This window comes from Macaca nemestrina, chromosome 16 (genome assembly GCF_043159975.1).
Source record: "Macaca nemestrina isolate mMacNem1 chromosome 16, mMacNem.hap1, whole genome shotgun sequence".
Lineage (NCBI taxonomy): Eukaryota > Metazoa > Chordata > Mammalia > Primates > Cercopithecidae > Macaca > Macaca nemestrina.
In genome coordinates this window covers 69966798-70038886 of record NC_092140.1, presented here as the reverse complement: position 1 = coordinate 70038886, position 72089 = coordinate 69966798, and positions in this window count along the sequence as shown.

The window sequence follows — 72089 nt, the reverse complement described above, 5'->3', positions numbered from 1 at the left end:
AAACAAGAAAACCCTTAAAGCAACATGCCAAGTACATTGGGCAGCTGATCAGAGCTTGAATGAAGAAGGACCCAAGAGATTACACTAGCACTCATTTTTTTTCAAATAAAATAATCAATTTAATGTATATTTGGAAATGATCAAAAGAGAGAAGGATGTTGTTTCCAGTAAAATATTTATTATCTGAACTCTGCAGTTGATTCCAAATTCAAATGAATCATAAGTGATGAATAGGAGATTATGAGACAGAGCTTTTCAACAATCCATAGAAAATCCATTATAGTTGATGTTAATTGTCTTGGTATAAGGTTTCTTCATGTTTCTATTTTAAAAGTGTATTTTCTTTGGTTTAAAATAAAGTATGAAAACCTGCTTTCAAACCACAGGATTATTCTATTTATTTTCTTTTGATTATTCATTGATTTATTTTTGTTGGCAGAATTTGAAATTTTATAATACCTTCTGTTTATGTAACAACCTCAGATAAAAGGGTACTTTAGTTCCTACGATAAAGTTTAAATAAACACTACTAGTTTCTAAGGAAATAATTATAAATAAGTGGTATCAGGGAAAGAGTTTATGTCTATATTTTCATTTAAGTTATGAGAATAAGTAAGCAGTTAACACAAGCAAAAATGTGCACTGTATGCAGAAAATATTTGTTCATTTAGCTATAACATATGTATGCTTTCTACTCTGTGATGTAATTTTGAATTATCTTTCTTATAATTTCCCAGTATTTTAATACTAATGACTGTGTAAATTAATAGGTAGAATGATATTAATTTTCCTACTACTAATATTATTCTCTTTTTCCAAAGTAGAATATGGCTTTGTGGTAGCTATTTATAGAAATATTTGCATACCTTGCTTTGTTAAAGTAATAATTTTAATTTGCTTCTAGCTATTATGGTGATCTAAAATGTCTGATTATCTTAAAACATCACAGAATGGCTCGAGGTTTTTCCTTTAATGTAGCAGATTTATATCCAATTTAAATGCTTAGTATGTTTTAAACTATTTCTTAAATGCATCAAAATGTGAAAAAATTATGCATTAGGTAAATAATATACAAATTTTCTTTGTAGATCAAGTTATTTATTTCTGTCCTCAGATAAATTTTCTGTTCTTTGCACTTCAAGATATTTTTAAATCCATGTTTAATCAATACATAACATATCAATTTAAGTTTTCTACTATTCAATGCAAAATATTTTCAAATGTGCTTTTTGACGATATTGCAGACACCTAGTACTCAAAAAAGTATAGAGAGATGCATTTAGAGGAAAAATAAAACTTTAAAGCTATAAATATATATTTAAAATTTATTAGAGAAAAAACATTCTGAGAGTACGTTCTAATTCAGGGAAATTCCTATTATAATAAATATCATGAGGAATTGCAATGCTTTTGCTGTGAAGAATTTTGTATTAGTAACTTCTTTGTGACACGTCCGGGTCATTTTCTCAGGAAGTGCAACCAAATACAGCTGGGGTTTTGTCTCCTAATTTCTGTGTCCCAGTGTTTCGGTGCATGTAGTTAATTAAAAATATGTAGAATTAAAAAAAAGAAAATTCTACACAATAGTGGCATACCATTGGGAGAGGCTAGTGAGGCAGAAATGTGATTACTTTATTTTTGATATTTTTTAGAATTATTTATACATAGAGATAGTGATAACTGACTGATGTTGCCTACATACAGGTAGACCATTCACTCCCAGTATCTTTGGACATATAGCCCTAGAATGTTGCTCATATCCAGTTCTAAAGAGATAATGTCACGGAGTGTGCAAATGAGTTACTAGCCCTACCTGGCACACCTTTATATTCACCACGGCGTTCCCAATGAGATCATATCTCCCTGGGTTTACCTCATACAGTAATCATCATATTGGTGGTACTAGACTCAGGGCTTTGCTATCTTATGTGGGACTCTATCAGTGAACCACGTTGACTCTAGGACTCACTATGAGCTTGGCCAATATTTCTATCCCATACTACTATCTGAAATGTTCTACATAATATCTTTTCTTTGTTTTTTTTCATTCTCCTCTCATTGGCGTGGCATCTGTATCACAATCTGAAGCCTCTCTTTGCCTCCCCCTGTAGTCTCCTCCCTCTATTCTTCATAAGTATTTCCCCACAACATGCACATCATATTCCATCATGTTGTCTGTTTCTCAAATAACCAGAATTGATCATAATGGTAACCAGGAGAGGTCAATAAAGACAATTAGTTAAATAGTGCTCAGGGTCTAGATCACCTACTGCCAGCTCTGACTGCACTGTACTGCGAGGAAGAATGCATCCTGAGTAGAGTGTAAGACACAAATACTCTCTGGCTCAAAGTGAAAGCCTGATTGCTGAAGATTTCACCAGAGGTGATCCAGCAAAACACCCTGATTGCCAATGGAATGATTCACATCTGAGAGTCATACGGGACTAACAATGTCTATGAGATCAACCAAGCTGGCTCATCATTACTAAGTAGTATTGACACCCTGGAGAGTGGTAACAAGTGATAACAAGAAATTTAAGGCAAAAGACAGATGTAAATTATTTAGTAAATAGTAAAGGCTAAATACAAGACCTAGAGGCCTTTTAATATTTTTGTAGATTATGAATCATCCTTATATTTTTCAGTAGGAGAGCAAACAAACTGAGGAACAGTCTGACCACTTGCAGTATCTGTTCTAGAGAAGCTCACATGCCCAGCCAAGGCAGCTTTATCATGAGAAGATCAAGGTTTCCGTTGGGAAGATCTGGGACATTGAGGCATGAGATGGAGACATCTAGATAGATTACACAAAGATCTTGCCTCTACAGATGCCTCCTAAGCCATCTTCCCTATTAGGAATTAGAACTTTTCTCCAGAGAGAAGATACTTCAGAGATCACTATCTTTCAAGGAATCAATTGTCTCCTCTCTCGGACACCAATCTGAAAAGCAGGGTTAATTCAAAGCGTAGCCTGGCTGGGACCTGAGAAAGGAGGAGAGAAATTTCATCTTCAAAGAGCTGAAAAGATAGTAGCTAGTATGCACTATCAGAAGTCAGTCGAAGACATCTGAAATTGGATTTGAGGGTGCTTTATCAAGGAGTCTATTAGAAATATAATGGTGAATGCGGCCCCAACGTCCCTAAAAAGCTCAGCTGTGGTTCTTTTCTCCAAGTCAGGGATTATGGCAGAGGCAGCAGTCGTAGAGTTAAACTTGTTAATAGCCCTGGAAATGGTGAGGTCTCAAAATAACAGAGGCCAGATAGTGGTATTTATCTGATAGAAGCAGCAGACCACAATGATAGAGACAACTGGGAAAAACATAGAACCAACTAAAGGTCTTCACCCACCTAAGTAGTATTGTTGACAGAGCATGGCATCAGTCAGACCCAAATTAACAGACAGAAAATGGGAGTCATCCTTAACGTACAATCAGAAGAAAGTAAGGTTGATGGTGGTTCCTTTCATCAGTCTATTTAAAATGCCAATATGGTCCCTTAAAAAACCAGAGAGAGAATGTATACTACCTAAAGCTTAATAATTAGTAGCCATGATTGCTGCGCTGTATGTAGTATCAATGCTAGAGGATAAGGCTTCAGGTACAGGTTGCATAGCTATGGGTTTGATTAACTAATTGTTTTCTATTCTTATCAATAAATCAGAGTTTACAGTCACTTGAACTGTCCTGAATATTCATATATAATTTTGTCCCAGGTTATGCTAATTCTCTCAACTATGTCATACTATAATTAGAAGGAATCTAGATAATAAATTCATCTGACATGTGATAACATTGGCTTATTATATTGATCATTTTGTGCTGATCCAGCAGAATGAGCAAGGTGAGGCTAGTATTTCTTTATACTGGCAATGGATATTAGAAAATATAAATTCCAAGAGGCCATTTTCAATAACACCAAAATATAAAATAATTAGATAGAAATCTACTGTGCAATTTTAACCATATTAGCAGAGCAGTTTTTGTTTTAATTTTTAATTAATTAATTTATTTATTTATTTATTTTTGAGACCGAGTCTCGCTCTGTTGTCCAGGCTGGAGTGCAGTGGCGCGATCTTGGCTCACTGTAAACTCCGCCTCCCGGGTTCACACTATTCTCCTGCCTCAGCCTCCCGAGTAGCTGGGACTACAGGTGCCCGACACCTCGCCCGGCTAATTGTTTTTTGTATTTTTTAGTAGAGATGGGGTTTCACACCGTGTTAGCCAGGATGGCCTCAATCTCCTGACCTCACGATCCGCCCGCCTCGGCCTCCCAAAGTGCTGGGACCACAGGCGTGAGCCACTGCGCCCGGCCCAGAGCAGTTTTTAGTAAATCTAACACACTATCTTAATCTCAATGTATGCATTGAAATATGAAACATCTCCTGTGGCATAGTGCAAAAAACCCTGTCAAAACTTCATAAAACCATACTTTAGTAAAAAGCCACAAACTAGTATGTTCTACAACCTTATCAATACCGGAAAGAGATTTCCTGATATCCTCCTTTTTAAAAGTATGTTATTTTTGGCTAGGCGTGATGGCTTACGTCTGTAATCCCAGCACTTTGGGAGGAAAAAATGGGTTGATCACCTGAGGTCAGGAATTCACGACCAACCTGACCAACATGGAGGAACCCCCCTCTCTACTAAAAACACAAAAATTACCTTGGTGTGGTGATCCGCGCCTGTAGTCCCAGCTACTCTGGAGGCTGACACAGGAGAATGGCTTGAACCCGGGAGGAGGAGGTTGCAGTGAATCTAGATCGCGCCACTGCACTACAGCCTGGGTGACAGAGTGAGACTCCGTCTCAAAAAAAAAAAAAAAAAAAAAAAAAAATTACAATTGTTATTTTTATTTTTATGAGTTCTATGCTTTGAAATCTAATGTGTTGTACCTATATTAGTCTCACTCCCATTTTACTAAAACTACTTCTAAATATATAGAATTTGGAGATTATTTTGAATATTTTAAGTAATCTCATTGGCTGTAGAATTAAGAACAACCACATAGTGACATGGAAGAGGATTGTGGGAAAGTTCAGTCTGGGGCAACTAAAGATATGATAAGTGTTTAGGAATGTGCCTGTGTAATAAAGACTGCCAGGATGGCAGTTTGGTTGTTCTACCTGTTACTATTTGGCACACTGGTGGAAAAAGGAAATAAAAGGCATGAAATTCCAATGAAGGGGCCCAGAAAAGGCAATCTCATAGTAGCATTAGAATAGACAAGAGGACCATTTAATGAACTAATATACCTAAGATGTGAAAGTAATATGCCACTTCCTGAGAGACCAACTCTGACTACTCAAAAGAAATTCTAAGATGTTCTTAACCTTTTCACCTTTTTACCATTTCTGAAATCAGGATGAATCTTAAAGTCGATGATGGCTTTCAAAGGAATTTGTCATTTTTTTTTTCACATTTTAGCACATCTGAAATCAGAGTGTATCTGATGATCGGTGAAATCTTAGAGTGAATGAAAACAAGCGGGTTGTTCCATTATATTTTCTCATTACAATTTTATGTGTTTTTTTCTTTGTGTTTCGATAGAAAAAGTAGAGAAAGGACTTAGTATCATAGCTTTTCAAATGCTGTTTACCTCATGGTGGTTTCATTACAATGAAAAATGGTTTTGATACATCATTACTTTAAAATAAAATTGGTTCAGGGAGGCGAGTAAAGGTTGTATTTATCCAGGTTACTGGAGAAACGGTGGTTTTCTTAAAGATATTTTATTAAGAAGGAATGAGTATATAAGTGGAGTACTAGGCTGGTGCTTTCCTTTCCTTTTTATCATGAATGTGTCTACCTCATTTGACTTGATGTGAGTTATTTGCTTTCCAATGTCTAAAACTTTAGAGCAAAGTAAGAATGAGGCTGTTGTAGGTGATAAACAGATAGTAGGAAAGCAGAAGAGAGAGGCAACATGGAAGAAAATAATTTCTCCAAAGTGATATTCAATCTTTACTTTTTCTCTTACAAATAGGTTTGTAAAATGAGTAAGGATGGAATGTTAGTTTAAGGAAAATATTGTAAGTCATGTTATTCATCTGTCTTAAAATCTTTATATTGTCCTAATCTGAGGGAAAAAGAAATTATGTTTTAGACAAATTGTAAATATAGCTATCAAAAAGTAGTGTGCCCTAGGAGGTAGAACTTTGGTAGGAAACTATATAATAGTAAAGGAAAGGGAAAGAATAGATGATTTTGTTGGTTAGAAATGGAAAGAATGACACTAAATATAATAGAACTATGTGAACATTACAACACCTTTTAAAAATGTTGAGAGGCAAGTTTCTAAATATAAAAATAAGTGGAATCCCAGAAAAATTTCAGATTTGTATATTTTGGAATCATAAGGAAATAATAGGAAATGACTATTAGGCAGGTTTTCATGAAAGATGAGAAGCAAGTAGCTCTTTGGGATCTTACTGATGAGAAAACATATTTATGCCATTGAAAAGTAAGGAATAAGAATAGAAAAAGGAACTATCTGAGGCACATTTTCATTAATTAGATTGCAATAGCGCTAGTTTGAAAAAATATTTGATTATATATTCTATGTATAATTTAGGAGGAAATATGTCAAAACTTGCATTACTGTTTATGCTGGATCTACTCCAACTATTTTCATTGCCAGATAGAGGAACTGGTTCCAGACAGACATCCTAAAGTCTGCAGTGTGCAAGTCTCTGACCTAAGTATCTTCCTGAGAGCTCTCTACGAAATATTCTCTTCCTGTGACTTTTTATACAAACCAATAAGCCTGTGGCTCAGCTCTTCTGGAGGTAACCTTCTACAAAAAATTTGTTTGTATTTCCTGTTGTTCTATTAGGTTGGGGCAAAAGTAATTGCAGTTTTTGCCATTACTTTTAACAATTACTTTTACACCAACCTAACAATATTGGTGACAGTCTTAGACCTCACTAATGATTTTTATCTTATCAACATATCCATAGTCTACGTCATGTTTTGGTTATGGTTATTTTTCTGATGGAAAAGAAAAAAAAAAGGAGCATCGCAGTAGATAAACACACACAATAAATATTGAACACTTATTTATTTCACTTCTTGTTTTCCTGTTAGAATTACCAGGCCATGGAAGAACATTAGAAAAGGTTCAGAAACAAGCTTCATTCCTAAATAGAATTCCTTTTGCATGTTTTAGTCTAAAACTGTTCCTAAGGAACCCCATGATATTTCCCCTATGTCCACATTTCTAATATTGTGTTTCGTTGTGTTAATAGAGGTCTAGAATATATTATTTTGTTAAATAGCTTTGGGAAACACAAGGTTAACTTATTATACAAGTATTTATTATATATTTCTAAGAGGTAAGTACAATATGATAGATATCCCAAATAAATTTGCTCATCAAGTACTGCTAACTGCAAAAGGATTTTCAATTAATTCAGTTGACAGACCTTTGAGTGAAAGATTTATTATATTCAATAGTCACTGGATTTCTGAATTCAGTGAAGTTGCAGACAAGTATTTTTTTTTTTTTTAGCTCACCTGCTTAGTGAGCTAACAAGAATACATTCTTTTCTGATCCCAATATGCTCCATAGATATAAAGACAATACTTAAAGTCATTATTTACTTTTTTCTTACATGGGGCAATATTTCAAACTAATAAAAATCCAGAGTCTTACATGGCAAAAATGCCTTATATGACCAGGCCATAGGAAAGTTTCATTTTCCTAAATTCTATTTGAAGTATTATTCCAATATTATGATTAAATCATACAAAACCAGTTATTGTTGTGTTTATCAGGTTCGCAGCTTCTTATCATCACTCCAACTAGTTTGTTTTGTTTAACTTCTTGATTTTCTTTCCATTGTTACGTTTAGTTTTATTTATTTCATAACACCATCTATAATTAGTCTAACAAAAACCACTCAATTCTCAGTTCATGATAGTACAGAACTTTGTACATCCCACCATTACAAATTATCTCTGGATATAAGATAAAATGTTTTTTTAATTTAATTTTTGATTTTTATTTTTTGAGGTTATATTGTAGGTGTATATATTTATAGATACATGAGATGTTTTGATGCAGGCATACAATGCATATTAATCACATTATAGAAAATGGGGTATTCATATCCTCAAGCATTTATGCTTTGTGGTACAAACAATACAATTATACTCCAGAAAGGTATTTTTGAATGAAGAAACAACGAATATAGATTAATTAGCCAGCTTTAAAAATTCAGATGGCCAATAAACATAGGCAAAATGTTTCCACCTCCTTAAAAATCATATACATACATATATATGTATAAATTAAATGGAGATACATGTTTTCAATTCTCTTTCTAAAAGATCAATAAGATTTATTAGACACAATGATCGTAGGGGAGGGGGTGGAAAAACAGGCATTCATAGAAGGTGAGAATTCTTATCTATCATCAAATCCATCAGAATACCTGAATCTACTCCACAGTTAATGTTTTCTTCCTGTTAAGATTGAAGTATGTCTACTCCTAATACAGATGAGCCTTTTCATTTGTACTCTGGATTCCATCCTCTTTCCACTTCTCACAGTCATCATTCATACAATTTTCCCATGCTTCCATATCCTCATTTTCCCTCTCCACTGAACTATTTTCATCACCATACATTATACAAACATACTATAGTATCTGCCATCTAAGAAACTCTCTTTTGAGTCCATATCCTCTAGAAAACTTTATATTTTGTTTCAAATTTTGGAATTAGTTGTCTACATTTGAAGTCTTTATCACTTTCCATTCTCTTCTTTAAAGTACCATTTGTCAATTGCCTTCATGACATCAAACCCAATAGGGTGTATTCTGGTCTCATCTTGTTCAATAGCTCAACCATATTTGGTCACTGTTTTAACACTCCCATTCTTGAAGTACTTTAGTACTTTTCTTTGGCCATAACACCGTGGCCTCCTAATTTTCCTCCCACCTCACTGGACACTAGAGAGAATATCTCTTTTTTTTTTTTTTTTTTTTTTTTTTTGAGACGGAGTCTCGCTGTGTCGCCCAGGCTGGAGTGCAGTGGCCGGATCTCAGCTCACTGCAAGCTCCGCCTCCCGGGTTTTTACGCCATTCTCCTGCCTCAGCCTCCCGAGTAGCCGGGACTACAGGCGCCTGCCACCTCGCCCGGCTAGTTTTTTTCATATTTTTTTTAGTAGAGACGGGGTTTCACCGTGTTAGCCAGGATGGTCTCGAACTCCTGACCTCGTGATCCGCCCGTCTCGGCCTCCCAAAGTGCCGGGATTACAGGCTTGAGCCACCGCGCCCGGCCGAGAGAATATCTCTTGTGTCAGCAACTTTTACTCTGCTCAGCTCCCAAATGTTGGAGTTCTCCAGGGCTCCATGTTGGAATCTCTTCAACTTTTTTAGCATAATATTTTCTTTTTTCCCCCATAGGTTATTGAGGAACAGGTTGTGTTTGGTTACATGAATAAGTTCTTTAGTGGTGATTTGTGAGATGTTGGTACACCCATCAGCTGAACAATATAAACTGCACCCTACTTGTAGTATTTTATCCCTTACCCCCTTCCCTTCCCATCCTTTCCTTGAGTCCCCCAAATCCACTGTCATTCACAGGCCTTTGCATCCTCATAGCTAAGCTCGCACTTATGAGTGAGAATATACGATGTTTGGTTTTGCATTCCTGAGTAACTTCACTTAGAATAATAGTCTCCAATCTCATCCAGGCCACTGCAAATGCGATTAATTCATTCTTTTTTGTGACTGCAGAGTATTCCATCATATATATGTACCACAGTTTCTTTTTCCACTCACTGATTGATGGGCATTTGGATTGGTTTCACGTTTTTGCAATTGCAAATTGTGCTGTTATAAACATGCATGTGCAAGTATCTTTTTTGTATAACGACTTATTTTCCTCTGGGTAGATACCCAGTAGTGGGATTGCTGGATCAAATAGTAGTTCTACTTTTAGTTCTTTAAGGAATCTCCGCAATATTTACCATAGTGGTTATACTAGTTTACATACCCACAAGCAGTGTATAAGTATTCCCTGTTCACCACATCCATTCCATCATCTAGTATTTTTCTTTATTTTTTGATTATGGCCTTTCTTGCAGGAGTAAGGTGGTATTGCATTGTAGTTTTTATTTGCATTTCCCTCATTGTTAGTGATGTTGAGCAATTTTTTTCATATGTTTGTTGGCCATTTGTATATCTTCTGAGAATTGTCTATTCATGCCCTTAGCCCACTTTTTGATGGAATAGTTTGTGATTTGGATAAAAGTCATTTTAAATAGAGTCAGATAATATCTCATTGTAGTTTTCATTTGCATTTTTCTGATGATGAATGATGTCGAGAACTTATTCATATACCTGTTTTCCTTTCGTATGTCTTGTGAGAAATGTCTATTCAGATCTTTAGCCCATTTCTTAATTGGATTATTATATTTTTTTCCGATAGAGTTGTGTGAGCTTCTTATATATTATGGTTATTAATCTCTTGTCAGATGGGTAGTTTGCAAATATTTTCTCCCATTCTGTGGGTTGTCCCTTTACTTTGTTGATTGTTTTCTTTACTGTGCAGAAGCTTTTTAATGTGATATAATTCCATTTGTTAATTTTTGCTTTGGGTGGTCATGCTTGTGGAATATTACTCAAGAAATCTTTGCTCACATCATTACCCTGGAGAGTTTCTCCAATATTTTCTTGTAATTGTTTTATAAATTGAGGTCTTAGATTTAAGTGTTCAATCCATTTTCATTCGGTTTTATTTGATTTTTGTATATGATGAGAAATAAGAGTCTAGTTTCCCTCTTCTGCATATGGATATCTAGTTTTCTCTACATCATTTCTTGAAGAGACTGTCTTTTCTCCAATGTATTAGGTTAGTACAAAATTAATTGCAGTTTTTGCCATTACTTTCAATGCTTAATACATGTTCTGGGCAGCTTTGTCAAAAAATGAGTTCACTGTAGATGTATGAGTTTGTTTCTGGGTTCTCTAATCTGTTACTCTGGTGTGTTTCTGTGTTTTTGGCAGTACTATGCTGTTTTAGTTTCTATAGTTTTGTAGTATAATTTGACATCAGGTAATGTTATTCCTCTAGTTTTTGTTGTTGTTGTTTTTGTTGTTGTTGTTGTTGTTCAGAATAGCTCGGGCTATTCTGTGTCTTTTGTGGTTCCATATATATTTAGTATAATTTTTTTGTTGTTTATGTGAAGAATATCATTGGTGTTTTGATAGGGATTGCATAGAATCTGCACATTGGTTTGGGTAGTATGGACATTTTAACAATATTGATTCTTTCAATCCATGAACATGAAATATCTTTCCAATTTTTGTGTTTCTTCTTCAATTACTTTCATTAGTATTTTGTAGATTTCACTGTATAGATATTTTGCTTCATTGGTTATGTTAATTCTTTAGTATTCAATTTTATTTGTGGCTACTGTAAATATAATTGCTTTTTGCATTTCTTTTTTTTAGATTGTTCAGTGTTGGCATATAAAAGTGCTACTAATTTATGTATGATGATTTTGTATCCTGCAACTTTTCTGAATTTGTTTATCAGATTGCACAGCTTTTTGTTGTTGTCGTTGTTGAAGTGCTTACCTTTAAAAAAATCATATTATCTGCAAACAAAGATAATTTGATTTCTTCCTTTCCAATTTGAATGTTCTTTATTTATTTCTTTTGTCTGATTGCTATAGCTAGGACTTCCAGTACTATGTTTAATAACAGTGGTGAAAGTGGGCATCCTTGTCTTATTCCAGATCTTAGGGGAAAGGCTGTCACTTTTTCCCCATTCAGTATGATACTAGCTGTGGGTCTGTCATGTATGGGTTTTATTATATTAGCAGGCATGCTTTATTTTTTTATCCTCTTTTCTTTTATCTCCTCTTACAGTGTATTTTCAAATAACTTGTTTTCATGCTCACTGTTTCTTTCTTCCGTTTGACCAATTCCGCTATTAAGAGACTCTGATGCATTCTTCAGCATGTTAATTGCAGTTTTCAACTCCAGATTTTCTGCTTCATTTTAATTATTTCAATGTCTTGTTTCATTTATTTGACAGAATTCTGAAGTCCTTCTCTGTGTTATCTTGAATTTCTTTGAGTCTCCTCAGCTATTTTGAATAGCTTCTTCAGTTTCCTAAGCTATTTTGAATTCTCTGTCTGAAGAGACGAATATCTCTGTTTCTCCAGGATTGGTTCCTGGTGCCTTAATCAGTTCATTTGCTGAGCTAATGTTTTCCTAGCTGGCCTTGATGCTTGCAGATGTTCATTGGTGTCTGGGCATTAAGTGTTAGATATTAATTGTGGCAATCTGTGCTTCACAATCTATGTCTGTCCTTGGGAATGCTTTCCAGGTATTCAAAAGGACTTGGGTCCCAAACCCTGTAATGATGTTTTTCTTGTAGACTCATAGAGGTACGAGCTGTGTGGTCTTGTGTAAGATCCAGAAGAATTATCTGGATTACCATGGAAAAACTTGTTATCTTCCCTTACTTTCTCCCAAACAAATGGCATGTTTCTCTCTCTCTCTCTCTCTCTCTCTCTCTCTCTCTCTCTCTCTCTCTCTCCATCATGAGCTGCTTGGAGCTGGGGGTGGCATGATACAAGCACCCTTGAGGCCACCACCAGGGAAACTGCCCTAGGTCAGACCTGAATCCAGCACAGCACTGAGTCTTGCTCAAGGCCTGTGGTAACCACTACCTGACTATCACCTATGTTAGCTCCAGGCCCTGAGGCTCTACAATGAGCAAGTGATGAATCCATCCAGGTTTATATTCTTCCATTCAGGGTAGCAAGTTCCCCTAGCCCCTGGATGAGTCCACTGATGCTGTCTGGCAGCCAGGGATTGGATTCAAAAACCTTAGAAATCTAGCTGGTATTCTATTCTATTGTAACAAAGCTGGCACTCAAACCTCAGGACAAATCCTTCCTGTTCTTCTCTCCTCTTCCGACAAGTAAGGAGCCTCTCTTCATGGCTGTCACCATTATCAGCCCATGGAGAGTTCTGCCATTTCACTGCCAATCTTCACTTAAGGTCCATGGGCTCTTCAGTCAGCTTGTGGTGAATGTTGTCAGGTCTGGGACTCATTCTTCAGGTCAGTCAGTGGGCCCCCTTCTGGCCCAGGCAGTCCCAGAAATGCTGTGCAAGAGCCTAGGATTGGAATTTATGACCCCGAGAGCCTACTTGCTGTTCTACTTCACTGTGGCTGAGCTGGTACCTGAAGCCAGTACATCTCAGGATTTCACTCAAGGCCCATGGTGTACTCACTGGATATTGCTGTTGGTTATTCTGGTCCTGAGGTCTTCTTAGTCGGCAAGTGATGAATCCTGCCTGGACTGAGTCTTTCCCTTAAAGGCAGTGGGTTCCCTTCTGGCCCAGGTTGCATCTCAAAATGTCATCTGGGATCCAGGGCCTACAATGAAGGCCTATAAACTCTGCCTGTGGCTCTATCCTACTGTGGCTGAGCTAGTATCTAAGATGCAAGAAAAGGTGCTCTTTACTCTTATCTCTCTGCTGTCCTCAAGTGAAAGGAAGGAATCACTTTTGTTGCTGCAAACTGTACTATCTGTGGTTGGTGAAAAAGAGGCACAAGCATTCCCCAAGTCACCCTGTCCTGTGTCTAAGTCATGCACTACCCCAGTCCACTGGCTATAAGACCAGCACAGCATCATGACTTGTTTAAGAATTGCAGCCCTGGTGTTCAATACTGCTTTTCAAGTTCATCTACGACTCCAGAGCACTTTAGCCCATGATGGCAAGGCTTGCTGGAACTGAAACTCATACAGCTGGAATGGGCATTTTCCCTCTGGCTCGGACTGGTCTAAATCTTTTCTCCATGAGCAGGTGCTGGTTGAGTTCAACACGGTATTGCTTTCCACTGTGGCAGCCAGCACTCTGTTCAACGCAAAGTCCTCCATTCATTATGTTTTCCCTTCCCCAAGTGCGTAGATTATTTCTCTGTGCCACACACACCCACAGCCAGGGGAAGCAAAGAGGCATGGAGTTAGTGATTCAGGACTGTCTCTTCTACCCTCCTCTGCGCCCCTTTCAGTGATAAAAAGTTAAAATTAGGTACTGTGATTACTCACCTAGTTTCTGGTTTTTTGAAAGTGCTTTTTTATTTGCAGATGGGGGACAATCAGTGGAGACTTTTATTCTGCCACCTTGCTCCACCCTCTCTAACTCAATTTTTAAAAGTTATTATTTAACCAACTCTATCCTTTTATTACTGAAGGAGAGAGAAATAGACAAGAATTTAGACTGTTATAAGATCCTGGGATGGTTCATGTTAGGTGTTAACATGATGGAATAAAGGAATGCCTAGAGAATCGGTAAAGCATTACTTCTGGGTGTGTTTGTGAGGGTGTTACAGAGGGGACTGGCAAGTGAGCTGTCGAACTGAGTATGAAAGATTTATCCTCCAAATACCATCAAATCAACTGGGGATCTGGGTAGAACAAAGTTGGAGAGAAAAGCTTTTTCTCTCTCCTGGAGCTGGGGTGTTCTTCTTCTTGTGCCCTTGAACATCAGAATTCTTGGCTGTCTGGCCCTGGGACTCCAGGACTTATACCAGTACCCGCCCCCGCACCCGGCTTCTCTGGCCTTTAGAATCCACCTGAGAATTGCACCATTGACCTTCCTGATTCTCAAGCTTTTGGATGTGGACTTAGCCATGCTACCAACATCTCTCCAGGTCTTCAACTTTTAGATGGCCTGCTATGGGGCTTTGTGCCTCCATAATCATGTGAGTTCATTTCCCTAATAAATAAATCGTAAATTCCCTCTCTGTCTATCATCTATCTATCTGACTTTCAGCTATGAAAATATCTACCCTGTTTATTCTGTCTCTCTGGAGAATCCTGACTAATATAGATCCTTAGAACAGTAAGAGCTATACCATTATCATGACATTCAACCCCAAAGGGATAGTCAAATGCACATAAGGAAATCAGGTGCATTTAGAATGCTGGAGGCATGAATTGTCATTCAAACTGCACCACAGACTCAGCTATTATATTCCATTTGTTTCTTAGGAATGAATGTCCTTAAAATTAGGAGCCAGCTGAAGAAGACATAGAAGTGTTACAGCATATTCTGAAAAATAATCAGGTATTTAATACAAGCAGAACTAAAATTATTTTTTAAAAAAGGAATAACAGGGCTGGGCACAGTGGCTCACACATGTAATCCAAGCATTTTGGGAAGCCTAGGTGGGCGGATCACCTGAAATCAGGAGTTGTAGACCAGCCTGGCCAACATGGTGAAACCCTGCCTCAACGAAAAATATAAAAATTAACTGGGCGTGGTGGCAGGCACCTGTAACCTTAGCTACTTGGGAAGCTGAGGCAGGAGAATCATTTGAACATGGGAGGTGGAGGTTGCAGTGAGTCAAGATCACACCATGGCACTCTAGCCTGGAAGACAGAGTGAGACTCCATCTCCAAAAAAAAAAAAAAAAAAACCGCGATAATGGTATATATGCAAAACTTGTCTCTAACCCAGATTATTCCTGTTTAAATCAATGAATGTGATATTTTAAACAATAGGCCTTCTCAATAAAGCCATCCTTGCATAATGTGTTCATTTGCAGGAACTTTAAAATTCGTTAGCACTTATCAGTTTAAATCAAATGAAGTTAATTTAATGTTTATATATGTCTCATGTAGTTATAGATACATATGATAAATGTATGTATTATATATATATACACACACAACTATTTGGAAAGGTAAGATATAAATTAAATATGATAAAATACTATTTTATATCAAAGTTAATTGGTAACTGGGATAAAAGTAAAAACCAAAAACAGAAAAGTACCAGCTGATGCTGTAACATTGTTACAGGCAACAGTAATAAATGTGTGACTTTCTTTGTAAAATATTCAGTTTACTTTTTAAACCATAAAACCAAATACTGTTGAAGTAACCTCTAGTGTGGATGAAAGTAATATTATTTATTTCCTTTAACAATAGGTTGTCATGATGAAGATATCAATGAACAAATTCAAATGCATCATCTCTGCAAATATTTTTTCTGTGGCTTAACCTTAAAAACAACTGTTAAAAAATCTAGTTTCTTTCTGTTTTGGCCTGTCAATTGCATTTATAGATATATTAGCAAAGTGATTTCCAGTGGTATCATATTATTTTGTTAAGAAAGCAGTGTTGTATTTAGATAGTTAAATAATCCTAAAAATCTTAAGCAGGGGGAAAATTATCAGGCTTATTTAGCACTAGATGACCTAAGAACAAACAAACAAACAAACAAATATTAAATTATTTTAGTTTCTGATAGTCTTAGGGCCAAAAGGTCTGTTCTTTCATCCACATTTGGTTCTTCAATAAATCTAATATTTGTTATGAATTCTATTAGGTTTCTTCAAAGCCTAGAGATGTTTTGATGTATTAAACAAAAGCTGTAATTAATGTGATAGTAACTACAAACTTTATGAGGCATATCCTAAAATAATCACTGAAAATGTACCTTAATAAATGTTTTAATTTTTAATGTAGTCAATACTTCATTGGACTATGCTGTTGTATCATTAAAAGGTTTTAATTCACACCTGTGGGTCTTTCTTATTATGTAAAACCCCAGCGCATTCCTAGTTTTGTTTGTTTGTTTGTTTGAGATGGAGTCTTGCTCTGTTACCCAGGCTCTAGTGCAATCCTAAGATCTTGGCTCACTGCAACCCCCACCTCCCAGAATCAAGCAATTCTCCTGCCTCAGCCACCCGAGTAGCTGGGACTACGGGCACGCACTACCATGGCCAGCTAATTTTTGTACTTTTGGTAGAAACAGGGTTTCAACGTGTTGATCAGGCAGGTCTCGAACTCCTGACCTCATGATCCACCCGCCTCGGCCTCCCAAGGTGCGGGGATTACAAGCTTGAGCCACCGTGCCGGTCCTGCAATCCTGTTTTATGTTTGTTAATCACAGCACATGACAGAAGTTTTTATGGTGCTTGCCATAGCAGAAACAAAAATTTGCACATTTTATTTAAACCTACAGTTATTTTTCTTTGTATGTTACAGTCTTAAGTGAAATGTTTTTTAATCAGTTATTTACAGTGTGAAGAGTGCCCTGAGATTGAATTTCTCAGCATATCAAAACCAAGTCAGCCTGTTACTGATGGCTGAGATTTACTCAGTGGGCAAAGATTTCCCTACTAACAATGCTATATCTATCTTTATAAACATTTTTAAGACCTAAAAGGCAAGCAGCACTCATTATATAGTCTCATGATTGCTTTAAAACATTTTAGCAACTAGTCGGGTCGACATGAATGACGTAAATTAGCACTGAGATGTAATGCTGACAGAATAGACATATAAATTTGGCTTGCATCAGTTTGTCAATAACTGGGTTGCAGTCCACTGTAGGCATACCTGTGTATACCTTACAAACAAAGCAAAGTTTGCTATGCAAAGGAGCAAAAATATTATACTATATTCCTGGTCAAGCCCCAAATAAGCTATTTTGAAACATTTTCATTGACACCTATTTTCTAACAAGAACTACCGATTTTTTTTAAACAGAAATATTGGTAAGGAGAGAAAAGAGAACGTATCATATAAAAATTAGGGTGTGAGAAGAATGGATACATTATAACATAGAATTGTATTTTAATAGTATTTATTCCTAGTTTCTTTCAACTTATTATAAATAATAGGCAGATTTTTCAAGGAAAAGTGATTTCCTGGGAGTGGAAAATGATCACATCTTGAAAACTTTGTCTTCTAAAATGGAAATACTCTGAGCAGGTAAGAATCTAAGTCTATCTTAAGGCTTTGCCAGTTTAGCCCACAGGAATGTCTGAAAGATACCAGCAGTAACCATACAGGATGGATTTCAAACTTTCTCATAACTCTTTTAAAAGAGTAATCCTTGTTTATTAGATATTGACTGGAGTTGTTCACAAAGCTTAGAGTACCATCTGGGCTGTAAATTCTGTTTAGAGAAAATAGAGTATAAAATTCTATAGAAGAGCCTTCTTAAACAGTAAGGTCCGATGATGAGTGCCAGGGGAATGCTGCAGAATGATTATGGTGTCATGGAAAAGGGAGAGGGACAAAGAGTGTTTACATTTATCAGAGAACTTATAATTATCACTTGACATCTTTCATTGAAATGACAAGAGATTTTTTTTCAAGCCAGGTAATTTTTAGTATCAGCACCAGATAGAGGATGAGAACAGTATTAACAGTTCAGGAAATTTTAAGAATATCTAAATGATTCTGTGAAAATGAGATCAGATTAATCTAAGTATTGATCTTCATGGGTAACAATACTGTAATAAGGCTTTCCTGCCTGGGAATTAAATGTCCGATCACAGAATCCAAAGCTCTGGCTGTCGAGTAACCCTGTCCTAGACAATCAGTGGAACAAATCAAATGACTTCAGGAACTGTGACCATAACCTAAACCAGAAATTCTTAGATTTTACGTGTTTCCGAATCATGCTGGATTAGTCCAGCCAGCAGTCTGAGCTCTTGATTCAGTTGCTCTGGCGTGGCAGCCTGAGGGCTTGCATTCCTAACAAATTCCCAGGTGGAGCAGCTGCTGCTGGCCTGGAAACCACTCTTAGGGGGCCGTTTCTTACCCTCACAGAGAGCTAGCAAAAATGTTGGCTTCATCTGCTAAAGGGGCCACTGTGAATAATGCAGAGATGTATGTGGCTGCTACAGACTTCTAATAAGGTAATGTGAACTAAAGAATAGATTGCTGTGGGGATTTGAATCCCTCTCTGTTCCTGATATTTACTAACTGTGACTTCGAGAAAGTTACTTCAGTTCTCAAGCTTTACTGTTTTTATCTACAAAGTTTTGATTAAATTGCTCCCTACCACTAAGGCTGTAGTAATAATTGAAGTAATCTACGTGAAACTCTTAGCATAGTGGCCAGATTAGAATGAATACTCAAAAAATATTGGCTGGGCACAGTGGCTCAGGTCTGTAGTCCCAGCACTTTTCAAGGCTGAGGAGGGTGGATAACGTGGGGTCAGGAGTTCAAGACCAGACTGGCCAACATGGCAAAACCCCGTCTCTACTAAAAATGCAAAAATTAACTGGGCGTGGTGGCACGCGACTGTAGTCCCAGCTACTCTAGAGGCTGAGGCAGGAGAATTGCTTGAACCTGGGAGGCAGAGCCTGCAGCTAGCCGAGATCATAACACTGAACTCCAGCCTAGGCAACAGAGGGAGACACCATCTAAAAAATAAAAATAAATAAAAATAAATAAATTAGCTACTTTTATTATTAATTGTGGCCACATAATTTAGAATACAACAATTCAACTAATCTCAGGCCATTAAATAAACAAGAAAAATAAGCACACTTCTCAGAATTTCCCAATTAACAACTTTAATAGGAATTATTTTTCATTTTCTTTTAAGTATTACTTACAGTTCTGTTCTCATATAGACACCTTCCAGTTCTTCACGGCAGGAAGGAAAGTTGACTGAAAGAATTGCATCCACTAATATCCATAAGTGAAACATCAGATAGATAACAAACATACAAACCAATACAGTTTCTCACCACATAATTTCCTCCCTGTTCTCCACAAGAGTGTCAAATATAAAACTTTAGAGCAATAAAATTACATGGGATGCATTTTTTTTTTCCTTTTGTATGTGCCTAAATAACCAAATGTGGAAATAAAATAGTCCTTCTTACTCTTCTGTATTTTTCTTCTCTAAATATTAATAAATTAAAAAATCTCATTTATTACATTATTTATTAAAATAATGTAATAATTATATTAAATTATATTAAATAATGTAATAATTATATTAAAATATATTAAATAATGTACATTAAAAATCTCATTTATTATTTACATTCTCATTGTTGAATGTAAAACTATTCAACAATCAAAAACAGGGGTGTCATGTTAAGAAATCATAAAAAATTGGAAGGGGGAGGGGGGAGGGATTGCATTGGGAGTTTTACCTGATGTAAATGACTAGTTGATGGATGCTGACGAGTTGATGGGTGCAGCCCACCAACATGGCACAAGTATACATATGTAACAAACCTGCAAGTTATACACATGTACCCTAGAACTTAAAGTATAAAAAAAAAAATCATAAAAAATATCACCTTAATAACTATACTTATTTTGGAGGCTCCTTAGTAAATGCATTAAAAATTTGATACAAAAACACTCATTTGGCCAGGCGCGGTGTTCACGCCTGTAATCCCAGTACTTTGGGAGGCCAAGGCGGGCGGATCACGAAGTCAGGAGATCAAGATCATCCTGCCTAACACGGTGAAACACTGTCTCTACTAAAAATACAAAAAAAAAGGAATTAGCCGGGCGTGGTGGCGGATGCCTGTAGTCCCAGCTACTCGGGAGGCTGGAGAATGGCGTGAACCCGGGAGGCGGAGCTTGCAGGGAGCCGAGATCGCGCCACTGCACTCCAGCCTGGGAGACAGAGTGAGACTCCGTCTCAAAAATAAATAAATAAATAAATAAATAAATAAATAAAATAAAATAAAATAAAATAAAAAACTCGTTTGACCTTTTTTGTCTCTACTTGCTCTAAAATTTTTAATTCTTTGCTGTCTGCTTCCTTCTTCATGCATCTACAAAGTTTACAACTTCAAGCACTCAATGGTCAATATCAGCTTTCTGATCCTATCTTGACTGACCTTATTTTTGAGCTCATAAACACTATTACAGAAAAATATACAACAATAGAGACTGAGAACATTAAAAATGTTTGTCTCTTAACTGAACCATCAGTTTTACCCAGAAATTCTATGACTATAGACAGCTCATGCTTTAATTTAATGCAGCAGAGATTGCATACTCCTCCACTAGCTCCTAACCCAACTTCATTACCTCTGTTATATATTTTATAAGAATGGAAATCTCCCAATATCCTATCATGGATGTTGCAGTCCTCCCTGTACATTTCTTCTCCCCTTTTATTGCAGTGAATGAATGTATCATCAACTAACAATAATTCTTCAAATAATGAATTTCAACTACGTCCTCTTTCACAGGGATGTGAATCTATTATTTTGCCTATCTTCTATAGTTCCAGTTTCTCTTTTGGCTTAGCTTCATGGCATTAAATATACTTACATCTTTTCTGTATAAAAGTAAATGTCCACACATATGTACACATACACAGAAAACACACGTACGGGATACTTCATAAATTCTGGTAACTTTTTTTTTTTTTTTTTTTTTTTTGAGACAGAGTCTCATCTGTCACCCAGTCTGGAGTGCAGTGGCGCAATCTCGGCTCACTGCAAGCTCCGCCTCCCGGGTTCACACCATTCTCCTGCCTCAGACCACGGCTCTACAAACAATATTATTAACCACATAGCTAATGTTAGTCTTTGGATGTCTTGTTCCTAAACTTAACTTCTGAAGTATTTGAAGAGCAAAAACTCTTCTTTTCCTTGAAAAGATTTCTACTGTGGGATTTAAACACTTCAACTACATAATATACATAAATGTATTACAATTAGAATTATTATGAAAACAGCATATATTAAATACAATGAGATGTTTATTCACTCATGCATTTATTCCATAAGTAGTTGTGGAACATATAAGACAGTCCAAAAACTGGATTATTTGTTGAGACTGAAACAGTACTTATGATAGATGCAAAATTATTAAATTATAACTATGGCATAAGTGAAAAAATTAAAATAAAGACTGATACATGACTGTATAGCTAAAGTAACTTTATCTACTCCAGCCATGAAGGGTTTCTCAACCCTGAAGAGGATGCTAGAGTTAAAAGAAACTTGGTAAGGAAAGAGCATGAGCAGAGGTCTTGAGGGAAAAAAGGGTACGGTGATTAAAGACCGGCAAACATAAGCAAGAAGACTGCCTTGAGATGAGGCCAGAAATTAGCAGTGTCTATTAGCAGTGTTTATTCATTTTGCATCTATCATAAGTACTGTTTCAGTCTCAACAAATAATCCAGTTTTTGGACTGTCTTACAAACATTAGCAGTGTTTATTCAGAGCCTTAAAGAGCAAGTGATTTGGCACTTTATAGCATAAACTTTTAATACAACTGTAGAAGTTAAGAATGATGTGGGCTCTCATGGTAAGGAAGATTAAACAGATTCACTGCCTCTCTGACATTGCTGGTGGGCTTTAACAGATTGTGACAGAAAGAGAAGGGTAATAGTTATGGCATTCTAGGACACAGAGGTGTCATAAGTAAGGAAGCCAGGCAGAAAAGTGTAATAAAGTGCTCAGTGGAGGTATGATCTCATACTTCGTAAAGGTGATATTCTGCCAGTGGGATATTGTGAACATTTTCTGTGTGTTGTACTGGAAAATATAATTAGTCCTAAGACTACATTTTTCTTTATTCTGGGAGAGAGCTGAGTAGTGAGCTCTCTAGTCACCAGATAAAAGATAAATATCAACCCATTCCTGTAGAAAAATAAAAATTTTTAAAAATGATATTTGAGATTACATGTTATTTTATTTTGTTTTATTTGTTTTTTTGATATGAGTCTCCTTTTCTTATTCCGGCTGCTCTGGAACTCCTGGGCTCAAGCAAGCCTGCCACCTCAGCCCCTCAAGTTTCTGGAATACAGGCATGCACCACCATACCAGGATAATTTTTATTTTCCTAGTTTTTAGAGACAGAATCTTGCCCTGTTTTCCAGACTGATCTTGAATTTCTGGGCTCAAGCGATGCGCCTGCCTTGGACAACCAAAATTCTGGGATTACAGATATGAGCCACTATGCCGAGCCCAGATTACATGTTAAAAGTCATTTTATAAATTAAATCTGATATAATCATACAGATATAGATACTTTCTTATTTAAAATCTGAAATTATTTTATATTTAAAACTAACTTTATTTTTTTAAACTTTGGCCAATGTAGCTGTGTATTTTTGTAACTTTTTGTTCACCAGAGGGCATAGGCACAGCCAAAGATAAAGATAAGAAATATAATCTCATCTAACCCTTTCTTCACTACCCAATTTTAACAAAGACTAGAACTAGGAAAAGAAAGGATTTCTTAATGTGTGGAAAACTTTAGTTAGACCTGTATTTTAAGAGCTGGAGATAACTGAAGATATTCCTTAGAAGAAGGTTGAGGTGGCTCCAATCTTGGGATTCTTAGGCAGCTAGTTTGATACTAGAGGTCAGTTTTAAGACTTTGTAAACCCTAAAGATTACTTTTATTTACAATTGCCAGTTATTTGCTATATTGTATGGATTGATTCAATATTTTGTGGAATTAGAGTAAATTCTCAATTCTGAGGCAAGCTTGAGTTTCTCTATAATAGTCTCAGTAAAAATAAAATAAAAACCTATATCCAATCAGTAGTTAATCCATGGATTTTTTAGTTTTAAGGATTATAATACTGAGGAGGCTGAGAAACCTTGAGCAGATAGACCAGAACAACCTGTAAGCTCTCAGATATATAGACAGCTCTCAGATATGACTGAGGGTAACATATTGAAAATTGTTCATCTGAGGCCAGTAGGCCAGAACGGCACGTGTACTAATCTAGATATAAAAGTAAGCATAATTGATTTAAGATGCAAATAAGAGATATATGACTAAAAAGTACTAATTTTTTGCATTTTTAAAATCATGGAAATGTAAAAGTTTCATTTACTTCGCTTGAGTATCATGACAGAGGGCTCTTTAATGGTTAATAGCTCAGTGAAAATACAATAAGAGAGGCATGAGAGAAAGAAAAAGAAACAGAGTCTAATATTCATTTTTATCATGATGAGTAGCTGAAATGGTAAAGTAAAACAAAACAGTAAAAAATTTTTCTCAAAACCACCTTGAAAGGAGGGCAGTGGGCCGGGCGCGGTGGCTCAAGCCTGTAATCCCAGCACTTTGGGAGGCCGAGACGGGCGGATCACGAGGTCAGGAGATCCAGACCATCCTGGCTAACACGGTGAAACCCCGTCTCTACTAAAAAGTACAAAAAACTAGCCGGGCGAGGTGGCGGGCGCCTGTAGTCCCAGCTACTCGGGAGGCTGAGGCAGGAGAATGGCGTAAACCCAGGAGGCGGAGCTTGCAGTGAGCTGAGATCCGGCCACTGCACTTCAGCCTGGACGACAGAGCCAGACTCTGTCTCAAAAAAAAAAAAAAAAAAAAAAAAAAAAAAAAAAAAAAAAAAAAAAAAAAAGAAAGAAGGGCAGAATGAAATGGATGCATGTGAAAATTGTCAAACAAAATTCATTTTCAGGCATCAGAGATGACTCTGTCTTCCCCCCTTTATACCTAAAGGAGTATAACAATTGAATTGTTTTTTTTTTTTTTTTTTTTTTTTTGCAAATGGAAATAAAGAAGCAGAACAGAGATTATGTCAGGAGTAAGCTAAAGTATAACATGTCTTAAAGATAAAATCGTCCCGTTTCTTTTTCTAAGAAAATGCATTTATTATGGCACTAGAAAATATATTTTAAATTACATTTTTTATTAAGCATATTATAATTAAATCTAATATTAAGTGATATTATCATAATTAGATTATCTTTCAGGATGAATTTTAAATGACAGTATATACATCCTTTGTGTCTTTAGTTGTTTCTAATTAAGAAAAAATTCATTTAAACCATTTTGAGAAGGTTACCTGGTAGTCGTCCTTGATTAAAAACCCACACATATTTAAAGACAACTGAATACTGTTCAACCATAAAAAAATAATAAAATTCTGGCATTGCAACAGCATGGATAGAATAAGTCAGACACAGAAAGACAAACATTGCATTTTGTCACTCACATGTGGGACTAAAAAAAGTTCGTCTCATGGAGATAGAGAGTAGAATGATAATTATCAGTGGTTAGAAATGGTGTGTGCGGGGACCAGGGATGAAGAGAGGTTGGTTAATGTGTACAAATGCACAGTTAGATGGAAAGAATAAGGTCTAATTTTCCCTAGCAGAGTAAGGTGACCATAGGTAGCAACACTGTATTATATATTTCAAAATAGCCAGAGGGGAGGACTTGGAAATGTTCCCCAAACATAGAAATAATAAATGGTTAAGGTGATAGGTATCCTAAATACCCTTAATTGATCACCTTTACACATTCTATGCATGTAACAAAATATCATATGTATTTCATAAGTATGTACAAATATTATATATCTATACAAATAAATAAATAAATCACCAAAAAACCCATACACATTTGTATTTAGAAGTCAGTTTTTTCCTGACCAATGAAAGATAAAGAAAAATATACCCATATCTTCTATAAAAAGTTATGGCAGCTAGGTGTGGTGGTCCATGCCTCTAATCCCAGCATATTGGGAGGCCGTGGCAAAATAATCACTTGAGCCCAGGAGTTCAATACCAGATTTACCAATATGGAGAGACACTGTTCCTAAAAAGGTATAAAGAGTTATGGCAGCCTCAACTACAGGGTAGACTCTAAATTGGTAATAAGTTGCATTCTTATTCCTGCAGGATACGTTTGGAAAAGGTCTTTGGACATGGTAGACTAACTGCAGATATAATACTAAATGACCTTAATCTATGTTTTAAAAGAATATCAATACCTTATTTTTATATAAACATTTAAATAGGAGAGTCCCATTTTGACTTCAAGAAGGAAGGGAGAAATTAGTCTATGAGTCCAAAACCATTATATTTCTGCTTCATCATCCCCTCTCCCAAACCCACATTCTTCCATGGCATTTTTAACATCTTAGTTTCATTTACTGTACTATTGCTTTTTCCTGAGTTTCCAAGAGCCATCTATCAGATTATCAAATCTGGCTCTAGAGTATCTTGCCACGGTGTAAAATATTGAGGCCTGGCAAAGTACCTCCATTTCAAAAACTTCTCTGTATTCAACTTTTTTTTTTTTTTCCAACTTTGTCCCCTATTCCAACACTCTCAAAATCTACTCCCAAAAGATTCAGGGTAATCTGAGAGTTGAATTTTCTACTGCAAAGTGCAGTATGCATATTATGCATGCAGTATACATGCATCTAACAAGTCTCAAATTTTCTCTCCTTTTTTATCAGAAGGCTGAAAACTCATCCTTCCCCTGATGTGCCCTCCAGCTCTTGATAATCTGGAAGTTTTTATATGATAGCTCGGATGCACTATACTTTCACACTTTGTCTTACATTGGTAATTGACCTACCTGAGTAACTGTTTTCTCTCTTCAATGTATCAAAGATACTAAGCAACAAATACCCAGTTCCTCCACAGATGGATCCCTACCATACCTTTCAAATGCAGTGTGTGTGGGAAAGCAAGGGATGGTTGTATCCTAGTTCAACCTAAGGGAGATTCTTAGCAACTGCAATTCTTTAGCATAACAGGATACCCAGGTTTTCATTACTTCACCTACCACAAGAGATTCATTAACATCTGATTGGTGAGTGATTCACCCATGGAATCCCAATTTTAGAGTTTGCTTCCTCGAACCACTTCTAGTTACAGATTTCTTAGGCTAGGTTCTTACAGAGCAGACCCTGAGCCAAAGATTCAGGTACAAGTAATACCTGAAATAAATGGTCTAACAGAAAACCAGGTAAGGACTGCAGAAAACAGCATAGGGGGAAAAAAAAAAAAAAAGGAATTCTACCAAGCCTGCAATTTCAGGTTAGGTCCCATACTCAGACTGACTCTGTGGGGAGCCCTGAAGAATAAATTGTACTTCATTTATCAAGGCAAAGAACTGGACTTTGTATTCTCCTCTCCAGGAAAGTTGGTTACTGTACAACTCTTAGCATTTTTTGTTTGTTTTGTTTTTTTTTTTTTCTTGAGATGGAGTCTTGCTCTGTTGCCCAGGCTGTAGTGCAATGGTGTGATCTTGACACACTGCAATCTCTGAATCCCAGGTTCAAGTGATTCTCCTGCTTCAGCCTGTGGAGTTGCTGGGATTGCAGCACCCACCAGCATGCCCAACTAATTTCTGTAATTTTGTAGAGACAGGGTTTCAACATGCTGTCCAGTCTGGTCTTGAACATCTCATCTCAGGTGATCCGCCCTCCTCTGCCTCCCAAAATGCTGGGATTACAGGCGTTAGACACTGTGCCTGGCCACTATTAGCATTTTTATTTCTCTTCATAAGAGATTGAATACCATTTTATGGAAAAACTTGCATTAGATACAAGTTGGTGGCCCAGACACTATATCCATATAATAGAGTATAATTTCACATAATAATACAATGCTTTAAAGTTATGTTCAGCTTCTAGATCTAGATAGCAGAGTGACCATGCATATTTGTGCTTTCCCTCTAAAATTTCTATTACCATGACAGTAAAAAGATAAATGTGAGAGAAATAAAATGTTTAAAATATATAATAACATAAAAGAGGAAGGCCTATGAGTTAAGCAGAATTTTTTTACAATTTTCTGGGTAAACAATACAGCAAATAAAAACCATTGAGCTTCAGGAGGACAGCAATACCTAAACAAAGGAAAATAAGAATCATAATAAAGCAATAGAAGAGCCACAGGACTAAATAGCCAAGATAAAAAAAGGACTTAATGGGCCTGACAGAGCTGAATAACACAACACAACAATTTCACAAGGCAATAGCAAGTATTAATAGCAGAATAAACCAAGCTGAGGAAAGAATCTCAAACTTGAAGGTGGTTCTCTGAAATATCAGAAGGTATACACTTGAAATGAACTCCTAATATGTACTGAAGAAGAAAACAAAGAAGGTGTGACTTACCCAGATGAAAAAGTGGGAATTCTTCAAACTTACAATTTTAAAGGCCAGTTTTAAAAGAACTATTAATCAAAAACTATTCATAAAAATACTGATCCCATTTAGCACCACCCCCAGATGTCTAACCCCATCACAGGCGTACCAAAAGACAGACCATTTACAAAGTTATCTGCACTTAGGCAGACTAGAGAGAGAGAGATGACAAGAAAGATTCTTCCTGAAGACATTCTGTGATTTGTTTCAGGAGTGCTAGTTCTAAAAGTTTGGTGTCAAATGTTTTTTTAAAAAATGAGGAACATGTGTCTATACATGACTTAAATTCCAAATTTTCAAACATTTTTGTTAGGGAGTTCATATATATGATATGTATGAAGAAACAGTAGGCTAAACCAAGAATTAGAGGTGGAATCATGTGAGAAACACATTTAAGTGAATGAAAATAATCTACAAATAATTGGGAAAGATGGAGAAGTAGAAAGACAAAGTGCAAGAGAGAAAAAGAGTGGAAGAAAGCAAACCCACTCTAAATTCATAAATAGTGGATACTGCTAAAGAGCTTCCTTTCAACTGAGAATTTAAAGGAAGGCAGAACCCTTCTTTGCAACATCCATTTCTTCATGCCTTTCCTAGTATGAGCATCTTCCTACCCTTTGTATATCTAGTATTTACAGATGATTTATTTCTAATTAAAAGAAATAGAATCCAAGCATGAACCACTTCCCTCATGTGGTGGTTTAAACATAGAAACAAGTAAATTAATAAACCAATCTCAATTCCATTAGCTTCAAATAAATTTAAAAACTTAGGAATAAGTTTAATCAAGGTGGTGAAAATCCTATACAATGAAAACAAGAAAACATTGATGACACAAACAAATCATAGAAAGGAAACACAAGTAAATGGAAAGACATCTTGTATTCATGGGTTGGGAGAGGAATATTGTTTAAATGTCCATACTCAAAGTGATCTATGAATTGAATGCAATCCCTATCAAAATCCCAATGGCATTTTTTAAAGAAATAAAAAAAAAAAAATCCTAGAATTCATATCAAGTTTCATGCAGTATGATGAGAAAATAAAAGAGAAGGTATTCAGATTGGGAAGTAAGAAGCAAAACTTTTTGTTAGCAGATGATGTTATTGTCTATATAGAAAATCAGAAATAATCACACAAAAGACCTCCTGGAACCAGTAATCAATTATAGCAGAGTTATAGAACACAAGATTAATAAACAAAAGTCCATCACTTTTCTAAATACCAGCAATAAACAGGTGAAATTTGAAATTAAGCATGCAATACAATTTACATTAGAACCCCCTAAAATAAGATATTAAGGTAAATATGGAATAATTTACATGAGGAAAATTTTAAAAAATCTGATAAAATAATTCAAAGAAGAACTAAAGAAATAGGGAGATAGCCTATGACCATAGATTTAAAAAAATCAATATTATCAAACTGTTAGTTATTTCTATCTTAATAATCTAATCTATAGATTTAATGCAATCCCAATCAAAATCTACCAAGTTATTTTGTGGATATCAGCAAAGTTATTCTAAAATTTATACAAAGAGGCTGAAGACCCAGAGTAACCAACCTGTTATTGAAGAAGAAAAAACTTGAGAATTGACACAACTCAACTTTTACACATACCATAAAGCTACAGTAGTTAAGACAGTGTGGTATTGGTGAAAGAACAGACAAACAGATTAATGGAACAGAATTGCTAGACCAGAAGGAGATCCACTAAATACAGTCAACTGATCTTTGACAAAGGAGAAAAGGCAAAACAATAAAGAAAAGACAGCCTTTTCAAAATCTGGTGCTGGATCAACTGGACATACACATGAAAAAAATAAATCTAGGCACAGGCTTCACATGCTTCACAAAATTAGCTCAATGTGAACCATAGATCTGACGTTAGAAAACAAAGCTATAACATGCCTACAAGATGACATAGGAGAAAATCTAGGTGACTGTGGGTTTGGTGATGACTTTTCTATATTTAATACCACAAGTGCAATCCATGAAAGAATTATGAAGTTCGACTTCATTAATATAAAAATATCTGCTCTGTAAAAGACATTGTCAGTGGCTAGGAAAATGGCGGAATAGAAACAGCCCTGTTGGCAGCTCCCAGCGAGATCAATGCAGAAGGTGGGTGATTTCTGCATTTCCAACTAAGGTACACGGTTCATCTCATTGGGACTGGTTAGACAGTGGGTGCAACCCATGGAGGGTGAGCCGAAGCAGGGTGGGGCATTGCCTCACCCAGAAAGTGCAAGGGGTTGGGGAACTCCCTCCCCTAGCCAAAGGAAGCCGTGAGGGACTACCACGAGGAATGGTGCATTCCAGCCCAGATACTATACTTTTCCCCTATATTTGCAACCCACAGACCAAGAGATTCCCTCAGCTGCCTACACCACCAGGGTCCTCAGTTTCAAGCACAAAACTGGGCGGCCACTTGGGCAGACACTGAGCTAGTGCAGGAGTTTCCGATATACCCCAGTGGTGCCTGAAATACCAGCGAGACAGAACCATTCACTCCACTGGAAAAGGGGCTGAAGCCAGGGAGCAAAGTAGTCTACCTCAGTGGGTCCCACTCCCATGGAGTCCAGCAAGCTAAGATCTGCTGGTTTAAAATACTTGCTGCCAGCATTCTGAAGTTAACCTGAGATACTCAAGCTTGGTTAGGGGAAGGTGTCCACCATTGCTGAGACTTGAGTAGGCAGTTTTCCTCTCACAGTGTAAACAAAGCCACCTGGAAGTTAAGACTGGGTGGAGCCCACTGCAGCTCAGCAAAGCCACTGTAGCCACACTGCCTCTCTAGATTTCTCCTCTCTTGGCAGGGCATCTCTGAAAGAAAGGCAGCAGCTTCAGTCAGGAGCTTATAGATAAAACTCCCATCTCCCTGGGACAGAGCACCTGGGGGAAGGGGCAGCTGTGGGTGCAACTTCAGCAGATTTAAACATTTGTGCCTGCTGGCCCTGAAGAGAGCAGTAGATCTCCCAACACAGTGCTTGAGCTCTGCTAAGGGACAGACTGCCTCCTCAGGTGGGTCCCTGACCTCCATGCCTCCTGACTAGGAGACACCTCCCAGCCTCTGCTGACACTTCATACAGGGGAGCTCTAGCTGGCATCTGGCGGGTGCCCCTCTGGGATGAAGCTTCCAGAGGAAGGAATAGGCAGCAATCTTTGCTGTTCTGCAGTCTCCGCTGGTGATACCGAGGCAAACTAGGTCTAGAGTGGACCTCCAGTAAGCTCCAGCAGATTTGCAGCAGAGGAATCAGACTGTTGGAAGGAAAAACTAACAAACAGAAAGGAATAACATAAACATCAACAAAAAGGATGCCCACATAAAAATCCCATCTGAAGGTCACCAATATCAAAGACCAAAGGTAGATAAATGCATGAAGATGAGGGAAAACTGGTGCAAAAAGGCTGAAAATTCCAAAAACCAGAATGCCTCTTCTCCTCCAAAGGATCACAACTCCTCACCAGCAAGAGAACAAAACTGGAAGGAGAATGAGTGACAAATTGATAGAAGTAAGCTTGAGAAGGTGGGTAATAACAAACTCCTTCAAGCTAAAGGAGCATGTTCTTAGCCAATGCAACGAAGCTAAGAACCTTGAAGAAAGGTTAGAGGAATTGCTAACTAGAATAACCGGTTTAGAGAAGAACATAAATGACCTGATGGAGCTTAAAAATACAACATGTGAACTTCGTGAAGCATATACAAGTATCAATAACTGAATTGATCAAGCAAAAGAAAGGATGTCAGAGATTGAAGATCAACTTAATGAAATAAAGCATGAAGACAAGATTAAAGAAAAAAAGAATAAAAAGGAACAAACACAAGCTCCAAGAAATATGGGACTATGTGAAAAGACCAAATCTACATTTGATTGGTGTACCTGAAAGTGACAGGGAGAATGGAACCAAGTTGGAAAACACCTATGCAGGATATTATCCAGGAGAACTTCCCCAACCTAGCAAGACATTCCAACATTCAAATTCAGGAAACACAGAGAACACCACCAAGATACTTCTCAAGAAGAGCAATCCCAAGACACATTATCATCAGATTCACCAAGGTTGAAATGAAGGGAAAACTGTTAAGGGAAGCCAGAGAGAAAGGTTCAAGTTACCCACAAAGGAACACCTACCAGACTAACAGCAGATCTCACTGCAGAAACCCTACAAACCAGAAGAGAGTGGGAGGCCAATATTCAACATTCTTAAATAATTTTCAACCAAGAATTTCATATCCAGCCAAACTAAGCTTCATAAGCAAAGGCAAATAAAATCCTTTACAGACAAGCAAATGCTGAGAGATTTTGTCACCACTGGGCCTGCCTTACAAGAGCTCCTGAAGGAAGCACTAAATATGGAAATGAAAAATCAGTATCTGCCACTGCAAAAACATATTAAATTGTATAGATCATCGACAGTATGAAGAAACTGCATCAGCTAATGAGCAAAATAACCAGCTAGCATCATAATGACAGGATCAAAATCACACATAACAATATTAACCTTAAATGGAAATGGACTAAATGCCCAAATTAAAAGACACAGACCAGCAAATTAGATAAACAGTCAAGACCCATTGGTGTGCTGTATTCAGAAGACCCAGCTCATGAGCAGACACACATAGGCTCAAACTAAAGGGATGGAGGAAGATCTACCAAGCAAATGGAAAGCTAAAAAAATGAGGGGTTGCAATCCTAGTCTCTGATAAAACAGACTTTAAACCAACAAAGATCAAAAAAGAGCAAGAAGGGCATTATATTATGGTAAAGGGATCAATGCAACAAGAAGAGCTAACTATTCTAAATATATATGCACCCAATACAGGAGCATCCAGATTCATAAAGAAAGTTCTTAGAGACCTACAAAGGGACTTAGACTCCCACACAATAATAGTGGGAGACTGTAACACCCCACTGTCAATATTGGAAAGATCAACGAGACAGAAAATTAACAAGGATATTCAGGACTTACACTCAGCTCTGGACCAAGAGGACCTAATAGAGATCCAAAGAACTCTCCACCCTAAATCAACAGAATGTACATTCTTCTCAGCACCACATTGCACTTATTCTAAAATTGACCACATAATTGGATGTAAAATACTCCTCAGCAAATGCAAAAGAAGAAAAATCATAACAAACAGTCTCTCAGACCACAGTGCAATCAAATTTGAACACAGAAGTAAGAAACTCACTCAAAACCACACAACTACATGGAAGCTGAACAACTTGCTCATGAATGATTACTGGGTAAATAACAAAATGAAGGCAGAAATAAATAAGTTCTTTAAAACCAATGAGAACAAAGACACAATGTACCAGAATATCTGGGACACAGCTAAGCAGTGTTTAGAGGAAAATTGTAACACTAAATGCCCACAGAAGAAAGTGGAAAAGATCTAAAATCAACACAGTAACATCACCATTAAAAGAACTAGAGAAGCAATAGAAAACACATTCAAAAGCTAACAGAAAACAAGAAATAACTAAGATCAGAGCAAACTGAAGGAAATAGAGACATGAAAAGCCATTCCAAAAATCCATGAATCCAGGAGCTTTTTTTTTTTTGAAGAAATCAATAAAATTGATAGACTGATAACTAGACTAACAAAGAAAAGAGAGAAGAATCACATAGACACAATACAAAATTATAAAGGGGATATCACCACCAATCTCTGCATCAACTAATAGAATACTATAAACATCTCTACACAAACTAGAAAATCTAGAAGAAATGGATAAATGCCTGGACACATACACCCTCCCAAGACTAAACCAGGAGAAGTTAATCCCTGAATAGACCAATAACAATTTCTGAAATTGAGACAGTAATTAATAGCCTACCAACCAGAAAAAGTCCAGGACCAGATGGATTCACAGACGCATTCTAACAGAGGTACAAAGAGAAGCTGGCACCATAACTTCTGAAATGATTTCAAATAACAGAAAAAGAGGGACTCCTCCCTAACTCATCTTTTTTTTTTTTGTTTGTTTGTTTTTTGTTTTTTTGGGGTTTCTTTTTTTTTTAATTTATTTATTATTATTATACTTTAAGTTGTAGGGTACATGTGCATAACGTGCAGGTTTGTTACATATGTATACTTGTGCCATGTTGGTGTGCTGCACCCATCAACTCATCATTTACATCAGGTATAACTCCCAATGCAATCCCTCCCCCCACCCCATGATAGGCCCCTGTGTGTGATGTTCCCCTTCCTGAGTCCAAGTGATCTCATTGTTCAGTTCCCACCTATGAGTGAGAACATGCGGTGTTTGGTTTTCTGTTCTTGTGATAGTTTGCTAAGAATGATGGTTTCCAGCTGCATCCATGTCCCTACAAAGGACACAAACTCATCCTTTTTGATGGCTGCCTAGTATTCCATGGTGTATATGTGCCACATTTTCTTAATCCAATCTGTCACTGATGGACATTTGGGTTGATTCCAAGTCTTTGCTATTGTGAATAGTGCTGCAATAAACATACGTGTGCATGTGTCTTTATAGCAGCATAATTTATAATCCTTTGGGTATATACCCAGTAATGGGATGGCTGGGTCATATGGTACATCTAGTTCTAGATCCTTGAGGAATCACCATACTGTTTTCCATAATGGCCTAACTCATCTTATGAGGACAGCATCATCCTGATACTAAAACCTGGCAGTGACAAAAAAAAAAAAAAAAAAGAAAATTTTAGGCCAATATCCCTGATGACCATCGATGTGAAAATTCTCAGTAGAATATTGGTCAACTGAATCCAGCAGCACATCAAAATCGTATCCACCATGATCATGTCAACTTCATCCCTGTGATGCAAGGCTGGTTCAACATATGCAAATCAATAAACACAATCCATCACATAAACAGAACCAATGACAAAACCACATGATTATCTCAATAGATGCAGAATAGGCCTTTGATCAAATTCAACACCGCTTCATGCTAAAATATCTCAATAAACTAGGTATTGATGGAATGTATCTCAAAATAAAGAAAGATACTTATGACAAACCCACCGCTAATATCATACTGAATGGGTAAAAGCTGGAAGCATTCCCTTCGAAAACCAGCACAAGTCAAGTATTCCTTCTCTCACCACTCCTATTCAACATAGTATTAAAAGTTCAAGCCAGGGCAATTAGGCAAGAAAAAGAAATAAATGATATTCAGTGTGTGATATTCCCCTCCCTGTGTCCATGTGTTCTCATTGTTCAACTCCCAACTTATGAGTGAGAATATGTGGTGTTTTGTTTTCTCTTCTTGTGTTAGTTTGCTGAGAATGATGGTTTCCAGTTTCATCCATGTCCCTGCAAAGGACATCAACTCATCCTCTTTTATGGATGCATGATATTCCATGGTGTATATGTGCCATACTTTCCTAATCCAGTCTGTCATTAATGGACATTTGGGTTGGTTCCAAGACTTTACTATTGTGAAGAGTTCTACAATAAACATACATGTGCACATGTCTTTATAGTAGAATGATTTATAATCCTTTGGGTATATACTCAGGATTTCTGGGTCAAATGGTATTTCTAGTTTTAGATACTTAAGGAATCACCATACAGTCTTCCACAATGGTTGAACTAATTTACATTCCCACCAAGAGTGTAAAAGTGCTCCTATTTCTCCAGATCCTCTCCAGCATCTGTTGTTTCCTGACTTTTTAATGATCTCTATTCTAATTAGCATGAGATGGTATCTCATTGGGGCATGTTGTGGGGTGGGGGGCTGGGGGAAAGACAGCATTAGGAGAAATATCTAATGTAAACGACGAGTTGATGGATGCAGCAAACCAACATGGCACATGTATACCTATGTAACAACCCTGCACGTTGTGCACATGTACTCCAGAACTTATAGTATAATAATAAAAATAAATAAATAAACAAATGGTATTCAGATAGGAGGAAAGGAAGTCAAATTGTCTCTGTTTGCAGATGACATGATTGTTTAGAAAACCTCATTGTCTCAGTCCCAAATCTCCTTATGCTGAGAAGTAACCTCAGCAACATCTCAGGATACAAAATCCTTGTGCAAAAATCACGGCATTTCTATACACCAATAATAGACAAACACAGAGCCAAATCATGAATGAATTTCCATTCACAATTGCTACAAAAATAATAAAATACCTAGGAATACAACTTACAAGGGATGTGAAGGACCTCTTCAAGGAGAACTACAAACCACAACTCAAGGAATTAAGAGAGAACACAAACAAATGGAAAAATTCCATACTCATGGATAGGAAGAATCAATATCATGAAAATGGCAATACTGCCCAAAATAATTTAGAGATTCAGTGCTATCTCCATCAAGCTACCATTGACTTACATCGCAGAATTAGAAAAAACTACTTAAAATTTCTTATGAAACCAAAAAAGTGCCCATATAGCCAAGACAATTGTAAGAAAAAAGAACAAAGCTGAAGGCATCACGATACCTGACTTCAAACTATACTACAAGGCTACAGTAAACAAAACAACATGGTACTGGTTTCAAAACAGATATAGACCAATGGAACAGAACGGGGGCCTCAGAAATAATGCCACATATCTATAATCATCTGATCTTTGACAAACCTGACAAAAACAACCAATGGGGAAATTATTCCCTATTTAATAAATGGTGTTGTGAAAACTGGCTAGCCATATGCAAAAATACTGAAACTGGACTCCTTCCTTACAGCTTACACAAAAATTAACTCAAGATGGATTAAAGACTTAACCATAAGACTGAAAACCATGAAATCCCTAGAAGAAAACCTAGGCAATACCATTCAGGACATAGGCATGGGCAAAGACTTCATGACTAAAACACCAAAAGCAATGGCAACAAAACCCAAAATTGACAAACGGGATCTAATTAAACTAAAGAGCTTCTGCACAGTAAAAGAAACTATCATCAGAGGGAACAGGCAACCTACAGAATGGGAGAAAATTTTTGCAATCTATCCATCTGACAAAGAGCTAACATCCAGAATCTACAGAGAATTTAACCAAATGTACAAGATAAAAACAAACAACCCCATCAAAAAGTGGGCAAAGGACAGGAACAGACAATTATCAAACGAAGGCATTTATGCAGCCAACAAACATATGAAAAAATGCTCATCATCGCTGGTCATTAGAGAAATGCACATCAAAAACACAATGAGATACCATCACACACTAGTTAGAATGGTGATCATTAAAAAGCCAAGAAACAACAGATGCCAGAGAGCATGTGGAGAAATAGGAATGCTTTTACACTGTTGGTGGGAGTGCACATTAGTTCAAGCATTGTGGAAGACAGTGTGGTGATTCCTCAAGGATCTAGAACCAGATATACCACTTGACCCAGCAATCCCATTTCTTGTATATACCAAAAGGATTATAAATCATTCTACTATAAAGATACATGCACATGCATGTTTATTGCAACACTAATCACAATAGCAAAGACTTGGAACCAACCCAGATGCCCATCTTTGATAGACTGGATAAAGAAAATGTGGCACATATACACCATGGAATACTATGCATCCATAAAAGAGAATGAGTTCATATTCTTTGCAGGGACATGGATGAAGCTGGAAACCATCATTCTCAGGAAACCAACACAGAAACAGAAAACCAAACACCACATGTTCTCACTTATATGTGGGAGTTGAGCAATTAGAACACATGGACACAGGGAGGGGAAAATAACACAAAGGGGCCTGTTGGGGGGTGGGGGTGATAGGGGAGTGATAGCATTAGGAGAAATACCTAATATAGAAGATGGGTTGATGGATGCAGCAAACCACCATGGCCCGTGTATACATATGTAACAAACCTGCAAGTTCTTCCCGTGTATCGCAGAACTTAAAGTATAATGATGATAATAATAATAATAATAATAACTAATTGTCAATAGAATTAAAAGTAACAGGCTGGGGAAAATATTTGCAAAGGAAATATTACATAAAGGACTGTGATCCAAAGTATTCAAAGAAATTATAAAACTCAACAATAGGACAACAAACAACACATTAAACATTGAGCCAAAGACCTTAACACCTCCCCAAATAAGATATACAAATATCAAATACATATGAAAAGATACTCCATATCATATGTCATCAAAAAAAATATTAAAACAAAGAGGAATATACCACTACATGCCATTACAATAACTGGGAGATAGAACACTGACAACACCAAATGCTGGCAAGGGTGTGGACCCACAGTAACTCTTCTCATTGCTGATTGAAATGCAAAATGGCACAGCCACTTTGGAATAGTTTTGCAGTTTCTTGTGAAACTAAACATACTCTTTCCATACAATCTGAAAAATCACACTCTTTGGTATTTATCCAAACATATGGAAAACTTATGTCCCGAAAAACCCTACCCATGGATGTTTGTATTTCCCCTTATATACTTTGCAGCTTTATTCTTAATTGCCTGAAATTTGGAAGTAACCAAGATGCCCTTCAGTATGTGAATGTAGAAATAAATGATAGAACATCCAGAATTAGGAACTGAAGTTTTACATTTATTTTATTTTGTTACAGTTTGTTTAAATAGTGACTACGGTGTTGGACAGGACAGTTTTATAATATACTAAGAACTAAACAGTGATGTAATAAAAACAAGTACATATGAGATTTGAGAACAGTAGGCAGCGATAAATATTTTTTCCCTTAATATTATACAGTAATTTTCAAATTTTAAGTTTACTGAATACATTTTTATTAAAATAATATTTTACAAACATATATTTGCTTAGTATGTCCCATGCTAGACACTTTGTACACATTATCTCTTTGATCAAAAAGCAATGTGTATGATTTATAATATGACTCCTATTTTATATATGAATGAATTCCAGAGTGGTTAATAACTTTAATCTTTCAACTGAAACAGATAATGCTATCTAGTGAAATATCTAGTGAATGGGAATTATTCAGAAAAGTTATATGTGAATAAACAAATAAAGGAATATGTATAGAGATAAATAAATTTGCATTTTGTGGGGTAAGCTTGTGTAAATTTGCATTCCAGTATACAAATACATCTTTATCTCTGAAAGTGTATAACATGCTTTTTCTTTATCAATCTCCTCCTATAATAAAACAAAAACTACTTTATCATGAGTAAGATAATTAGCCTCTCCTATAGGAATTCTCTTTGCTTGTAGAATGGACATAGAACTGTAAAAATTGGAAGGCTGAGATTAGAATATTTTATTAATGTAAAATCCTCATTTAATGCCTTAGATAAAGTGGAGGTACAGTAGATTATAATGGCTGGTATTATTATTTTTCTTATTTTGTTACATAATTTGGCACATATAAAGAAAAAAGTGCTAATAATCCTTGATATGTGTTCTTGAATTTTTACACTGTCATTGTGATGAACTTTTAACCTTTCATTACTGAACTGCAAATTTAAATCTAATTTGTAGCTTTTGGATACTTCTATATACTTTTCAGCTTTGTTTTTAAGATTTCCCCTTATATTAAATATATCTGTCATAGATACTCTGTCACTGGGTGTAAGAGCTTCTTTATTTTAAAAATGAATCATGCTATATTATTTACTCATATCTCTAACACGTCTCATTTCCTTTCTGTTTCTCTGTTTTTAGTGACGTTCAAGGCTGACAATTTAGGATAAGTTATTTTAGTTAAAGATCTGTTTACTATCCTTTTCTGAATCAATGTGATTGAGGATCTCATGGATGACTTTTTCAATATGAGACAAATTCAATACTAGTGATAAAGAGCTATGCATTGATGCCATGCTGAAACTCTGCTGTAGCAATCCTCTGTGCTGTTCTTTATGGTCCCTGGTTCCTTTGTTCTGTTTCCTGGATGTTGCTAATGTTTATAGAACTGTACTAGATGACAGTAAATTGATCTGGATTTAAATTATTTTTTACTCTTTTCTCTGCTTCGGAAAATGATGGTTATTGTTCAAGGCATGGCTGTGTTAGCATTACTCCTTTATTCTCCCAGTATTCTACTATTAATGCTGTCATAATTCATTTCAAAAATATTATTACTGAGTTGATGAAAACAATAATGCCTATTACATATTAATCATTTAATACATCAGGATCTAAGTTAAGAATTTTGATGGGTGTGTGTTTGTGTACACAGTTATGCATGTAATTTGTATGTGTGTCTAAATATATGTACAAAATAACTTAGGGCCCTATATTATCCTTTTTTAGACACATCCATCGACAACACACAACCTGTGGAATTAGTCTATTCTTCATTTCTATAATTTTGACATTTCAAGAATTCACAATACATAACCTCTGGAATTGTTAGTCTATTCTTCATTTCTATAATTTTGACATTTCAAAAATTACACATAGATACATATATATATTCTCAAAGCAATTCTTTGAGATAATTTATACAGTCACTTTATTTCAGAGGATAAAACTTAGGTTGAAAAGAATTAAGTACCATGCCCCACCTATGTACTCTACAATGTACATTAATAAGTTCTATAATTAGTAAAAATAAATCGATTTTTAAAACACTTTATGAATTATAAAATGAGATAAATATTTACGTATACAGTAAATAATTTAATACTTTTGTTAGATTGGCCATTTATAAAGGCATTGAAAGCCACCATGCTTCACTCTTTTTTTTTTTTTTTTTTTCCCCCAAGGCTTAGTTTGCTTTGCTGCACATTTTTTCATGTAGGCTCTAAGTCCTACAGTTTTGGACACTAGGCAGCCAGGTAGTGACTAAGATTATGAAACTGTCACCTATACATGAGAGACGTGCTTAATCCAGAGTCTGTTATTGAAATAATCTAGAAGAAACTTTCTCAGTTTCTTATAAGAAGAGGTGAACACTTTTTAAAATTTGCTAAAAAGTGTTTTCAACTCTCTCATATTTTCAATATCACCATAAAATATTTTAAATTAATTTTAAGTATTCTGGGATCCTAGCCTAAACCACAGTGTTTCTTGCATTCTGCATACCCTTTCTTTCTAATGTTATTTATTCCAGTGGTTTCATGAAACTGTGCTTTCAAAAACCGTGTCTTTAATTCTACCTTTTGGTGAGTTCCAGGATCACATTTCTATCTCATTACCATTTAAAGGCCAGCGAGCAATCTTAAGTATGTTTAAAGTAAAATTCATCCAATTCCAAATGTGACCTCCATATAGTATTCTCCATTGAAGGTAGTCTTATTAATACACTTCTTGCTCCAGGTTTCAATACTTTGGTAGCTTCTGGGTTTTATAGAGAGGAGTAGATAAACCATATCCTCACCGACTCCTACTGTCATAGAAAATATTTCTGTTCAATTATATCTAGTACATTTTTAATGTAAAACTTGCATTTAAAGATTTATCTGTGTTAAGACTTTATCTTTAATAGAGAGAAAGATAGTTTAAAATTTGCCCCTTCAAGTTTGTTTCCATAAATGCATGTAAAGCTAAGAAAAATAGCATCTAGTATTTTTCACCTGCATTTGTAACATTACACAAGCTTTTAAAAATGATTAATGTAATACTTTTATTATTAACAATTCTATGTTAGAACTATTTGATAAGTCTACTTCAAGCTTTAAAATATTACAAAATAAATTATTTTTCCCATTTTCAAATTGTACTGCTAAAATTCTGGTTTTAGGTATGTCAATCCAAAGTGATGATAGCAAGAAAGTTCCATTTCTCATGATCAGATGGTGGAGCGGGTGATTCCATCTAGTCAATAAACAAAACGACATACCAAAGGTTGACGATGTCATGGAGTTCTCACATGAGATGCTCAATTGAATGCTGTAATCTGCCTCTGACTGGTGTGGAGGAGTATGCGTCTGTGCCTTTCAAGTTTCTGACAAAGATCCTGATATTCACAAGTTCTATTACCCAATCAAGGCAATGTTCACTTTTCTCAACTGTCATCACCCTGAAATTATCAACCATATGGTCCCACTTTAGCAACTCTCCAAAATATCTGTCAATCTAAATCATCTGCTAGGACAGTTGGATATAAGCAATTTGTGATGCTTGTCTACTAATTTACAATCAGCATTTAATCTTTTACTTTATGTTAATTCAACTTGTGGCCATTGCTCCAGAAAATGAAATGTAGAACAGTTTGTGAAAAGAACCCCAATATATTTCAGATCACCTAGCATTCATAAATGCATTGTATCATCTACTGATAGTAGAAACTTTTACATTTACATGCCTCATTTGTCCTTAATGTGGTATATTTCACAGAAGAGAATGGAATACTCCAATAACTGCTGTGTAGCTTTGCTAAATTACCTAATTGCAAGCAAACCAACCCTCGAAAGCCCTGTAGTCATGAATGAAAGCACAATTTCAAAAGACATATTTATATATACTGTTAAAAAGCAAGAATGAAAAGATGGTCTCAAACATTAAATAAAAAATCTTCCTCTCTGTCTTTCTGTCTCTCTCCTATTACTTGTGTGCGCGCACACACACACACACACACGCGCGCGCATACCACTCATATGCAGGAATTCAATTCTAATGTTTCTCCAGTCCCATGTTGCAATAATGTATTACTTATCATCAAATAAATTTTACCCGTCAATAGTTTAAAATATTTTTGTAATAATTATTATTCTAGATAATTTACTCAATTACCTACAAAATTAGAAGAATAAACCCTCCAGTGGATTAAATATGGCCACAAGATTTTTCATACCTCTTTATTTCCATATATTTTGAATCTGAGTTGCCCTTTCGTTTTGACCAAAAGAATTTGGTGAAATGATGCAGAATATATGAAGGCCAACTGGAGAGGTTTTGCAGCTTCTATTTTTCTTGAAAGGTTGCCTTGAAACTACAAAATGAAGACATTCAATATCAATATCTTCATGTTGTAGATACATTATATCTACAGTATAAATGATGTTTCTTACTCTTGTTATTATGAAGTCTAAAAACAAGAGTAAGAAAGCAACATGAAAGAGAAGTGAGTCACTTAACAGCCAGCACTATCTACCAGAGAAGAATGAGGCCTTCTTGGGTAGGTGAACCTCCAGGTAAATGCAACCATCTGAATTCATCCTGAGAAAACAGTAGAGGAACCATACAGCCAAACCATAGAAGTAGGAGAAAAAGCCCGTTATTGTTGTATTTAACCATGATAATTTAAAGTTTTTAATGGTGTAGCAATAGTTAGGTTTACATAAATGCTGACATTAAAACAAATATGGAAGATAATGCTTTACTAATTTTTAAATTGTGTATTTATGGCTGACTTAACTGTTTAATCATGGATTCGCTTATACTCTCTGTTCCTGGATACGTTTATGATTGTCAATAATTATTTGTTTCAGGTTACCAGTTGATATCTGATATAGCATTTACGACTTACTAAAGTTACATTTTAAACTCTTGCTCTATGAGAAAGAATAGAGGACTTAAGACCTTAAAACTAAGACTAGGGTACTGATTCTACCATTTACACATGTATAAATATAACAACTCTTTGTGTATTTTGAAGTTATTTGTTAATTGATAATATATGAACATGTGTTAGACATATTTTTAAATGATTGCATAGACTGTTCTCATGTTCTTTTTTTTTTTTTTTTTTTTTTTTGAGACGGAGTCTCGCTTTGTGGTCCAGGCTGGAGTGCAGTGGCCGGATCTCAGCTCACTGCAAGCTCCGCCTCCCGGGTTTACGCCATTCTCCTGCCTCAGCCTCCCGAGTAGCTGGGACTACAGGCACCCGCCACCTCGCCCGGCTAGTTTTTTTTTTTTGTATTTCTTAGTAGAGACGGGGTTTCACCGTGTTAGCCAGGATGGTCTCGATTTCCTGACCTCGTGATCCGCCCGTCTCGGCCTCCCAAAGTGCTGGGATTACAGGCTTGAGCCACCGCGCCCGGCCCTCATGTTCTTAAAACTGATTGCTAATATAAAGTTTCTGTATACTTTTCTGGAAATAAAAGAGGGTCTCACTTCTGTAACCCATTAGAGTAAGAAGACGTGACCATGCAATGTGTTCTAATCAATGAGACAGGAGTATATGCTGCTTCCATTTGGAAACATTTAAGAGATAATGTGATTTTCCTTCTTCCTTTGCCTCGGTGCCATTCAAACACTTATATTTGAGTACTTGAGTAGATCGATATTGAGCAATGTTTTCATATATTTCAGTCCTTGAGTAGATCGATACGGAGCAAAGTTCCCTTCTGGCTAGCATTGGGCATGTAGTGTGCACAAGAAATAAACTTTGTTGTATTAGGTTACTGAATTTTGCTGCTGTCTGATGACTGTTAACCTACCTAACCTGTTTTGATTAGTATACTATGGGAACTCATATAAATTAGTATCATTGGTGATAATATGTTCACAGACACTTAAATGTGGTTTGGGTCCAACATTGATTTTATGATAAAATAGTGGCATTTATTTCCATTGGGAAATATAACTAGATGGCCTACTAAACTATAATAATTCATTTATGCATCTCAGTGTTGCCTTACATTGCTTACAAATTGCTTATAAATAACACCATGCTTATAAATAACACCACGCTGAACTATTGCTATTACTTATTAACTGTTGCTTATAAATAACACCATTCTTATAAATAACACCATGCTGAACTGTATAGGAGCATGAGGCAAAATGAAAAGTATGAAGACCTATACATATTGTTAAATGAATTTTAATAGTTAATTTTTCCATAATCTTAAAGTGACTGAAAAAATATTTAAAAACCAAAAAGTAGATATATTAAAACTCACCACATTAAGTTTAAATATGTTATCTGTATCAAAAATACTTTGTTACAATTATACATTCTTGGTTTAATGAGAGCAAACTTTACAGTGATATTTTCAAAATCTACTTCTTAACTTGCCAATTTTCTCTTGAGATTTTGCTATATTTGACACCAAGTCTTTTACCAAGCAACAATCATATATTTTTAAATTAACTTCAGCTTACTGAAACTTTTTTCACATGATACCACTGTAACTGGTGTTATAAAAACAGTTCTCAAAGCCACTTCAAAATGTTGCTAAGATTCCATCAAAAACATTTTTGGAATGAGTTTTGGAAAATCAAAACACCATGCTGATTTTCTATTACAAAATATTGAGACTTTATGCCACTTAAAATATTTCAGATGAAATTTCTACAGCAATAAAATCAATATATTTAAGAAGCAAGTCCATAGCTGCTTTTGGTAAATCAGACGTATTCATTAAAAAATAAAAAAAAAAAGTTCTGTTTAAAAGTTTAAAATCTGAAGAGACTCTTTTTAATAATTAATATCTCCATTTCAAATGTTGTAAAAGTAGTATGTGTACACTTTTAAATTTATATTTATATGCAATTTACCTATAATAACCTTATTATCTAGTAATTTTTTACATTTCCAGTTTCTTTTCTTTTTTTTATATTCAAAAAGTATATTCATACTTCTTGCTGACATTTTACTGTCATCAAATATACTTTCAACGTTTCTTTCTCTCGCTTGTAAGCAAAGCTATAGGCCTTCTATTAAACATGCAGCTTTATATATAGTCATATTTTTTAGTGTACAGCTAATAATGTCTCCCATTTGATCCAAAGTCTCATCCTACACAGCTACAAGGCACATAAATTTCTAATCTCATTGCTCCCAATGGTTTCAGTTATAGCATAATGTATTTTGTTATTTCATACTATATCTTTTTATATTTGTTACATATCTTTATTCTTGTGTGAAGTTTCTTGATTTCATTTGATCCTGATGCCCACTGAGTATTCATATGTATTTTACTGTATATTTTAAAACAGACACAAACATACCCCAGTCTCTTATTAAATTCACAGAAAAGGTATGTGTGTGTATATATATATACACTAAATATATATATATTTAGTATATTTGTGTGTGTGTGTGTGTGCGCGCGTGTGTATTTAGTTTAGGAGCGAAGGTTTAATAGGCAAGAGAAAGAGAAAGGAGAACAGCTCTCTCTCCAGTGAGAGAGAAGGGCATCCAAAAGGAAAGACCCAGAAAAGGTATATATAAATTTTTATGATCCAAAAGCATCATCACATTTCAATATCACATTTTCATATATTAAATTAACATTATAAGCTGAGCAAGGCACGGGTTAACTATTTTCATCCCTTCAGGGGGAAGGTAATTATTTGTGCACACTTTTAAACATCTGCCATATTTGCTACACTATCATGTCATAGCCACAAGAATTTTGAATGTCAATGTTGTATATTTACAATTTATTACTTTATAATTTAAAACATATCCAGTTTTGTTATTGCTATTTCAATAAAAGCAGTTAAACTTTACTGTGATGACAACATTCTTTGTGGTAACATTGCTTTATAATCTGACACATTTGTTCAGGATGGGCTACATTTGGTACACAATCAAAAAGTAAGGAAAATTGTTTTTGTTTATTTTACTATACTTCATAGTATTTCATGTCTTACCTGTTATAATATTAGCGTTATAAATTCATTTTGATATTTATTTTGTCAATAAGACACAGACCACTTTTTATGAGAAGCTTTATCAACATTATAATTACCTGTAAATTCACCTATTTTAAAAACATTCCAGAATTTGGACCTAAATAAATCTTTGTGATCTCCTAAGAGGTAATTATTTTTGGTACAAAGCATAACAAAATCTAAGGTAACTCTGAATATATTTTACCATTTTTGTCTACTATTATCAACCTCAGCAACATGTCATGTATTAAAATATAAATTCGATTATTTTTAAAAATCTACCTTCAATTTAGAAAGCACCATGATGAAAATCAATTTTTTTGTGTGTGGTTTCAGCTTCTTTTCTTTTTCAATCTTTGAAAACTTATTTTGAATTGCAAATATTTCATTTTGTAGTATCAATGCTAAAATAATGCCCAAAAAAGAAAATAAACACAAGAAATCTTTTGAAAAATTGTTTAGTCATGATGAATCACCTGAGAGAATATTATTTTAAAACAATCTTTTGAAAATCTGTAGCCATCCTGTGAATTAGATTTTCTAAAACCTACATCTTCTTAATTAGATCTATATTGTATTAAAATCATTTGTGTCTTTTTGGAAACTAATGTCAACAGAGGAGGATTATTAAACTATATTTAAAATAGCATCTTCCTACTTTTTGTTTGCACCCATTTTCACCATTGTCTGAAATTTCTAACAGCTCTTTTCCCTTTTTTTTTTTTTTTTTGGCTCAAAATTTAAAGCTTTATTAATTAACTTATCAGTGTTCGGAACTCAAGATCCAGAGTTTTCAGTGGCTGAAATATTGTAATTTATTGGCCAATCTTGTATCTTTCACTATTATTTTCACCTAAGATAGTTTTAGTATGCATTCCAGAATATATTTATTTTAAATTAATACAATATTCAAATATACAATAAGTATGTAAATGATTTATATAATTTAACTCAATACAAATTATAATATTTAATAAGCAAAGAGGTATATATAACATTTGTATAATTTTTAAAAATCAGTCATTATTCATGGATAGCATAAAATTATAGTTCAAGTTCCTAGAAAAATTTGGTGAAAAAAAGTGGAAAAAGTATGTCTCTGTATAAAAAGGAACAATGTTACGATTATGACTGTTTTAAGTGGATAATATGAATATGTTTTCTAATAACTTTGTTATTTTCTTTAAAACGTAAATATTTAAAAAAAATTGATGTTTTATCCTATTGCATAGTGAGAGAATAATCTCCAACAAAAGGAAGTGAGGTAATTCTCTTTTTCTTATGTTTGCCATTGAGCCTGCGCCCCCTTGCACTTGCCCAACTCTCAGTGGTTGTATCCTAACTGAAATTTTCATATTTGTTACTCATACGTTTTTGCATTACTTTTAATTTTTAAATTCTGAATTGAAATTTTATCTTGATTATGGAATTTCTGGAACCCTGTCCATTTTTGCCTGAGGTGAGTACCTCACCAACCTTACCCTAAACTTGGTACTGTTACAAATTGGTATATAATTGGTCTTTATGGTTTGTTTAGTTACACTTGTATTTTTATTTCATTGACTCAAATTATAGAGTAGAGAAAATGTCAACTTTATGTATTATATTTGGAAGCAAATTTGTACTTGTGCCCCATATGCTATCTTTGAATTGTTCAGGATAATATCATTAAAATATTTGTATTCACTAGGAAACAAATAAGAATGTAATGATGACCATATTATCACAGTCTGTGCTGTAAATATATGTATTATTGATTGTTTACAACAAGTACTGTTCATAATTTGTATTTCAATTCATTGAGCTTGTTGAACCACTCTAAATTACCTATTGAATATCTAGAAATTATTATTATTTATAACCTAGAAGTCAAAGAAAACTTAATAAAAATAAAGTGTGTTTTTCGTTGATACTTAAGGTTAAACTTAAACAAAAATATACTTAAAAATTAGATCAATATTTGAATTTTTAAAATTTTTGTTTCAGTAAAAAGAACGTAGTTTTGTGGGTTTCTCACATTAAGAGCCACCCGATATAAGCCTAGTTCATAATTCAATGTCTTGAGGACAGGAGTAACTATACTTTACTTTAGAATATTGAACATAAATATTTACTTCCTTTTACTATCATGACAAGCAATTGTAATTTTTTTCTTTTTTTGGACGGAGTCTTGCTCTGTTGCCAGGCTGGAGTGCAATGGCGTGATCTCGGCTCACTGTAACTTCTGGCCCCCTGGTTCAAGTGATTCTCCTGCCTCAGTCTCCTGAGTTGCTGGGACTATAGGTGCACGCCACCACACCCAGCTATTTTTTTTTTTTTGTATTTTTATTAGAGACGGGGTTTCATCATGTTAGCCAAGACAGTCTCGATCTCTTGACCTCATGATCTGCACACCTCAGCCTCCCAAAGTGCTGGGATTACAGGCGTGAGCCACCGCGCCCAGCTTATACTTTAATTGTGTTTAAGCCTTTTAAGACATATATCTCCAATGGCTCAGACACCACTTCTGTTATTCAATGGAATTTATACATTTTCTGTCTAGAAATTGTGTGTATTTTGGGATGGTTCATATAAACTCTATACCTTAAGTTGTTATTTTCAGCGGAATTATTTATTTAATATTTTCTGTTGAGTCATTTTGCATGTAGAACAACACGGGTGAATTTTGTGAAATAACTTTATATTTTTCATCAATGTAGAACTCTCTTGTGAATTCGAATATTTTATAATCCTTGATTATATCATAGAATCATTAGAGACCAATCTCACCTAATCCTCACAATTCTTGTATTTTAATTGTTTTATGATACTTTCCAGAATTTACAGTCCTGGTAAGCAATTTTAGTCATATTTTTCTTCAAAAATCCTGCCTGGAAAATTTCCTAATTACACTGTGTGGTATACAATAGAATATAAAGCAATAATCGGATTTATAACTGAAGTATTTATAGATGATTAGGCCATGCGTTTAGGTTTATAAAATGTAATTAATATTAGGTTTATCCAATAGATACTATGTTTATTCTAAATTGTTGTTTTGTAACATTTAACTTAAATAAATTCCCTTCTATGCCTAACCTACTTTTTAGAGAGTTTGTATCATAGTTACACAGTTCAAAATATATCTCAGATTATGTTCTCTCTCCGGTCCATTACATGGGTAATTACATTGATAGATATTTCTTTCTGAAATAAATGCCATATGATCATGATGTGTAACTTTAATACATTCTTAGACTAACACTCTATATGTATACATACATACAAATATATACCTATATACATACATACAAATGGCTTAAAACACTTTGTTTTCATATACCTGGTTTGGAAAAGAGATTACCTCTACCTTTCTAAAATATGTTGGGCACTTGTCCTAATTTTATACTTTCAAAAATTACATGGTAGTGGTATCGTTTCTTTGAAAATTTAAAATATTCAAATACAAAATATTATAGTATTAGGTATTTAACTGAAGGAAGGTCATTCCAGGTCCGATATGTCTAGTATTAGAAACAAAAATAATAGACACAACTTACGTCATACTTATTATGTGCCACTTTTTCAAATACTTTAGGTTGAACTAATTTTACCCTTATAATTCTAGAATATTTATATCACCTATATTTTACAACATTAATAAACTGAGACAAAAGTAACTTGCCCATGTGCAGGAAGTTGCAAAAGGATGGAACCCTGACAATTAAGTGAACAGTTTATTATCTCAACTACTAAGCTAGATTTCATGGATGAATCTTCCCCGAGATATACATAAAGTAGGAGCACACTGTTAATTCTTCTCAGTATGAAGCTCCACAGCTGCTAACTTAAGTAAAACTGTTTGAAAACCTCAAACATACTGTTTTTCAACATTTTCTGATTCAATATTCACCCCACATCCTATGAAAGAGTATCTTTCTAATGTTGAAGTACCTGTGATAGTGGCAGATTGTCATCAAAATTTTCCATTTTACTTGGTCTAATCTCCCGGCACATGATGTAGCTGATTTTTTGGCCTCCCTCCTGGAACAATTCATTGCTAGAATATGGTAATGCTTAGCTTTTCCTGAGATAACCCAATGCTTCCAAAATCATTAGGTATGATTGTCCCCATTCTGGGCCCTCTTTGAACCGTGATTTATTATGAATATATGTGACTTAGCCATGAAAAATTACTGCTACAAATCTCTTAAATTGCCAACATTATCCACTTGTTCTTTCCTTTATAATTATGGCAGTGTTCAATTTATCTAGCACTTTCTAACAAGCTACAGAAGTCTTAGTGGCTTAACAAAAACAAAATCTGTTTCTTTTTTTTTTTTTTTTTTTTAATGGATCTACAATTTGAACAAAGTTCTGTAGTGACAGCTCATCACTGATCCATTTAGCATCAGCTGGGTTGACCACAAGACTAGGTTAGAATCATACAAATTCTAGCTCACTCATATGTCTACTGATTGATGCTGGCTTAGCTGGGGATATCAGTTGGAACATCTACTCATGTCTTTTTCATATGCCCTGGACTTTCTCATGATATGGTAAATACAGTCCATGGGTAAGCTTGCCAAGAAACAGAGAACTATGTGGAGGCTTTGGAATATTTTATAACCTACTCTAGAAATCATGCAACATCAATCACACCATATTCTATGTTTCAGAAGCTTCTTATTAAAGCTGGATCATACTCAAGAGAAAGAAAATAAAATTTTATCTTTTGATGTGGAAGTGTGAAAGAATTTGAATATGTTTTGAAATAACCAGAGTGGAGATCTACTGGAGATTTTGTGTCATTACTACCTAAAATTCTCCAACATTGTCTCAGAAATATTTTATTATTTTGTTTTTGTATTTAGCCATTCACCAATTTGTGGTAAATTAACACTATCACTTTTTTGTAGAATTTATATGATATAATGATTTCCATGTATGGTGCTGGTTTTACATTTTATTTACACTTATGTTGATAGCTTTTTTCTTCAATTGGTGTTACATTAATGATGGTCTGAGAAGATGATGCAACAGTGACTTGAAAAATTGTGCTATTACACTTATCTCTATATTTTATAAATGTCCACTACCTTTGGGTACTATATTTTGGTTTAATTCTCACTTATATGCAATATTGTTCTGAGTATTATATAAAGTAGACTATGTCTGTCATAAAGAATATGAGTGCCTTCATATCCAGAAATATATTGTTACCACTGCCCATGGACAATGGTATGGAATTGTTACTTGGTACAGAATTTTTGCTTACACTACTTTTCCTGAAAACGTTGACATCGTTTTCTGGCACTTAATAATAAGCAAGTGAAACTGTGTAATGGTTTTATTTTTACTTAATATATTTAACTAATTCATTTCTATATTAAATTTATTTTGTTTTCCATAACTATTAACAATTATTTTAAAAATTTTCCCTAATGATAAGTGAAGAATTGTAAATTTTATTCTCTAGTCCATATTTAACATTAATAATATTTGTACTATTTTAGTATTTTCAAACTTTTATATTTCTCATTTTATTCTCCTGGAGTTAACATTAACTATTACATCATATGTTCATAACTTGTGTGTTTATATTGTCTTTAAACCTAGATTTCTGATATATTTATCTCCTCTTTACTTTGTTTTAACAATTTTTATATTTTCAGTAACAAATCTTCAGGAACTTTTTTTTTTTTTTTTTATGGAAAACAGCATAGCATAGTGGTTATATGGTGGGTATTTTCTGTTTGTTGCTTCTCTAGGTTCATTCTCCACTCTTTCAATGTTTGTACCCTGGACATCTGTACTTTATGGATCATATCATTTGGTTTATTTGTTCCATGGGTGCCATTTGGGTTGGGAGAGGGACTTACAGTCAGTTCCGGATGGATGTTATGGATGCATTTCCATTTTCCATTGTTCAAAGCAAAGTGACGCAATAAAAACCATAAGTCTAGCGGGAAATATGGGTTTGGGCTATGCGCACAAAAGCTTCATCGGAGACATGTTAACAGAATAGAAATCTAGTGAAAATGACAGCACTGCTTTCCACATATTAAACGGTTAAGAAATGTGTAAAAACTACAGTAAATATGGCCCTTTCTCTTGAAAGGGCACGACATAATAATTGGGCATGACATAACTGCAGATTAAGAGTTATTGTGAAGTGAAGGAAGGAGGGTCATCTAAAATGGAACAGAAAGTTGCAACACAAGAAGTCACGAAGGTGGATGTCATGACTCACATTATATACAGTGAACTGAAGTAGCTGGTAGATAATGAAGATGTACATATGGATGTGTGGGTCTCTGTGCAGCTCTGTTCAACTGAGTATAGTTTTTTGAGTTCTAGTGTCTCTTAAGAATAAATTCTCTCCTAAGCAAGCATGAAATATCTCTTGTAGACAAATGTTCTCTATTAATTGTGTTGGGAATTATCCCATTTTTGAAACATGTATTTATCTGCTTTATTTCCCATGTGATTATAGGCTACAGGTTTTATGTTCCTCTTGAAGGCCAGGACACCTTCGCAGAAACATTCTCCTACCATTATAGCATATGGCAAAGCTCCTTTTTCTCTGGATTCCAATCATCTCTTTCGTTTTACTGTTTCTTGACAGCTGGGTTTCTGCTGGCCCTTGCGATGTTTCAAAATGATCCTTTGTTAATTTTTCCTATCCTTCCAACATATATTTTATCAATTCCTCCATAAACCTCCACAATTACAACATCTGACTGCACCATTTGTTTCTAAAATACAGACCTTAGGTGGTGCTAAGTCTAATATTGACTTATTCAATGACCAGCTATACAACTGAATTAACTATTTAACCATTCTGAAGTTACATTTCTTCATACAAAAATGGAAATTATGTTAGAATCTACCTCACAGTGTTGTTAAAATGATTGAGAAGTAATACATTTAAAGTGTTTAGCACAGTGTCTGACTCGCATTATGTATCTAGAATTGTTAGTGCTTATATATCATATTTTCTATGGAGAATAAAATTCAGACTAAATACATACACATAAATACAACATTAGTGTTTACAAGAACTTTGAGTCTTAGTTTTGAGAGTGTTTTCACATGATGCTGGTGATAGTGAAGGACACTTATTTCATCTTATGTATTTACTGTTAAGGATGTCTATAATCACCCTTATAAGCTTGTATTTTTGTCTCCTCAGAGAAATGTGGCACTGTTTTGCCAAGTCTCAGAAGTTGTAAATTTGAGAATAATTCCTAATAGCATATCCAGATTTACCAGTCCTGTGCATTTTATTTTCTTAATTTTATTTAACTCCTCTTCTCTGTATCCCCATTGCTAGTATTTAGCTTAAGTCTTCAGCAAGTCTCACCTACATTGCTAAACAGTGCTTCAATTATTCCCCTTTCCTCCTATCTTATTACAGATATACCCACCACATTGGTTAAAAAAATATATATAATATATATAATATATATTGTGTATATATATATATAAATTATATATTATATATTTATATAAATATATTATACATAATATATAAAATATATATTTTATATATAATATAATTATAAAATAATATAATTTTTTATATATATATAAAAAAAATTTTTTTTGAGATGGAGTCTTCCTCTGTCACCCAGGCTGGAGTGCAGTGGCACAATCTCAGCTGACTGCAACCTCTGCCTCCCGGGTTCAAGTGATTCTCCTGCCTCAGTCTCCCAAGTCGCTGGGATTATAGCCTTGTGCCACCACGCCTGGATAGTTTTGTATTCTTAGTAGAGATGGGGTTTCACCATGTTGGCTAGGCTGGTCTTGAACTCCTGACCTCAGGTAATGCAGCCTCCTCAGCCTTCCAAATTGCTGAGATTACAGACGTGAGCCACTGTGCCCAGCCAAAAAATGAATCTTTATAGTGTGAAACTGGGGTATGTTTTATAAGAAAAACCTGTATTGACTTCCAAATGTCTCCAGGACAAAGTTTAAATGTTTAATATGCATTGTCCACAGAGCTCTCTGTCATTCTAAACTTTTTCTCAAAAAAAAAGCATGTAATTCCCTGTGCCTAAGATGTGCTAAGCCCCAAAACCCTCCCTCCCCAGCAGCTGTATGGATTCATTTTGCAAATATCTATGAAATACCTGCAAATTTTCTAACAGTTCAAGGATCAGATCTGCAATTAATTATTTTCTGACTTAACCCTTGCCCTAATAGCAGGCTGGCAAAAAGCTAATTTTTATCTTTTTCTTCTACCAGAAAATCTCCGAAATGGTTTTATTAACTAGATTCTACCTGCATATATCTTTCTATCTTACTTGGAATATTGAAGGTAAAAATTGTGCCTTGGGGTCTTACAGATAACTGAGATTTTTTGAATCTGAATAAAATAGAATATAAATGTCAACTTTCATGTCAGATCTTGACCAATGTGGACTCAATGCTAGAGTGAAGATTAAAAGAAATATTTAAGTTTAGGGGTAAAGTTAGCAGTACTTGTTGAAGGATTACATTTGGGATGTGCAGAAAAGAGAATGATTAACAGTTAATCCTGGATTTGTAGTTTGATTATCTGAGAAGATGGTATTTATATTTCCTGAGAGGAAGACAAATGCAGTATGAATATATTATAAATCATATAAATCCAGCATTCTTTTTGGCTTATTTTCCATTTAGTTTGCATTTGTGGACCCCTTCCTTTTTCTTCTTCATAACTGCAAAAAAATTCTGATCTCTTATTTCTTATTCTGATAAATGTGAGTTTTATGTAGAGGGTTTACTTTTAAGACCCCTGCTTCTCAAAATTTGATATGCATACATATCAGCTCAGAAGCTTGTTAAATGCAGATTCTTATTTAATAAGTCTGAGGTAGATCTGAAATTCTACATTTACTACAAGCTCCCAGGGTGGAGGGACTGATGATATAGGTTCAGGTGAGACCAGTGTGTTGGAATAACAAGGCATCAGTTCAAAAAATATTTATTCAATATGCTATATTCCAGAGACATAAATCTTCAGTACTTTGTCATTGTATCTAGTTATAGGATTTTTTTTTTCTTATTGACAAAAACAATTTCTGTCAGCTAACATGATACCCTACAACCTTGGGAAACAGAACCATGACCAAGCTGAAAAATCATGGGCCAAGGTGACATGGTGCCTTGCATCCCAGGGAAACAGTCTTGGCTAAACCACCATGCCCTGTGAGCTAAACAATCACAGTGAACTGTCTCCAGAAAACTGGATGAGCTCTCCAGAGTCTGAGCTGCTGTGGTGTTTTGCTTCCCAAAGAGTGAAGTCATTTGGGCCTGAGACATAGTTACACACCACCAATCCTTGTTCCTTGATGCTAATGCACTCAGCCTTGTAGAAACTGGGATACTGCCATTTTCCACATCTCAAGATCCAGAGTTATCATGACACAGTGTCTCATTCCCCAGAACCTGAGTTGCCAATGTGCCCTGTTAGGTCTGGGAAATGAATTGCAGCTGTGCCCTACTTTGAGGGGTCCAAGTCTCCAGAATACCCCTTCTTCACCAGAGATATGCCAGTGGGGCAACCCAGGAGCAGCGGCCCAGAACCCATGGCTCTCTGGGCCTGAGCTGCTGGGGTATACCTGCAATCACAGATCATGGCTGTGTGGGGATCTGCATCTACCTCTCTGAGAGACTGAACCCACACCCAGGTCCTAGGTGACACTACAGTTCTGTGAGACCCTGAGTTAAAGATCCTGGCCCCAGAGCCACTCCAATCACTTGCGCCCTAGAATCTAACATTGTTTCAGCAAACTGTGGACCACGTTAGACCTGATACCAAGAGGGATGCCCTTAGCTGAGACATCCCCACTGTAGGGAAAAAGGGAACAGGAGCCCACAAAATATCCTTGCGACCAAAGAAATGAATACCTCATGCTACTGCCACAATTGTTACAAACTTCTGCAGCCTTGGACGCCAAGGCACCTGCAGGCATCACTGAGATTGATCATAGCTGGCAAAGCTGCATGGACACTGTATCACTGCATCCACCCAAAACCAGAGCCACTGCAACCCATTCTACAGGCATCCTCAGACCCATGTGCAAGTGAAAGTTTCTCTGTGAAAGCCAATCTGAAAAGACTGGAGTAGGTGACTGCTCCACCAGACACACAGATATAAATACAAGGACAAAATAAACATAGAAAAGCAAGAAAGCATAGCATCGGCAAAGAAATGCAAAAATTCTTCAACAATTCATTCATGCCTGAAAAGGAATTCAAAGTAATCATCTTAAGAAAACATAGCAAGATAAAAGAGAACAGAGATAAACACTTCAATAAATCACTAGAAAATTCATAGTCTGAATGAGAAATTCAACAAAGTTGCAAATCATAACAAAGAACCAATAGAAATATTGGAGTTGAAGAATTTAATGAATAAAATAAAAAAAGTAAAAATTAGAGAGCATCAAACTAGACTAGACCAGCCAGAAGAAAGAATGTATAAATTTTAAGATAAGTTTTTTGAAATTTTCCAGTCAAAGAAAAAAAAAAAAAAGAATAAAGAAATCTATTTAAGTTAAAATATATCCCCTTCCAGAAGGAAGAGAGAGAGAAAGTATCAGAAAGCTTATTTAATAAAGTAATTCCTGAAAACGTCTCAAATCTATGAAGCTTAAAAGTACTCAAGAAGAATCAACCAAGGCCCTCATAGATACATATTATAGTTAAATTGTCAAAAGCCAACATTGGGAGTCTGGCGCAGTGGCTCACACCTGTAATCCCAGCACTTTAGGAGGTCAAGGCGGGAGGATCACGAGATCGGGAGATCAAGACCATTCTGGCTAACACGGTGAAACCCTGTCTCTACTAAAAAATACAAAAAACAATTAGCCGGGCATGGTGGTGGGCGCCTGTAGTCCCAGCTACTCGGGAGGCTGAGGCAGGAGAACGGCGTGAACCCGGGAGGCGGAGCTTGCAGTGAGCCTAGGTGAAGCCACTGCACTCCAGCCTGGGTGACAGACCGAGACTCCCTATAAAAAGAAAACAAACAAAAAAAAAGCCAACATCAAAGAGAATTCTCAAAGAAGTAAGAGAAAATTGACGTGATACTACAGAGGATTCTTCATCAGACTATTAGTGAAATTATCTGCAGAAACTTTGCAGACCAGAGGAGAATGAGGTAATATATTCAAAGGCGCTGAAAAATAAAACCAGCCAAACAAGAATACTGAATCTAGTAAATGTGTTCTTCAGAAACGAAGACGATATAAAGCATTTTCTGGAAAAGTAAAAGCTGAGACAGTTCATCAGGTAGGACCTGACACACACACACACACACACACACACACACACACACACACACACACACACACAAATGCTTAAGGGAATTCTTAAGTGGAAACAAAAGGACACTAATAAATAACATGACAACATTATGAAAGTGTACTTAATGATAAAGATAAATATATAGTCAAAATTAGAACACTCTAATTCTATAATGACAGTCTGAGAATCATTTATATTTGTAGCATAAGTTAACAGATAAAAAAGTTAAAAAACTATAAGTACAATAATTTGTTAAATAATACACAATACATATAAGATATAAATTGTGACATCAAAAATATAAATTACGGGGGAGATGGTAAAAGTCGGAAGTTTTATATGCAATTGAAGTCAAATTTCTAACAATGTAAAATCTACTGTTACAGCTATAGGAAGTTTTATGTAAGCCTCAGAATAGTGACAGAGCAAAAACATAGCAGACAAATGATAAACAATAAAATCAAAGCTTAGCCCTACACACAATCACAGTATTACAAAAGTAGACAGCGAGAGAGGATGAAAGGGATAAAAGATCTATAAAACAAAGAAAAAATAATGATCACAATGGCAGTAGTAAGTCTTTACCTATCAATAATAACCTTGAATGTTATTAAATTATCCAAACAACAAACACAGAGTGACAAAGTGGGAGAAAAAACAAACCTAAAAACCAAAAACAACCACTACATGCTATCTACAAGATATCCAATTTAGCTATACAGATACACATAGACCGAAAGTGAACAAAAGAAGTAAGTTATTCCATGTAAATAATAACTAAAAGATAGCAGCTGTCACTGTATTTATATCAGACAAAATGAATTTCAATTTCAAAACTGTCACAAAAGGCAGAGATGGTCTCAATTTAAAGGTAAAGCTGTCGTTATATCAAGAGGACATAGCAATTGTAAATATATATGTACTCAATATCAGAACACCTAAATATATAAAGAATGAAAAGTGAAATAAATAGTAGTGAAATAATACTGGGGGACTTCAATATGTCAGTTTCAACTATGGATAGATCAATCAGACAGAAAATTAATGAGAAAATACTGAACTTGCATTTCACTTTAGAGTAAATAAATTGAATAGACATATACAAAACTTTCCATGCAACAGGAGCAAAATACACATTATTTTCTACTGTGCATGGAACATTCTCCAAGATAAACCATATGATAGGCCACAAAATACGTGATAACAAATTTAATATGATTGAAATCATATCAAGTATTGTTTCTGACCACAATGATATGAAGCTAGAAATCAAAAACAGAAGGCAATTTGGAACATGTATAACTATGTGTATATTGAAAAACATGTTCTTGAACAACTAGTGTGTCAAAGGGGAACAAACAGTGGATCAACCACTGGTTCAAAGTTGATATCTTGTAGTTTTACAGTGAAAATACAAAATACCAAAACCTATTAGATGCAGCAAAAGAATTTCCAAAAAAGAAGGTTATAGTAATAAATGCCTACATTATAAAAGAATATCACAAATACACAGCCTAACATTATCCTTCAAGGAGCTATAGAAAGAAGAGCAAACTAAACTCAAAGTTAGCAGAAGAAAGAAATAATTTAGATCAGAATAGTAATAGAGAATGGAAGAACAAACAAAAATAAAACAAATAGTTGCTTTAAAAAATAAATAAAATTGACCAATCCTTAGCTAGACTAAGAAAATAGAGAGGAGATTCAAATAAAATCAGAAATGACAGTGGAGACATTATAACAGATGTCTCAGAAATAAAAAATTATTAAAAGGGAGTATTGTGAAGAATTATATGCCAACAAATTGAATGATGTAAGGGAGATTGATAAACATCTATAAAAATTTCCTAAGGTTAGGTTTTAAAGAAAATCTACCAAGATTGAATTAGGATAAATAGCATGAGCAGAAAAATAACAAATAAAGAAATTGAAGTAGTAATTTACAAATCTCCCAACAAACCAAAGTGCAGGATCTTACAGCTTCATGGCTGAATTCTATGAAATATTCAAAAAAGAGTACCAATATCTCTTAAATTCTTCCAAAATATAGAACAAGAGGAAATATTTTCAAACACATTTTATGAGACCAGCATCACCAAGTCAGACAAAGGATACCACAAGGAAAATACACCACACATACACACGCACACACACACACACACACACACACACACACACCGGTATCCCTGATAAACATTAATGCGCAAATTCTTAATGAAATATTAGCAAACTGAATTAAAAAGATTCTACATTATACCCAAATGAAATTTACCTCTAACAATCAAGGTAGGTTTAACACATGCAAATAAATCAGTGAGATTTATCACATTAACAGACTGAAAGTTAAAAAAAAAAAAAAAACACTTTAATTGACGCAGGAAAAGCATTTAACCAAAGCTAAATACCCTTTCTTCATTTAAAAAAAAAAAATGAACAAATTGAGCATGGAAGAAAATTTCCTCAATGCAATTGAGGCTATTGAAAAACCCACAGCTAACATCATAATCAATGGAGAAAAACAAATAGGTTTATTTCTAAGAGATGGTACAAGGCAAGGTTACCTACTTACACCATGACCTTTTACCTGTTACTGGAAATACTAGCATACTTTTACAGAAATCAGGGCTGTATCTTTTCATGACTCAAAACATTAGATACCCACAAATATTTGTTAGTATTTTTACATTTGTAATTCATTCCATATGATGCTAAATTGACTATGTTAAATTAAATACCTTGAATTGTTGTTACTGAAAGAGAAAAATTGGAATCTCACGTTTGTGTTTTAAAATTTTTCATTAATTTTTCATTAATACAATAATCATGTTAAATGTATTCTAATCCCTTATTTGCTACAGGTCCTAATAAAAATCAGGTGATTGAGGGGACATACATATTATTTGGTTCATTTTGCTTTATTTTCTATTCTTATGACTGAATTGTTGCTTAAAAAGCAGGAAACCCTATACATAACAATTATTGAATTACTATTGACCAAGAAAACAATTTAATATGCTGTCTGTAAAAAATAAAACAATAAAATTTATGGGAGTGATTGACAAGTGATTTTGGCAGTCTCTTTTTATGAAATGTGGTGTATTCCCAAATCTCTTCTAGGCCATGAAACTCAGGATATAAATAAATATTGTCAAAACAAGTATTTCAACAATTAAAATTACTTATACATACTTTAGTTATATATGTGCATACACATATGTGTGTATGGTTTATTTTGTTATATTTTATATTTTCATTACTAAATTGTTGATTAAAATTGTTGCTTGTATATATTATATATATGTACGTGTGTGAAAAAGTTGATTCATACATATGTTCTACCTTCTGAGATATTATTTGCCTTATACTTTTTCTCCTACTATTTCTTTGTCTTGTACAATTTATTTGTCTGATTTGTCCATTGAAGAGATAAGCTAATTAGACTTTTCTCTTTGTATTTTATTGGAGCACATCATCCTATTATTATACATACTGAAACATCAATGATATCAATTAGAGTTTATATAGTTTATACTTTTCTGCTCCCTAAAATACTTATGATTTTTGATTTGTGTTTGAGCTATATCATTAGCTGTATGTTAGTAGGAAGACTACCCACTCAAAGAATCACAAGATGTCTGTTAACTCAGTGAAAACATTGAATGAATTGAAAAATATGTAACAGAAAAAAGAAAAAATATTGTGTAGAAAGTTAGTGTTTTTAAGTGCATTTTTCTATTTATACTTTGTTCATGTAAATGAGAAGTTAGAATCAGTATATATTAGCATTCCAGTTTCTTTCTTTGTAGTAAAATGGATACCTACAGACAAGGATATTATTTGTTCATTCAACACATCATTCCTTCATCTAAAAATAGTAATTGAGTTTCTATATGTGTTGGACATTGTGTGATGAAACAGTGAAGCACACTAAAGGAAAAACTTAGCATCTATTATGATGAAGTTTACTAATTAATGGATGAGACAGCCATTTGTCAAATAGTCACACATATATGTAAGTACACACACATGCAAAACTACAACTGAGATAACTGCACAAAGGCGAACTTTTTATGCTTTGGATGCATATTGAGAAAGATGACATTTTCTAGGGAATCAAATAAATGTCCCTTAAAGAAACTGATTTAAAAATTTAGATTTGAAGCAGAGAGTTATCTAAGACAAAGGAGTATATTGTAAGAAGAAAAGAGATTTCTAGAGTAAGGAATTCTCCTTGACAGTAGCCTATATGGAGAAAGCATGGAAAACAGTATAACAGAAACTTAAAGAAGATTACCGAGGTTGGAATAAAAAGAATTAAAGGGCGTAAGCAGATGAGAGTAAGTTGAATAAGTAGGCAGGAATAGGTCAGTGAAGAGCCTTCTGAAACATCTTAAGTACTCACAACAAGTCACTGAAATGCTTTGGCTCTTGGTATGGATGGAACATTGGATGAAAAATAATCAACTTTATTATAAAATTATTAATCTGGCCACGGAGGAGAAAACAGGCTGCAGGAGATCCACATAAAGAAATGAAAACACATATCTTGGAAGGTTAATTGCAGTAGGCAAATTGTTGATGAAAAATTCTTTATCTTGATGGAACGGATTATTCATTCATTTATTGCCAACTATTACTAGATCATGCTTCTAGTATATGATAGGTGGACATAAGGAAGTTCATGGAAGTAAATCCTTCAACAAGCTGACATGCTAGGCAAAGGAAAATGATAATTATCTAGTAAATAAATAACATGACAATATAATTTAACGTAAGAATTACTATTATCGAATAGAATAAAGTGAGAGGAGAAAGTGTGTTAATGGGAGGAAGGCTATTTTCCAGAGGATATACAGGGGTGTCTTCTCTGTTGTGATCATATTTGACCAAAATGACAAATAAACTTAAAGTACGTCAGGTGGCACAGTCAGATAATAAAGTTCTAGGAAGAACAGGGATTTGTAAATGGCTGAAATGGTATAAAGAGAAATATCTGAGGATACTATAAGGGTGTGATTGAAAAGTATGATAGAGGTGATAGTGAGAAATGTTGAATAAATTTTAAAAGGTGCTTATATTAATTTACAGAACTCAATGTGGATAACTGATTAGCAAATTTACTTTAGTTGATGTAAGATTCTATTTTAACCACATCAGAAATAACATTTATATAGCAATTACATGGGATCAGCATAATAATCTATACAAATAAACAACAAGAAACAAACAGAAATCCAAGAAATAAAATCCCCAAAAGGCAAAATAGCACACTACTAAGAATGTGAGCTGATTGTCACACAGAAATGTTATCGTCACAACAGACAATATTTAGGTGTGGGACATTTGACATATTATTTAAATTCTTGGTTTTAATTCTCTCACAATGAATAAATGTAAATGGCAAAAACTAGTTTCTTGAATTGAGGTGAATAACAATATCTTGAGCAACTCAAACTTTACAAGCCTTGCTGTCCTCATATTTCTATGGAAAAAAGATAGGCAGTCTTTTATCCTAATCCTTTTGGGCTATATATAATTCAGAATTCCATTTCATTTTGCTTTGTTCTCCATGTTAAGTTTATCTACCATAAAATAGACCCAGCGTGATCTGTAGCAGCCAACATATTTCTATCTCTTAGTGAAATGGCTGGATTTTCAAACTAATCTGTAAGTTGTCTCATGTCAACTCAGGTCAATTTTTCTGCCTACAGAGTTGTGAAAAAATTAAATTAAATTTTTTGAATTATTTTTTATTTCAGTATTGCATTCAAGGAGTTATGGGTTTGTAGTAAGACACACAGTCTTGCCCTCTAAGAAATAGAAATAACAATAGAAATAACAACAGTGTTAATACATATAAAAGTACATTCAAAGTGTTGAAGTGCCAATGAAATTCAAACCAATTGTGAGAAGAAATGAGTTTTCAGTTGAAGTTTTGTTACCAAGTAGCTGACCTATAATCACTATAAAACATTTAAAATTATGTTCTCATAAATATGATATAATATAAATAAATATAATAAACATATAAATGCAGGTTAGTGCTAAATAAACAAATATATATTTATATATTTAATATATATTTTATATATATATATATATATATATATATATATATATATATTTTAATTTAGGATCTATGCCCCCCAAGGAGGACAAGAAACCATAATACATGTCAAGGTGGGATTCTCTAAATTAGTGCATAAACTGCATTCATGTTATTTCCTGTGTATTCTAAAATAAATTCTATAATATATGATGCATGCAGTCTTTATTTGATACCTGTATAAACAGTGACAATAAGCAGTGACAAGTTCTTGTCCTTTTATGTTGTATGTTACAAGAGCTATTTTGCTTCTTCAGATTGTTTAATATAGTATGATATTAGAAGTTGGTTATGATAGGCATAGGCACATTATACCACTACTCCCTCTATTCACTTGCTCAGCTTACTATATTTTTATGTTCCAAATACTCAAACCTGTAAATGACCGTTTCAGTTCTCAGGCTACAAAAAAAGTTGATGGAGGAAAGTTTTCTCCATATTATAAAATTCTGTGCCACATAAATATTTTACAAGGCTCTTGGGAACTACTGCTACTATATTTTTAAAATGTAGGCTGATTAAATCTATACCTCCACAGGTTGCACGTGCTTATTCTTACCCTCCCTCTTCTTTTTTCTCCATCTTACAAAATAGTTCTTTGACCTACAATATACTGACCTTTATAATGGGTTTATAGAGAACCAATCAGGCTTGGAGAAAACTAAAATACAGAATAGTATCCATTATATTATATTGGTTAAACTCAGCAGGCATGACAAGTAAAATACAGCTGATTGATTTTTCTAACCTTTATGGAATCTTGTATATAAAACACATACATTTTGCAATACTATGTGTGTAATGCTAAAACAAAAGTTTAATCATATTGGAAATTGACTCCTCGTGTTGCTTTTTGTAAGAGTATTAATTTCTCTCTCTCTCTCTCCCCTGCTTTGCATGTGTACCTTTAAGTTTAAAAAAAAAAAAACTATTTTTTTTATTTTTCACCTTTGAGTTTTTAACACTTCTAATAAATATGTTCCAAGACAAAGTCCTTGCAGAAATAGCTATTACGTCATTGACAAGAACAGACAAATCAACATAGTATCTTAGTTATATTGCTTTTATAACCAATCCCTTAATTCCACTACTCTATCATTGTAATCAATGTAAATAATAAAAATTTATGAAACATTCATTTTTAAAAGGAAATTGAATGGTGCTGTGTTATAAAAGAGTGTCATGTCCCCCGGTAAGACACTAGAATCATAGTGAAGAGCTAATAAATTGTTGTTTTAAAACATTTTGATACTTGTTGTGATTAATAATTATTGACATAGGTATCATAGACACCCTTTTAATGTTGATAATTCTCAAAGTACTCTTTAACAATGGAAGCATTTAACTCAAATGACTATTCCATATCTCAAAAAGCGATACAGCAGAAAACATTCATGGCTATTGGTTGTCTTTTGTAATTCTGTAAATAGAGGCAACAGTAGCTCTTAATTATATTTTAAATGAAAGAATTAATTGCCATAATGTTGTTAATTTTTACCTAGTCATTCTTAGTAAAATTATGTATTCCAATTATTGATTTATATTACATGGAGAATAATTCTAATATTTTGTTGATGCTCATTTACAGTTCTATAAGATAGCTAAATCACTATCAAAGTTAAACACATCCCTAACTTCTTATCTTTGTAAAGTTAGATATTTATATCTAACATTTGATGATGCTTTTAAAGAAAAGCTCCAAATTTATTTATTCAGTTTCTTATTATTATTCTCATATCTTAAATGAAACAAAAGTTGAAGTTTTGTCTCTTATGGGGTGAATTGTGCACCCTCAAAAATGTATATGTTGACGTATTAACCCCTAGTACCTCCCAAGGTGACCATATTTGGAGACAGAATCTTTATACAGGTAATTCAGTTAAAATGAGGTCTCTTGGGTGGGCCTTAATCTAACAGGACTGCTGTTCTTCTAAAGAGAGGTAAGTTGTACCCAGCCATCAAAAGAAGAAAGATAATATGAGAACACAAGGAGAAAAAGACAGCTGTCTATAAGCCAAGAAAAGAAGCTTGGAACAGACCCTTCCCTTGAAGCCCTGAGAAAGAATCAATTCTGCTGACCCACTGATCTTGATCTTGAGGCGATAGTGAGGAATGTTAAATAAATTTTAAACGGTGCTTATATTAATTTACACAGTCTCCAGAATGTGAGAGAATAAATTTCTGTTGTTATAGTCACCAACTTTCCAAACTAGTACAATGGCCTCATTTGACGATGCCATTGGATTTTCTCTGTTCCTCTAAGCGTAGCAAAAGATATAGCGGGCAACAAGCAGTCAGTTAAAGCTAACAGTTAGTTTCCAGAAATAATAAAGGAGATTAATATCTTAGGTAATACCGTAGTTGAAGAAAGAAAATGACCAGAAGTAAAAACCATTTGTTCCTCTCTAGGCAGCCAGAAAGTATAGCTTTTTAATTTTTGCTGTTACATGTTTAATGAATATGCATTATTATTGAGTGTTTAAAATTGAAGAGGCAGCATGATTTAGTGGATAGTCTGAACACCTAAGTTTTCAACTACATTTACCACTGACTCACTACAGTGACCTAGCACAAGTCACTTTATCATCATTATCATTATATTATTATCATTATATTTTTATGACTCAGATGAATCTGGTTTGAACTCATTATTATAGCATGCTTCTCAGTGGCCCAGCACATTGCAGTAATCTATTATTGGAATAGTAAGCTCCTGAGTACATTACGTGCATTGAAAAATGCTGATATGAAATTGAACAATATTATACATTTTCAGTTTCATCAAGGTAGACAGCAATGTGCTGAAAATTAACATCATTGACCTTCTTTTCTTTCAGTTTTTGCATTACTTAAGTAGAAGTTAATTTACAGGAATATTCAGAGTTCTACACTTGAAACATTAATTCCAAAAAAGTTTGATTATTTTTCTATTTTTCAAAGGAGATTATGAATCTAAATATTATAGTTCAATTTTATTTGTTATAACATTAATTAACTAGACATTTTCTATTTCAGTGCAAATGTCTCTTTTCTCCTAATGGAAGAATTTTTATAATAACACATATCTGTTATTTTATGTTTATGACTTTTTTTGGCTCATTATTGTTATTTTACATTAGTATACTTATTAGAAGTTATCTTCTCAAATGCTATCCTGTATAAGCATATAAATGCTCTAATTAATTTATTTAAACAATAGTGAGAGATATTTGCAATTATGTAATCACATCTCTGATATAATCTTAAATGTTAAGCTAGTATTAATTTGTTTAAATTTTTATTTTTGGATAACTGTAGATTCACATGTACCTTTAAGCAATAATGTAAAGAGATCCAATGACCATTTACATCCATTTACATAATTTCCTATAAAGCTAACATCTTGCAAAAGCACAGTACAATATCACAGTCAGAATATTGACATTAATAGGGTAAGGATGTTCCATATTTCCATCTCTACAAGAATTTCTTATGTTGCCCTTTTATAGCCATGCTCACTTCTCTCCTACCCTACTCCTTCATTAACCCTTCAGAGCCACTAATGTGTTCCCTATGGAACAGATTTAGCTCTTTCTGGTTTTCTATAGTTTTATTATTTCAGTAATATTACATAAATTAAATTCTACACTATGTACTTTTTTAGTGGTTGTTTTTACCTCAGCATATTCTCTGGAGATTCAGTCAGACTTTTTATGTTTCAATAGTATGCTCCTTTTTTATTGCTGAATAGTATTTTAAAGTATACCACAATTTGTTTATCCATTTGTCTATTGAAGGACATGACACCTAAGTTGTTTCAATGCATTGGCTATTGAGAATAAGTTACTGTAAACATTTTTGCACAGGTTTTTGGATGAACCTGTCTTCATTGCTCTTAGATGTGTGCTTGTTGGGCAATGTTGTAGTTGCATCCCAAACTTTTCCAAGGTAGTTATTTGTAATCTTTTACATTTCTACTAGTAATATGCAAGTGACCTAGTTTCTTTACATCCCTGAGGTATATGGTGCAATTATATTTTAAATTTTTGGATTATGTTTATAAATATGTAGCAATATCTCATTACAGCATTAGTTTCCTCAGGTTAATTATGTTGAACATATTTTCTTGTGTCTATTTTTCATCTGCATGGCTTCTTTCTTAAAATTTTTCTTCATGTGACTTAAAAATTATAGCTAAAAACATGAACAAATATAATGTGAGATATACCCTCTTAAAAATTATGTATACATTTAAAATTAAGTATACATATGAGATCATATTATCTGAAAAAGTATATAATTATGTTATTTCATGTGTTAATTCTTTAAAAAATTAAGTATACAGCTGAGTATTGATAACTATAAGCACAACATGTTGTCCAACAGATCTCTAGAATAGTTTTTATTCTTCTTTGTAACTGAAATTTTAGACCCAACTGTGTCTTAGGTTTCTCACTTGTTGGTCCAAGCAACAGCAGTGGACACACCTTGGTTATTGTCAGTAATGCTGCAATAAACATAGAGCTGTAGATAGCTTCTCAACATGCTGATTTCATTTCCTTTGGGTATATATTCCATGAGAATGCTGGATCATGTGTTAATTCTATTTTTTATAAAAATTACTGTTTTAATGTAAATTATCATTTTTCACAGTGGTTGCAGCATTTATATTCCCACCAACAAGGAACAAGGGTTCCATCTTCTCCAAATTGACCAACACTTGTTATACATGTAGATAAAAATATAATACACTGAGTGACTTAAACAACAAAGTCTTTTATTCTCACAGTTTTGAAGGCTGGGAAGTCAAAGATCAAGGAGTAGGACAATTCTGTTCCTGATGAAGGTCCCTTCCTTGTTTGCAGAGGGACAACTTCTTGCTCCATTCTCACATGGAGAGAGAGAGAGACAGAGAGAGAGAGAGAGAGAGAGAGAATAGTAAGCTCTCTGGTTTCTCCTCGAGAGTCACAAATCACATCATGGGGTTTCCACTCATATGACCTCATCTAAATCTAATTATCTCTCAAACATTCAACTTCCAAATACCTTCACATTGCATATTGTGGCTTTAACATAAGAAATTCAGAGGGGTACAAACATTCAATTTATAACATGGTCATCCTAATAGTTTTGAGATAATAGCTCATGGTGATTTTAATTTGCATTTTCCTGACAATCAGTGATTTTCAGCATGTTTTCATATACCTATCGGCCATGTCTGCTTCTTCTTTGGAGGAATGTATACTCAAGTCCTTTGACCATTTTAAAATCAGATTATTTGTCTTTTTGCTATTGAGTTGCAGTGATTCTTCATATATTTTGGATATTAACTTTTCATTAGATATGTAGTTTGCAAATATTTTATTTGGTAAGATGATTTTTTAAATTATCTTGATGGTTCCTTTACTGTTCAGAAGCTTTTTAGTTTAATATAGTCCCATTTTTTAATTTTTGCTTTTATTTTCTTTGCTTTTGGTATTATAGCAAAAAAAAAAAAATGTTGCCATGAGCAATATGATGAAGGTTTCCTCTTATGCTTTCATCTAGGAATTTTACAGATTCAGGTCTGTGTTTAAATGTTTAATCAAATTTGAGTTTATTTTCATATATAGTGTAAGTTAAAGTCCCAAATTCATTTTTGTTTGTTTGTTTGTTTGTGAAAATCCACTTTTCCCAACATCGTTTTTTGAAGATATGGTCCTTTCCCCACTGTATGTGCATAACACCCTTGTGGAAAATAAGCTTACTGTATATGTCTCAGTTCATTTCTGGACTCTTTATTCTGTTACGTTGGTTTATATGCCTACCTTTATGCCAGTACTATACTGTTTTAATTACTGTAGCTTTACAATATGTTTTGAAATTAAGCAACATGAGGCCTATAGCTTCAGTATTTATTCTCAAGATTGATTCACCCATTCAGCTATTTGGGGTCATTTATGTTCTCATATGAATTTTATATTTAAAAAAAAAAATTCCATTGGGAGTTTGGTAGTGAGTACCTTAATTCTATAGATCACTTTAGATGGGATAGACATTTCAATAATATAACGTCTTTTGATCCATGAACATGGGATTTATTTTCATTTATTTGTCTCTTCGCTAATTTCTTTAATCAAAGTTTTGTAGTTTTCAATGTATAAGCCTTTTATATCCTTGGTTAAGTTTATTCTGTCTCTTTTTGATGTTACCATAAATGAGATTGTTTTCTTAGTTTCCTTTTCAGTTATTCATTATTAATGTATAGAAATGCAGCTCATTTTGTATGTTGATTTTATATACTGTAATTTCAATAAATTTGTCTACTAGTTCTAAAAGGTGTGTGTGTGTGTGTGTGCATGTGTGTGTGTGTGTTGGACTCTAGGGATTTGCTACATATGAGATCATATCACCTGAAAAAAGAGATAATTTTACTTATTTCTTTCTGAAATGAAAGACTTTCTTTTATTCATGCCATCTTTCATCAATATGCAAAAATATAATAAAAAATGATAATTACAAAATGCAGACGATTTTTTTTTTTATTGAGCTCTAGAGATGATATATCCTGGAAAATACCTTCAGGATTGTTGACCTCATCTGTCTAATTGTCCCTTTCATTTCTTCTCTTTCACTATTCCCATAGTAAAAGATACAAAGGAATAAAAGAATTATTCAAGCTTTTTAAAGGATTGCCCAAAATAAAAAAAAAAAGTGCCCACATATTATTTTTTAAATAAAACTTTTAAATTTGTGATAAAGATTCACATGTGGTTGTAATAAATGATATAGAAAACCCCATGTACCCTCAACCCCATTTCCCCTAAGGGCAACATCTTCCAAAACTATATGACAATATCACAACTAGGATATTGACATTGGTACAGGAAAGATGCCTAAGGTTTACATTACTGAAAGAATTCCTCTTTTTTATATCTTACCCTCTCCTTAACTTCTGACAACCACTAAACGGCTACCTATTTCCATAATTTTATCATTTCAACAGTATTATAAGAAACAACAGGTGCTGGAGAGGATGTGGAGAAATAGGAACACTTTTACACTGTTGGTGGCATTGTAAACTAGTTCAACCATTATGGAAAACAGTATGGTGATTCCTCAAACATCTAAAACTAGAAGTACCATATGACCCAGCCATCCCATTACTGTATATATACCCAAAGGATTACAAATCATGCTGCTATAAAGACACATGCACACGTATGTTTATTTCGGCACTATTCACAATAGCAAAGACTTGGAATCAACCCAGATGTACATCAGTGACAGACTGGATTAAGAAAATGTGGCACATATACACCATGGAATACTATGCAGCCATAAAAAAGGATGAGTTTGTGTCCTTTGTAGGGACATGGATGCAGCTGGAAACCATCATTCTCAGCAAACTGTTGCAAGAACAGAAAACCAAACACCGCATGTTCTCACTCATAGGTGGGAACTGAACAATGAGATCACTTGGACTCGGGAAGGGGAACATCACACACCGGGGCCTCTCATGGGGAGGGGGGAGGGGGGAGGGATTGCATTGGGAGTTATACCTGATGTAAATGACGAGTTGATGGGTGCTGACGAGTTGATGGGTGCAGCACAGCAACATGGCACAAGTATACATATGTAACAAACCTGCACGTTATGCACATGTACCCTAGAACTTAAAGTATAATAAAATAAAATAAAAAAAAAGAACTGAATCCAACAGTATCTTTTGTGGATTTGTTTTGTTTTTATGTTTTAGACAACATAATATTTTAGAGATTCAAACGGGTTTTTGCAAGGTTTAATAGTTTGTTTCTATTCATTGTTGAATGCTATTTCATGATATGAATATATGACAGCTTGGTTAACCAGTCTCGTGTTAAAGAACTTCTAACTTTTTTCCAAGTTTTGTATATTATAAATAAAGCTATTAAAGTAAATGTAAAAAGAGGTCAAAGTTATAGCTTAATTATTTATTTAGTTTTACTACACTCCATTGACTCTCCAAATATAACTCTGTTGCCCATCCCAGTTTCAGAGAGTGCCAACTTACAGTCACACATCAGGGGAGCTCAAGCAGAAGGTCTTTGCCTGATAGTGATAGGGGACCAAGAGGTACCCAGCTAGGTATTCCTTTTTTGGTCTCTAGTTCAATGACTTCTGTGATGATATTAGAGTGTGAATGTTAAAATTCCCCAACGTTGGACATGATTCTTTTATGGAATTTGGAGGGGATACAGACTTTCCATAAAAGTCTGGGTCTTCAACATTAATAGTAGCAGCAGCAGCAGTAGTCAACCAGCCATCAAAAAGTGGGCAAAGGATATGAGCAGACACTTCTCAAAAGAAGACATTTATGCAGCCAACAGACACATGAAAAAAATGCTCATCACTCGCCATCAGAGAAATGCAAATCAAAACCACAATGAGATACCATCTCACACCAGTTAGAATGTTGATTATTAAAAAATCAGGAAACAACAGGTGCTGGAGAGGATGTGGAGAAATAGGAACACTTTTACACTGTTGGTGGGACTGTAAACTAGTTCAACCATTGTGGAAGACAGTGTGGCGATTCTTCAAGGATCTAGAATTAGAAATACCA